This window comes from Lynx canadensis, chromosome D1, assembly GCF_007474595.2.
Source record: "Lynx canadensis isolate LIC74 chromosome D1, mLynCan4.pri.v2, whole genome shotgun sequence".
NCBI lineage: Eukaryota > Metazoa > Chordata > Mammalia > Carnivora > Felidae > Lynx > Lynx canadensis.
Window position 1 is genome coordinate 52,126,621 of NC_044312.2, and position 72,089 is coordinate 52,198,709.

The following is a 72,089-nucleotide window of genomic DNA, read 5'->3' on the forward strand; positions in this document are numbered from 1 at the left end:
GTACAAGCAGTGAGAAAGGCTGCTCCGAACATGGTAAGATCGCTCAAATATTAAAGCTTTTTACGCTCTTTGCTTCTGTTCATTCTTTCTTTTCTTTTGATCTAACAAAACTTCTTAAATTATAAATTAGAGAGTTGAAGGGCTTTTTCCCCCTTTCCAAGATAAGGGAAAAATTTATGACTTTAAAAAACTGTTAGTGGCAGAGTGCAACAGACCACATTAATATTTTCATTCTGCATGTGGCACATGATGCCCTGAGAAAGACGCCACGTTTAGGATGATTTCTTAAGGATTTCTGGGGGTTTTCTAATACAGTGAAGCAAGCCAGTTGTTTTTACCTGGAAGGTGAAATATCTCCAGTCCTCTTTCAATGGCTTTCAGATTATATAATCATCCATTTTACGAAATCCAACTCTGTTTTGCCTCCTCAGATTTTCTAGTAGATCAGCGGGTAAATCATTACTTTTCACCCTTGACACAAATGAGAGGAAATGAATAGTAAGTCAACCAAGGTATAATACAGTGGGCGAGATGGAGATGGAGTTGTTTTCTGAAATATTATTTTCTGGACTACCACTGGCTAGTCATTTTGACAATTTGTCTTATTTGTTTTTAAATTTTCTGATACTTAAGAGTGTAACCTCCTTTAGGATACATTTTTTGGCTGTTTTGCCTCCTCAGTCTAGGTGGCCATCTTCTGAGCTCTCCTTTCCTGATATACACACCAATATCAAAGCATTCATCACATTGAAGTATAAATAAGCATTTGTCTCCACACTAGCCACTGAACTCCCTGAGAGCAGGAAGCCATGCCATTTCCTATCTTTATCTACCATTACAGTGCAAGGCAGAGTAGATACTCAGTACATGGTTTTGGAAATAAACTGAACTTGGCTGTGCTTTAATGGAAATATGATTAATGATGGGGATATTTGTCCAGGACATTTTATCTCGCTGCATGGAAAGAAAAAGTTTAGAGGCAAATTCCAACATACAAATAAAATGACAAACATGAAAATAGACCCAAGTATTTCTTCCCTTCCTTGAGCCAAGAAAGAGTGCCAAAATCTCATAAGAACAAGTTGGCCCAAACTATGCCTATGTTTGGACAAGTCAGAAAAATAGTGAGAATAGGATTTTTTTTCTCACTACACCATTCCTGAAACAGAATTAAAAATAAAGTGTAAATATGGGGAGTTAACAAAGACACTTAACTTCCAGGAAGAAAAAAAATTAACAATAAATAACAACAACAAGCACAGAAACCTTTAGATGATCTTGGCATGATGCTCTCCACATTCTGATTTATCCTGCTATAAGCGATATTGTTGTGCAGTCCACATTCCTGACCAAACAGTTGACGTATGGTGTACTGAAACCCTCAGTCATCAGGACAAGATGTGACATTAACAAGAATGCTTCCCTATATTAGAATAGCACTTCGCAGTTTATAAATATTTCCACATATAACATCTGAATTCTTCCTCATCAAAATTTTATATGGCAGAAAAACCATGTCCTGCTACCTTATGCCCATCTTAGAAATGGCAAGACAAGTCCCAAGTACCTCCCTCATGATCATAAAGCTTTAAATCCAGCTGTGGCGCTCAACAAGAGGGCTGACAGTCAGCCATGCGATGCCATAGCAACAGGCTGGACCCCACCATCTCAGACACTCAGTCCATCACCAAGGATTGATACAGATAACCAAGATTTGTATTTGACTCAGATCAAATATAAATTTAAGACAAACAGCTGAGTTCTTGCAATTCTGCAAATATTTTTTAAGCACCTTCTATGAGGTAGAGTAACATAGTAAATGTGTAAACCATTAAAATAGATATTATTTACTGACTTTTTTATATAGTTGCAAGCTTTAAAATAAAAGAATTTACTGGAACTTCTCATAACACTACACAGAGCCAGCGTTATTATGTCTATTTTCTACAACATGTCCGAAGTGGCACAGCTATAAAATGTTGAAGCTGGAGCTTTACATCAGTTCTGCCTGACTCTAAAGCCCATTTCAGGACATCATCCTGCCTTCCTGAAGATGCAGCAGAGGATGTTTCTCATTAACAAGACTCTTGGAAAGTCTCAGTAGGTCTTTGAGGCAAAATATGCTTGAAATAAAACATTATTTTCAAGTAGTAGTCATTATCAGCTCATAATTGAAAGCAAGCTTGAAGAAATGCTACAAACCAGTGTCTTCTGACACAGAGCTGTCTGCAGACATGTGGTTGTGGTTCCAATTCTCACTTTGTAAACAGTCAGGTTAAGCTGATTTGTTTCTTCCTTGCTTTTGTTTCTTTGAAATTGATGTCAGCTTCATTCGTGATAGGAAATTGGTTGTTCCATGGTATAAAATCACATGTTTGTCTCACCTATCCAACTGAATTTAAAATGGGAAGACTTGCCTTGCGGCAATTGTGTATACAATTTATATAAGTCACATGTATCTGAAGATAGATTAATTTGGTCTAAAGTTATTATGATGCAGGGTTCCTGCATGCCAAGTACAGGATATGATAATGGAAAGAATACAGGGCTTCAGGATCCAGCTGTGCTCTCTTTAAAGCTGAGTGACCTTGAGGAAGTCATTCTTTCACTTGGAACCTTGGTTTGTTTTCATGTCGTTACAAAGATCAGATGAGATCTACAGGACTCTAAACCTGAAGTTGTTTTATTACCATCATCATCTCTGTCATTAACAAAACAGTATTAGGAAAAATATTGTGATAAAAGAGGAACAGTATTTTCACTTAACAATGTTTTTATGGACATTTAGATCAACTTACTCATGGGAAGAAATAGAAACAACGGTCAGCAAAATGGCAAAATCTACAAAAGATTTCTGCAGAATCATAAGTCTCCGCTTCCTCTCTCCTCCTGTTGCTCATTGCCTAAGGAGCGCTTCTTCCTTTCTGCATTCCTTTCCTCTCTAATCTCTTTACCCCAGCAGAAGAGCAAAGGATAAAATGATTAGTCTTTCATGCTCATGGTTGCTTCATAGGGTTATGGTGTGGTGGAACAGGGGATGGTGACAGAGTGAAGCTAGCACTTAACAAGCAGTTAGCAAAGCCTCTTAGGAAACGATTCGGAGATAAAAGGGAAGAAGGTGACACAGATGCACTGTGGTCAAATAACTTGAAGGTCAGGGAATGGCCAACAATGAAAGAAAGATGGTATGACTTCAAGTGTGGCAAGAATCCTCTTTTCACAATTACAAAGAATGGAAGCTTTTCCACCTTCACAATCTTCATTTGAACAAAGAGTATAGCTTTTGTTTTATCTCATAGGGTAGACGTGAGAATTACATGAAATAGTATATCTAAAAATTGGGTTGAAAACTGTACAGTTCTGTACAAATATTATTATTTAATATCCCTATCCCTTTATCCTTATCCTTTCTTTTCCAAATATGGCTCCTTGAAACTCATCATGGTTTGCCTGTCCTGAAGCCTCACTACTTTTCAGGTGTGGTGTGCAGTATTTCACAAGAATTAACTTAATAATCACTTCTTAGCAAACTGTTCTTATAGATCATTAACATGCTGATCTACACTTTTTTGTTAAGTATGATTTTTTTAACTTAACCTAAAAAAATCAGGTGCAGTGATATCAAAATAATTTTTTATCGATGTATTTGACTTTAATTTATGCAGATATATAGTGAAACCTTGGTGTTATATTGAGGTCTATAGAAAAAGTAATCAGCCTTTGGCAATAGACAGCAAGGATATCAGGGATTAGACTTCACATGATAGTGTTTTTACACATATGAAATTATGTTTCTTTGAACCATTCTTTTTCCTTGCTCTCTCTGCCTTTCTCTCTGTGTCTCTGTCTATCACAATGTTTTAGAATTTTATTAATTCACAATTTTAAAAAGAGGCTAGGATCTGGATGCTGATGATAGTGATTGGAGGCTTGTGAGAACCACGGTTAATGACCATTGCTGCAAAGAAGACATTTCTAATATATAATGTGTGCTTTCTAACTCATAAATTCCATTAATTAATGAATAGCTGGAAAGACTTTTTTTCCCCAATCTTGTTAAAGTTTAGACTCTGAAATGTCACAGTAGCTCCTAGACCCCACATTTGCTTGTTCACTGTTAAAAACTATTCCCTTATTGAGGCTGATGGTGAGAGGTCTCATTGTGAAGTCAGAAGTAGATATCATCTGCATTTTGTCAGTGTATATTCGAGTCCATTTAATGGTCAAAGGCAAAGACTGATTTCTTCAGTCTGGGAGCCTTTCTGATTACAGTAAGAAAGCATGTCAGTCGAGTCTACTCACATATCTTTGTTCCACTACCTGAAACCCAGTCACGACCTAGTGACTTTGCCTATCTGAGCTTGTGTCCTTGTCAGTGTCTGAAAACTGGGACCAGAATATTGGTCTGAATAGTATTGTGAGTAATGAATGGAATGGTGTATGTGAACATGACCAGCACCTGGCTGGGGCTCAGGAAATGTTCAAACCAATGAAAATCCACTCAATATTGACATTATTTTCATAGTAAAGAAAAATTCCTTCACCTGTTCAACTCCTACTCATTAGTAGGATGAATTTGGAAATTGAAAGAAGTCACTTGGAAAGCTCAGGATTCTGGCTACCTTAATTTTATTTAATCTGCCTATGAAAGGGTCTTCAATAGCAGAGAAAATGGGAAGACAGCCAGCTCCAAAGGTTAATGTATTATTAAATATTTTCAAAAATATTACCTTTCTTCCATCTACTTCACTCTTCTTTGTCTTTGATACTTAAACGCTAGGAGAAAAGTAGGAAACACAAATATATTCCCTTTCATTATGTTTAAATTCTAAAAATAAAGAGGCTTTTCTCATTAGAATAAACCATTCTCATATAGTAATAAAGGAATTTTGAATGTGAAATAATGAAATGTTAAGATTAGTAAAATAATGATTATAAGCAATGTGATAGGTAATGCTATTGTTCAAATACAAATATATCAGCAGCAATACTATTTATTTTTATATTTGAACACCATGTTACATCTCCAAAATATCTTCCCATGTATTATACCATGCAATGATCATAAGACATAAGAGAAGCAAGTATTATTGTACCCATTTTATTTTTTAAAAATGCTTATTTATTTTTGAGAGAGAGAACACAAGCAGGGGAGAGGCAGAGAGAGAGAGAGAGAGAGAGAGAGAGAGAGAGAGAGAGAGACAGAATCTGAAGCAGACTCTAGGCTCTGAGCTGTCAGCACAGAACCCAGCGTTGGGCTCGAACTCACAAGCTGTGAGATCATGACTTGATCCGAAGTCAGGTGCTCAACCAACTAAGCCACTTAAGTGTCCCAATTGTACCCATTTTATAAATGAGGAAACAAAGGCTCAGAAACACAAAAATTATTAACTGCAGAGGTCAGAGCATGAATTCTACTCAATAAACCTTTTGTTCTTTTGTTAAAAAAAAACACAATCATATAAATACTAATATTTTAAGTCTACTACTCTTTTTTTAAAGTATCTTTTAAAATTTTTTTAATATTTATTTTAGAGAGAGAGAGAAAACATGAGTGGGGAAGGGGCAGAGAGAGAAGGAGCCACAAAATTGCAAGAAGGCTCTAGGCTCTGAGCTGTCAGCCCAGAGCCCAATGTGGAGCTCAAGCTCAATGTGGGGCTCAAACTCACTAACTATGAGATCATTACCTGAGCCAAAGTTGAACACTTAACCAAATGAGCCACCCAGGTACCCCGTTAAGTCTACTACTCTTTTTTATTTCTCATATGAAAGGCAAAATAAACTCAAAACAAGAACTTTTCAAAAGAATATATCATAAAGCGGTTTTATTCAGAAATTATTATAGTCTTTTTTTTTGTATTTTAAAAACAAAAGTGGATGTTATTCATGGTGCTGGTCCTCTACAAACCTGAAATAAAGACATAACAGTTTAGAAAACTAGGTCGACGAAAGCCTGTTCTGTGCTAGCTGCTGCAGACATAGGCTATTTTGTTTAATCTTCATACAGGGTTAATATCTCTTATCTTGACTTGACAGATGGGGAAACATGTACTGAGAGGAAAGTGCCTTGCCCAAGTAGACATGGGGTTAATGGGAGACAAAACTTAAATTAGAAATTTGATTCATATGACTTGAAGAATAGCACCCTTTTCTCTCCAAAGCTTCCTGCCTCCCTAGAGGGAGACAAAGGTGTTTGTCAGGTTGATAGTCCCCCCTGCTGAATCCCTTTCCTTTCTGTGGTGAGGAGGTCCAGAGAATCTCAGGTGCACAGTAGCTTCTGTGATGTTTTTACAGTAAAGAAAACAGGCCTCCCTGTACCCTTTGCTGTATGATGAGACAAACAGCGTATTGTTCCAAGTATATACCAGCCTGAGGATATTATGTGTAATAAGGAAAAGAGAGAGAAACTTGGGTCTAAAAACAAAACAAAACAACAGCAACAACAACAGCAACAGATAGTCTAGGGGCTGAGAGTATCTATACCTACAGATGCATTCAGTGAAAACTGGTTAAGTCTCAGATGACTCGATCCAGTTGTAAATTGTTAAATCTAGGAGTGCTTTTCTAAGGAAAAAGCTATCACTTTTAAGGATCATTGATTCATGAATCCCCAAAGGAAGGGTATTCTCAATTTTACATCCTCCAGAGATCTTTGAGCCACTCTGCAAACCAATACCTGGATGGCATGGACAGAAACTAGATGGAAATTAATGGTAAGCGAGCTGACCACTGGGAACACTGGGTAGCCATTACCTGAGCCACTAAAACTCCAACTAAGAAACCAGAACTCCTCTTCCTTGCACATGAATCACCAAGCCTTTCTTGTATTCTTTGGGATTGCTTTGGAATTAGCTCAACGTTTTATTTTGCCTCTTAAGTGTGGGATAGTGAGTCATAGCTTTGAAGTCAGACACACAAAAATTCAAATCTTTCATTGCCACTTACCAGCCAGAAACCAAAACTGAAACCCACAGTTATGTGGGTCCAGAGTCTTTGCTGTTTCTTTGAATCACATTGTCTTGAACAGTAGACATGTCTCAGCAACTTGTTGTGATATCTGATATACCATCATTGGAAACAATTTATGGTTGAAGGAAAGGGAAACTAGTATTTATTGGATGCCTGTGTGCCCATCTCTCTGCTAGGCACTCTCATGTGTATGTAGGCATTTGTTTTATATTTGTGTCTAATGTATTGTATACACACACATAAACACATACTCATATATATACATGCATACACACACTTATATATAAATATCTTATACAATAGACATAATAACCCTGCAAGTGAGGATCAGATGAATTAAAGTATACAATTGACAAGTTGTTGCTAGACTATGGTTTTAGAGAAGCTCGATTCCAAAGATAAAGTTTGTTCTACCATAATGTGCAGCTTTAGGATCAATATTCCTCTCAATTAAAAGAAAAAAATGGACAAGGTTTTTGTAGTATAGCAATACCTAGAACAATAAATTAATGATGGTCTCCAGTGATGTCTGTTAGCTCTTTGAGGGTAAAGAGAATTCTCTGTTGTATGCTACACTATACTTGATGTGCGGTGAATGCACAAGAAATGTCTAACACTAACAATCACTTAGAATCTATTAGCATCTGGGCTGTGTCAGAACTCTACATGTCTATAATTGATATTTTACAGTTAAAATATCATGAATATTTATTTATTTATTTACTTACTTACTTACTTCCTTCCCCACCTCGGGAAGTTCATAAATTACAAATTAGAATGGTTGACTTCAGTTTTGTGGCTTCTCCTTAATTGCTTTCATTTTCCTCCAGCAATGAGACTTCTCTGTTGATTTTTAGTCAGGATTTTAGCAAAAATATGAGTCAATATTAATAATAATTAGAAATTTTCCACCCCTTTTATAAATCCTATACTCTCTTCCCTCTTGTACTTAGGGTACTCCTACATCCCAGAGCATACATGAAGAAGTAATGCCAAAGGTGTGTAGAAAGGAATTCCTTTGAAATACAGATGGGATAGGGATACACCTGGGGCTAGAGGCCAATCTTTTTGGCATACTGATTGAATCAGTTGGTTCTTGATAATTATACAAGTTACACCTCTTTCTTCTTTCCTTTTCTTTTCTTTTTCTCTTCTCTTCTCTTCTCTTCTCTTCTCTTCTCTTCTCTTCTTTTCTTTTCTTTTCCTTCTTTCTCTCTCTCTCTCTCTCTCCCTTTCTCCCTTCCTTCCCTGACCTTTCCTTTCCTTCCCTTCTTTCTTTGCTAGCTTGCTTTCTTCCTTCCTTTCTTCCTCCCCCTCTCTTTCTCTTTCTTTCCCTCCACTCTTTCTCTCTCTTCCTTCCTGTGTACATATGGAAGGGGAAAGTCTACTGGCAATCTAGAGAAATAAGGTGAAGTTTAGAGACTCAAGGAGAATTAAGCAGTCTGCAAGGTGCAGAAAGTAAAATGGTGGATGCAGAATCTGAGGTAATAGTGTTATGATCAATCTTTCCTTTGTTTTCAGTTCCAGTCATGACGATATTATATGTCTTTTTACTACCACACAGCAGAATCAAATCCCTAGCATATGTATGGCGTATTGTGCAGTTTAATATCTTGGGATATATAGGGATCTCTATATATCCTAGCATAGTTCTGATCATTATCATGTTGTTTAGCATCTCTGCTATATCAGGATATGTTGGGTGAAACACTGGGGGAGAAGAAGGAAAGTTGCAAAGTGGAAGGCATATGATCACCCCAAGGTTATGATAAACAATGTATTTTAGATTAAAACATGCAAATTCAAAATTTTAAAGTCTTTTACTTAAAAGACTAGATATGGGGTGCCTGGGTGGCTCAGTAAATTTAGTGTCTGACTTCAGCTCAGATCATGATTTCAGATCATGGGTTGTAGCCCTGTTTTGGGCTCTGTGCTGCCAGCTCAGAGTCTGGAGCCTGCTTTGGATTCTGTGTCTCCCTCTCTCTCTGCCCTTCTCCCTCTCATATTCTCTCTCTCTCTCTCTCTCTCTCTCTGTCTCTCTCTCTCTCCCTCTCTCTCCCTCTCTCTCTCTCCCTCTCCCTCTCTCTCTCCCTCTCTCCCAAAAATAAATACACATTAAAAAAATTTGAGAAATTATTTAAAAGACCAGATATAGAGTTCAACTAGTTATAGACTCTTTTAAAAAAGAAATTTTGGTGGAATCCAGGGATTCCCTCGTAGAAAATAAAAACTGTTACTCAAATCACATCTATGTAGGATGAGAGAAAGGAAGTGAACAAGAAAAAGCTAAATAGGAGAATGAAGGGGAAAAAGCGGGAGGAAAGAATGAGGTGAATGGGAGGGGCCACTGGGAGGTGCTTTCCACTATGGTTGGAAATTTAAACTAGAAATCCCATTTTGGAAAGGAATGCCAAAGAAGTTAGTTGGTCCAAAGGTGTGTGTCAATCATGAGAAGGAGAAATGTAGGCCTTGCCTCACAAGGCATTAAGTGTGAGAGTTGCACTTCAGATCATCTGTCACTTCTGGGGCCCTTGTCCTTTCTAGCTCACCGCCCTTCAAGGATTTCTCACTCATCTGTCTGTGAGCTTGTCACTGGAAAGCCAATCAATTAGTACCTGTGGAAGAGAGAGGATGGAGGAAGGAAGAATGGAAAAGAGGGAGGGATGGGGGACAGAGCTAAACAGGAGAATCAAGGACCCAATAAGAAGTACATCCATGGAGAATTCATTACATACATTTTCCATTTTTTTTTAATTTTTTTTTCAACGTTTATTTATTTTTGGGGGACACAGAGAGACAGAGCATGAACGGGGGAGGGGCAGAGAGAGAGGGAGACACAGAATCGGAAACAGGCTCCAGGCTCTGAGCCATCAGCCCAGAGCCTGACGCGGGGCTCGAACTCCCGGACCGCGAGATCGTGACCTGGCTGAAGTCGGACGCCCAACCGACTGCGCCACCCAGGCGCCCCTACATTTTCCATTTTATAGACTATGACACAACCATAAAGGTATTGCTGAATATGCATTATGGTTTGGCATGAAGACATGTTCATGATAGAATAAATGGAAAGAAAACAAGTTAAGCGCAGTATTGTAGCATATTTGCTGCTTGTTTAAAATATGTATAGAAAAAGTAGGGAAGTACATTTAACAGAATGTCAGCAATTATTTTTGTCACAGTATTCTTCCCACTTTTTAATATAATATCCTTCATAATTTTATGGTAACATAGTAGTAATAATGATATTGAATCTGAGAGAAAATAGGAGTGTCCTGGATAAGTTCTAGAGAGATGTTGCGATACCTTGGTCACATTTTTTCTAGATACCTCTAGCATCTTTACGTGTGCTGGATGTGTCTGTTCACATCTGGAAAACCTGCAGGGGGATATTCACAGATGTTCTTTCGCCTTTCACCGCCTTTCGCCTTTCACCGTTCTCGGGTGGCATTTGGGTATGGCACATGCTCTCCTATCTCAGTATTTCCAATGCATTTTAACCAAGGTTTCTCAGAAGGGGGAAGGAGAGGAATGTTGGTAAAAAGAATTTGGTCCCCTTATAAAAAAGGGGGCCTAGTCCCTGCTCAATCCAGTCACTTCCTAATACAAACTCCTTGTAAGTACATTTTCCCCTCTGGGATCTGCAATTACTCTTAGGAGTGCTGCTGTTAGCAGTAACCCAATCCCTAGTGTTAGGGAATCACACTGACTATTTCAGGCCACTTAGGGACTATATCAAATGCATATGAAGCACAAATAAGTTTTAATGAATAAGCAAGTGGATAGGTAAGTGAAAGAATGAATGAATGAATGAATGAATGAATTATAATTTGAAACCAGAGGTCTTAAATGCAGTTCACCTACAAACCATATATTTTACCATCTACCATCTTCAAAACTTAGCTTTTTCACAAAATAATTATAGTAATACATGTGACTCTCAGAACTATCAGGAGATTTAAATGCGATAACATGTAAAATGTTCTTTGTGAGCTTTATGCATCAAAACATGCCTCTTACTTATCTGGAACATGGCTCTTTATACTTTTTTGCTGTAATAATTTTCCCATGTGCATCATTTTCCCCCAAAAAGATTTATTTAAACTCCTTAAGCATTTGGTCACAGTCTGGTTGAAAACTGTCTCCTTTTTTTTTTTTTTTTAATCATATTATCTTGCTCCGTAACTGGTTGCCAATAAATATCTCATTTGTTTTATTTATAAAATGTTTATACAGCATCCAACACTATCATAAATATTCTCCAAAAGTAACTCATTTAATCCTCATTGCAACTCTGTGAGGCAGATACTATTATTATCTTCTCATTAGTGATGAAGAATCTAGGGTACAGAGGGGTTAAGTAACTGTCTACCACCACCCAGGTAATGAGTAAAGAAGTCAGAATTTGAACCCAGTCACTCTGACTCCAAAGTATATGAGACAGATTTTAAGTGTTTATAAATCACTAGAATGTTCAGAAAAGGACTTCTTTGTGTGAATAAAATAAATATAATTTATTAAGCCACTTGTTTGTGACAGGCACTATTCTCAGGGATTTATATCCATTATCTGATTTAATCCTTTGAAGAAAATATCAATATCCTCATTACCCTTCCTCTCCCACTTACATAGGGAAATATTTTGTAAATTTTCAGAAAAAAAAGCGTATCTCCATAATAAAGTTTTATTGAAGAACATTTAAAAAATCATAATTAGATTTGGGGTAGTAGCCTTATTTAGTTCAGACTAATTCACTTCATTCCCACTGGGGCAGGTGCCTGTGGAGGGACTCGAGATAGAAGAGGTAAGTTACAACCATATATTTGAAGTGTTAAGACTCACTCGTGCTGCCCTAAATATTTCCCAGAAAAGTTAAAAGCAAAGACAAGTGTATATGGGTCCCATATCTAGAGTAGCAATCTGAGCAGAAAAGAGGACAGACTTGAAAATCAGACTTTCCTGGATTTGAATCTTGGGTTACTCTTCTAACTGTGTGTGTTCATAGGCAAACAACTCAACTACTCTTAATCTGTCTGTAAATGGAGATTAATAACACCTACATATTACAGCTGTTGGATATACAAATGCAGTCATGCACGTTAAAGGGCCAAGGAGAGTGCTAGGGCAGGGGATGAGCTCCTGCAAAAGGAAAGGTAAGAACAGTAGCCTGTAAGAGACTGAAAGACAGTCCAGAGCAGGGCAAGAGTGCGGCAAGTGACAAAGTCAGCAGGGATCCTATTGTGCAGAACCTGGTGGGCCAAGGTAAAGATTCCTATTCAAAGCAGTGGTACACTTTGAAGGGCTTCTAAAGAAAGAAGTGGCATGCTCAAGTGTATTTATTTATTTTTTGAAGTTTACTTATTATTTTGAGAAAGAGTGCACACAGGGGAGGGGCAAAGAGAGAGGGAGAGAGAATCCCATGCAGGCTCTGTGCTAATAGCATGGAGCCCAATGTGGGCTCACAAACCATGAGATCATGACCTGAGCCAAAATCAAGAGTCGGACGCTTAACCGACTGATCCACTCAGGCACCTCCTCAAATGTGTTGATTTTTTTAAATAACTCTTTGGTTCAAAGTATGCATGCAAAAATTATACAGTTTTAATCTTTGTCCATTTTGACTTTTTACCAAGTGTCAAATACTATACCAACTTTTTTTCTCTTACATTACCTAGTTTAATTTTCATATATCCTGAAAAAGAAGAACACTTAACCTAAAATATTTTACACTTTACAAGTGAGGAACCCAAGTGATAGTGAGGAAAACTGGGGTTTAAGTGTAGGCTTACCTGACTCTAAGTGCTCTCGACCCCATCTGTCAAGTAGAGTCGCTGAACACTCATTACCGTTAGAGAAGAGGTGAGTGGTAGTGGTAGGGGGTAGACAGGGAATACCAGGGTCTCTGTTGCTCTGTAGGGTTTCTGACAGATATACCTTATTATAAGCACCCCCCAGTGGGTCACGTCTGCATAATCCCCTCTCCTTGCACACAGCTGGAACCTGGAACTTGCTCCAAGGCAATTTGGCAAAAGTAAGGGGGGTATTCATTCCTATGAGAGCATTATGTTATGTAAGACTCTGCGTTAGCAGACTGGAGCACCAGCTTCTCCTGCTGGCTTTGAGGAAATAAGATGCCATGATGTGAGAAAGCTATGTGGCAAGGAACTGGGGGCAGACTCCAGGAGTTGAGAGTGGATACCTGGCTGACAGCAAGAAAATGGTGGCTCAGTATTACAACCACAAGAAACTGAATTCTGTGAACAGTTACCTTTGAGGACCTCAGAAGAGGACTCAGATATTTGTGCCTGGACTCCTGACCTCATCAGGATTCAGTGGCTGTAAACTCTTACAGATTCTGGTGTATCAAAGTGAAGAAACAAATTTTGGCCACTAGAAGAGTAATATCTAATTCAAGGATGTCCAATACGTGGAAAGAGAGAAGAAAAGAAGAGATTTTCCAGAGAGGAGTCACACTTCAAGCCACCGATAGGGTACAGATTAGAGTGTAAGAGGAGACAAGATGGGTCACCTGTAAGTTGACTCAAGAAGCTATAATTCTTTTTTATAAAATAATTTTATAAAGGTATAAGGCTTTATAAAATTCTTTTCTGTTTTTTTTTTTTTTCCCTTTCCCAGACATTCTGTGCTTACCTTTAAGAGTAATTTTGGATTCGGGGCATCTGGGTGGCTCAGTTGGTTGAGCATTCGACTTCCGCTCAGGTCATGATCTCACAGTTTGTGAGTTCAAGCCCTGCATCGGGCTCTGTGCTGACAGCTCAGAGCCTGGAGCCTGCTTCGGATTCTGTGTCTTGCTCTCTCTCTGCCCCTAACCCACTCACATTCTGTCTCTGTCTCTCTCAAAAATAAATAAAAACATTAAAAAAAATTTTTTTTAAAATTTTGGATTTTACCTTACATATTACAGGAAGATAGAATTCCAGATATTTATTTTTTGTCCCATCTGACTTTTCTTTAGCTGCGTTCAACTGTTTATTTTGTATCTGCTGAATAGTCAGCCTGAGAACATATGGAATAGACGTATGTTCTATATAGCATGTTCACAAATAAAACAGAAATCTTGAGCCATTAGCTAAACATCTTCATCCATATGTAGGGTGGCTCTGGTTTTTTTTTCTCTTTTTCTTGAAAAATGATATAACAGGGGTACCTGGGTGACTCAGCTGGTTAAGGGTCTGACTTCAGCTCAGGTCATGATCTTGCAGTTTGTGGGTTTGAGCCTCACGTAAGGCTCTTTGCTGACAGCTTGGAGCCTGGAGCCTGCTTCATATTCTGTCTCTCCCTCTCTATATGCCCCTTGCCTGCTCATGCTGTGACTCTCTCTCAAAAATAAATATTAAAAAAATGATATAACAATATAATAATAATTTTAACAATTTGATGAACTATACTATTTTCTATATATGTATTTTTTTCTAATCATTATTCATATGTATTTGTGTGTTAGAAAGTAATAGTCTTGGGGTGCCTGAGTGGCTCAGTTGGTTGAGTGTCCAACTTCGGCTCAGGTCATGAACTCATGGATTGTGGGTTCCCGTGAGCTCTGTGATGACAGTTCAGAGCCTGGAGCCCTGGTTCAGATTCTGTGCCTCCTTCTCTCTCTGTTTCTCTCTCTCTCTCTCTCTCTCTCTCTCTCTCTCTCTCTCAAAAATAGATAAAGATTTTTTAAAAATTAAAAAAAAAGAAAGTTATAGTCTTAATGAGAATGCTTTCAGCTAAAAGAAACAGCAGCCCCAATTAAAACTGACTTGTATTATAGGGCCTGTGATCTCAAATATCAGGAAGTCCAGAGGCAGAGTGGGCTTATTTAATGTCAGTTTATTCAAGGTAAAAAGCCAGTAGAGGTATAAAGGTACTTTTGCCAAAACGATTTTTTTTAAAGTGGTTATAAAGGTCAAGGTTTCAGGTTTTTTCCATCTCTACAAACTACCATAGTCAATGTTGGTTTCATTCTTTGGTTGAAAGATGCCTGCAGTGTTTGCAGGTGTCACATACAGATAGGATGGTGAGATGAGGAAGCAGAGACAGCCCACATCATCTTGTAACTTTCTTAAGAGCAAGGCTATTTTTTCATAAAAGCCTCCATCAGATTTCCATTATAGCTCTTTGGCTAGATGTTATACACCTTTTCCTAACCAGTGCTGGCAAGGAGAATGGGATACCCTTAAAGCAAGCAAATCGATCTGTAAGTTGGCTGCCTACAAGGTGAGGCAGGATGATAGGGGAACAAACCCAGATAAGGCACCAAAGTAGAAACGGATTCCGGGTGGTGTCCATTACAACCTGCATTGCATTTTTTTTAAAGAAGCTACTTTCCTACATTATCTTAGAAAAAATACTCTCCTGTTGAAATACCACAATTTACTAACCTTTTGCCCTAATTCTTGGTTTAATTTCAATAGGTTTATAAAACAAAATGTGACATTCTGGCATTTTCTAACCTCCTCTGGCATTCTATGACAGTGATTTCTAGGGAAGTAGGGTGGGTGAGATTTTTTCTATGAAGCTAGTTTTGGAAAGAAAAAGTTTTAGTTTTAGAAGAAAAAGTTGTATATGATTTGAATGTTAAGTGAATAATACAATTATTTTTAAAAAATCATCTTGGTATTTTAGTTAGCCCTCAAACAACAGAGAAAAAAATCATTTATCTGGGATTAAGCACAGACATTACATGCAAGATCCATGATAGGTTAATTTATTTGCAATTAAACACTGGTAGCATTTAGGTCACTTATGTTATCTCAGGCTCCCAAACTTCTAAGTAAATTTCACTTGGAAAAATCCCAGAATTTTTTCAGCATTTTAATATCAACAACAACAGCATTATCTCCTCCATTTACGGGGTGCCTATTATTTGCCATTATTATCTTTTCTCATCATAATTAACCCTAAGAAATCAATAGTATCTCCAAAGATTACCTTTATGTGGATTACAAAAGAACACTTTCTAGAAAGTGGTGAAAATGGATATCTCATCTACATTTTGTAACTCAAACATCCATAGCATTCTGCTGAGCTAAATTGCCCAGAATAGTAGCTACTCAATAAATAGTTGTTGAATCAGTGGATGAACAAATTTTAAGCTCAAATGAGTGTTTTTGCTCCCCAAGGATCATTAAAACGCCATTTAAAATCACACCATATATTCTATACCAATTAAGTTACATTTAGCAGAATATACTCTGTTAGTTTAAATTGATTTCACTTGATTTGATTTGGTTTGTTGTAATAGGCAAAAGTATGGTCCTCCCTAGAGCTTTAAATAATGTTCCTAGTTCCCCCCAAATACCCTACCTAAAGTGTATCTAATTAAGTAGGAAAAAAAGGGAAAAGAACCTTCTCCACAGGAAAGTCATTTTGTCTTCTTGGCCATTTTAAATGGAGTTTATAAGCAGAATGGAACCAGTAATGAAAGGATGGCTAACGTGGATGATCTTTCTCATTAGTCACAAAGATCAGAAGGCATAGAATTGTTGAGAAATCTTTCCATCCTTCCAACTTTGCTATGAAGACTTGGGGGTTAAGTCCACAACCGTGGGAAGTTGCCATCTTGAAGCAGAACACTCCCTTTGGAAGCAGGCGAGCAGCAAATGAGCCAGCTTCTGTTTCACAGGCTCACTGACACAAGTCCTGTCAGAATTTGGAGTGTGGTATGAGTCTGTGTGCATTTGTGCAGATCTGTGCGCATGAGCACGTGCATGTGATGCAGCCTCTGTTAGCCTCTCACATACTCATGGTTTTATGATAATCATCCAGGACGTTCTTTTCACCTGTTGCTGCCCAAAATCATATACTCATCAGAAGACTGCTGTCAGCAGATTCTAGACACACAGTGCAGTTGTTGCTAGAGATGATCAAATGATAGATCCTTCATAATCTTGGTCACTTTCTGTCTTAAGTCGCCAGGTGTTTGCCACTGTGTCACTGATTGAGGCCTCCATTTGAATGGTTAGGGATGAAAAAGGGAATAAGAAACGTAGGGGGGATTATACTGGTTGACCTTCTTGCACATGCTGGGTATAAGGCACTTTGTGTATCACCTTCTTAGTCCTCCCGGTGATTCTTTAGTTAGGTATTATTCCTATTTCACAGATGGAAGATGAGGGCCCTAGAAGTCAAATAGCATACCTGGGGTCATAACGCCAGTAAAGCTGCAATTTCTAGGTGAGTGGGGAAAATTCTAGAGATTTTTGTAAAATGAAAACATAATTAATGGGCTATTAATATAACCATTCATCAAATTAATATAGTTTCTTCCTGTTGTAATAGGTGTACAGCATCCAGATGACACTTTGTTATGTATTAGGATCTTGTCGTGAGCATGTATCAGAAATAGGGCATTTAACTCAAGCAGCCATATTTATGAAACGTTTAAAGACTCCTGAGTGTACACAGATATTCAAGGAAGAGAGAGTTCAGAAATTATATGACAAGAGAATTTGTTTTTTTAATTACAATCATAAAATACTTTAATTCTCTCATTGGAGAAGTTGAGGCTAAATAGAGCAGAAGAGTTAATTCCCTTGCCAAAGATCACTGACCTTTCCCCTGCATCAAGTGTTGCTAACAAAACAATCTCAGGAAAAAATCCTCACAAGGAGTTTCATCTCGGGCTGATTTTAAGTCAAAGGCCTTGCCTGCAGGGTTCAAGTAATATCTTCGTCTGGGTTACAGTAGGTTTCCCAAGAAGACAACCATGTTCTATTCAGTCGTAAGGACCTAGGAGAAGGTTCTTCAGGGAAGTCAAGTATAGATTCATATTTGGTGCAATTTTATAAAAACTCTAAACATCTGACAATAAAAAGGAAAAGAGAAAACTAATGTTGTCCTTCTCAAAACAAATTGTCCAGTCACAACAGTGTTGTGGAGTAGAATCATGTCTTAAACTATCTCAAAAGGGGAAACGAATGCCCTGTGACATTAGTTCCATTTTAGGTTACACTTAATAATTGTCAGAGATGAACATTCGAGTCTGTTTGGCTCCACGCTTGTGTTCTTGATTTCCAACCATTGGTTCCCAGAGACATTTAAATGGAAATTATTCAGTTGCCTGTCAGGGGTGTGTTGAAAGGAACCTCACATTGGGAAGCAGGCTGGTCTTCATAACCTCTTAGATCTTTTCATTTTCCCAGCTTCTTTGATGTTATGATGCAGCTGGGTGACATACTTATAATACTCAGGTAAGGCTAATGATGAAAATTGGTGCTTAAAATAGAGCTTTGGAGGCTTTCACTTACCTTGATCTTCTCTGTATAACTCTGTGGATGATTGGCATTTGGCTCCATTAAAGGTTTATACACCATGGGCAAAATGTTAGAAATTGCTCCCTCCAACCTTATTATAACAGGGTTCTTGGCAGCTATGCCACATGCCAACTCCAGAGTGGTTTACTTGGTGTGAAGATAATTACTCTAGGGTTAATTACAGAATTCTTCCAGCTTTATTACACAGGTTCCTCAGAGACACAGTCTATTTTTTACAAGCAGTGGATAAAACTGACTACATATAAATGTGCAGCATCATTTGCAGGCATGAATCCATATAATTGAATAAACTTCCAGGAGGCCGAATGGTGAAATTTACTGGTCCTTCTATTCCTACCTCCATCCCTTTCTTTAATACTGTGGACAGTGATGTGTTGGGTATTTTCTGGATTTACCATGGGCTGATTGGCCAAATGATTTAGAGATCAGTTTGTATCTATATCTCGAGATTTTTTTAAACTGTAAAATCCTCTCTCTGCAACATCTAATAATATTGAGCATTCTCATTTTAAATCTTTTTTATCCATTGTCTCCAATGACTTATCAATTAGATTTTTTGTTTGCTTCCATTAACAGAAAAAGCGACTTCAGTAATGAGGCCATCGTTTGCTATATAACTCTCAAATTATAAGAAGTATAGAGGGAGGAATACAATCTGTGGCAACTACATTGGTTGTCTGACTCTGCCTCCCTGACTCTCTTTGTTTTGTTGTCAGTGTCTTCTTTGTCTTCGGGATGGCTCATCATGGCGACGGGATGGCTACCAACTGCAACTGGGGCAACATGTTTCTTGGTCTACATCCACTGGGAGAAAAAGAGGGACATTACCAATGCTTGCAATATGAGTGCTTCTTTTAGGGGGCCATCCTAGGTTGTTAGACCAATAAGAGTGTATAGAGAAACGCCTTTGCCAATCTGGAAAAATTTGGAATGATTGGAATTTATTTCTGAAACTGGGATGTTAGTTCACAAACTGGATCTTACATGGAGGGCAAGGAGAGACCGAAGAAAGAGGTGGACCACTCCAGATTTGTAGATATCAGCTTTTAATAAGCAAGGAAACTTGCTTATAAGGTCTTTCTTGGGCATCCATGGGACAAGGGGATGTCTGCAGTCACTCACCACAAGTTTTAAAGTTTATATAGAGTCCTTAACTGGATTTAGCCACATATACCATCCAGATGGGCTCAACAACACCTTGCTCTCTAAGAGGCTGTGTTTTGGGGACATCTTCCACTGTGAGAATGGTAGGCAGAACATAAGTTCCAAAGACAGGAGAGGGGGTAGGGAATCTCTGGTTGCTTGGGTTCAGCTGGCAGATCAACCAGCAGTCATGTTCTTTTCATAGTCTCTTGCAACATGGGGATGGATTCTCTTTCCTCTTCATCATGTGAAAGGGCAGAGTGGATACCTGAACATCACTGATATCCTGTTTGGGAAGTAAGATGGTACGATAGGTACTGCATCAGCAACCAATGGTTTCCTTTATGCAAGGCAAGATGCAATTTTAGTATCTCCTCACTCTCCATAGCATCTTCTCCTTGCACAGACACTTCAGTGGTGGTGTTCTCAGGGTCCTGTTCTTGAAATTCTGTTCCTACTCTAGAGATGATTTGTGCGTTAAGTATACACATTGTATAACAGATATTTAAGGTGTATAGTGAGTGCAGGAACAGACTCTGGAACCAGGCAACCTAAATTTGAATCCCAGTTTGGTTACTCGGTGCCAGATTCATCTTAAGCAATTTCTTAAGTTCTATGTGTCTCATTTTCTTAAAATAGAAAATTAGGACGAGAACAGCAGTTATCTCATAAGGCAAAAGGTTTTATAAGGATTAAATAACAAAATATGTAAAGCTTACGACAATATCTGGCCTCATTTTAAAAAGCTTCCTTATGGTGCTTCAACCTCAAAAACTGTTGGTATGAGCACAGGAAGGAGAAAGAGAAAAGACAAGGCATTGTGCTATTAACCCATTACTTTATTTCAGGTTCAAAACAACAGTGATAACTGCCTTAGTGAACAACTTGGCGTTTCTTTATGCTTACTCTTTCCAAAGAGAAAATCAACATTTATTGTGGTCTTAGCATAGGAGAAGCACTTCTGGGGGGTACTTTAAATTCACCTTCTTTTGTAGTTTCCCTCAAACCACATGAAGCAACGTTACTCTTATTCTTTTACAAAGAAAGATCCCAGGCTTAGAGAACATGAGTATATTATCCAAGGACATTGAATGGTGAAATCAGGATTTGAAATCTGGTGAATCTAACTTTACTTGCTTACTTTTATTTATTCCTTACAATTTGGTTTACTCATTTCCTTCTTTAAAGCCATTTTTGACCACTCAGACTGGGTTCAAATAAGTGGAAGGGTTTCCAGAAGACCCAGTGCTGCAGTGGTATTGTTGATCACATCACATTATCATTACCTGATGTTGTCACGTCTTGTATGTTTTCCCCTCATAGACTTTTACCTCCTGTTATGTTTGCAGCAGACCACAGCAATCTCAGTAAATGTATATTGAATGAACAAATAAATTAATAGGCAGAAATGAGTGAGAGCCTTTAACCCCCATGGTGTTCTTTCTTCTGTGACACTTAGATCTTCAGTCTTCCCTTCATAGAATTGTGCCAAGTTGGGGGCGAGGGAGATGTATGTGTGTGTGTGTGTATGTGATGTGTGCATATATATGAAAGCCAAGTGATTTGACAAAGATCTGATTTATTTATAGATATTAGAGAGAGATTCTATAGAGATATATATTCTATAAATATAGATGATATTGGTACAGATATATCTTTTCTGTAGATAGATCTGTGTATTCTGGAGGTTTTCTGATAAGCTAGAACCTTAAAGGACCTTAGCAGCTTACTTTTTCCTACCCATGGGTGGGATTTTGTAGACCGGCCAATTGAGGGGCAGAAAGAAGTGCCTGATAAAGTTCCCTTGATTAATCCCTGGAGGAGATGAGCCCTGCGTGAATTCTTATGACTCCTGCACTCACTCAAACTAAGATCTCCTTTTTAAACATTTCTGCAGGGATGACACATCTCATTATACCACTTTGTCAGATCATTTGGCTTTCCTTTGTGAAGCAGAAGAAAATCTTGAGGAGACTTCAAATTATAATAAAAGAACAGAATGTATATGTATGTGTGTGTTAAAATGGAATACGAATCTCGCAGTTTCTTGTCCCCCCTTTAGCTTTTGTTTTGTTTTGTTTTGTTTTTTAGTTGTTTTCCTTTCTTTATTACTATTCCTACACATTCACTTTTGAAGGGCATGCATATTATGCAGAGTGAGAAGATCAATTTAACATAGGGCCAAAGATTCAGATACTTTATGGGACTGGAGAGATGGGTTCCAAGAGAAGGCTTGTGATTGTTTTTCAAATTAATGTACAATATATAGAAACACTGAAGGAAAACAATTTTGATTTTCACAGTAAGTAAACACAGACTTTCTTACTTTAAATAGCTCTACAGCTTTCTTTGGAAGGTGGGAAAGGAACACTTCATAAAAATAAAAGTTTATGGATGCAATTTATTTCTTACATGTTCGATTATTCATATATCCATTACAGCAACTCAGTTAACTAGTTGGCCATATTTACATAGCAAATATTTACTAAGTGTCTTGTAAGCATTAAGTGCTGTGCGGGGTAGAATGCTGGATGAGTCTTAGTTACTATTATCAAGGAAGTTTTTATCCAGCAGCACCATGCTTATGGATTACACACTACAGTTTATGAAGGTAGCTGATATTGTCACTTTCATTTGCATTAACACGTGCTGATAGTTATAGCAGTCTTACAGCAAGGCCGTTGAGAATGGTTATTTTCTTTTCATTTTACAAATGAGAAAATGGAGGTTTAAGGCTGTCAAGTGACTTGGCCCAACTGACAATAGTTAAATGATGCCAAGATTTGAACTCAAAACACTCAACGCAATGCCCAGTGGACTTAGCACCACAGCATGCCTCAGATATTGGTAATGAGGGAATTTGCATCACTTCATTTCTTCTTGTATGAAGCTGGAACTTCAACATATTTTATTAGTATTAGCAGTCTAAAACAACAACAACAATGTGAAAGTCTGTCACTGGATTGTTAATTTTGATTATAAAGCACATTGTTTATCATAGGATTGAAACTCTGGGTCGCCTGGGTGGCGCAGTCGGTTAAGCGTCCGACTTCAGCCAGGTCACGATCTCGAGGTCCGTGAGTTCGAGCCCCGCGTCGGGCTCTGGGCTGATGGCTCAGAGCCTGGAGCCTGTTTCCGATTCTGTGTCTCCCTCTCTCTCTGCCCCTCCCCCGTTCATGCTCTGTCTCTCTCTGTCCCAAAAATAAATAAACGTTGAAAAAAAAAAAAACTCATTTTGCACCCATCAGTTACTACACTGGGTTGCATGTCCATCTTTTGCTTTATTGGCATTTTTTTTGCCCAGCAAAAAAAACAAAACAAACAACACCACCAACAACAACAAACAAAACCAACTCCTAATATTTTTACATATGGTGCTTACTCAGTAACGTGTTAAGTTTAATTATATGCCTCTAAGAGGCATATGCATTGCAGTGGTTAGAAAAACAAGGTCTGGCATCAGACTCTCTGTATTTAAATCCAGCCTCCACCACTGCTACGGTTTGTGACCTCTGGCAAGTTTCTTAGTCTGTCTGTGATTTTGTCTCCTCATCAAAAGTGAGAATGAACATAATTGTGTCATAGTGATACAGTCCTGATTAAATGTGAAGATGTTCTTAGCACACTGACACCTTAGCTTCGAGTAGAACTGAATGTTTTTACTTCCTCCTGTGTCTTTCTCATTTTACTAAGGATCTCCAACTTGATTTTACAGAAAAATCTCCTGGCAACCTGGGTAAAATGTAGATTGCCAGCCCCCACCTCCCAGGTAACTGTACCCTGCAAGTTTGATGTGGGTGCAAACAATTTGCATTTCTCATAAGCATTCCTGGGTGACTTAGCTGTAGGTGGCCCACCATCCACATTTTGAGAAACTCAGCCTTAGGGCATTTGCATATGTATTTTCTTGTGCATTCTGCACACCATTCCCACTCCCTTGTCCCCATGTCCTGGTTAAGAGCCGACGTGTGTTTTCATCATTCCCTGAATTGCTACCCATAGGATGTCAAGGACATTCCAATTATCTGGCCATATTCACATTTCAACCCTTCCCTGCACCTTTACTTAATCCCTAAGTCTCTAAAAGCTAGAGGCAACCCAGCTTTTTCCACTAAACCACAAGTCTCTCTAATTTCCTGGAAGATGTCTTGAAATGTCAAAGGGAACCTCAAAAGGAACATTCTCAGCATAATTATTAGTGGGAAGACACACATGCCATTTCCTGGGAGCTAAATGCTGATGACAATTCTTTCTTTAGAAGGAAAAAAAAAGTAGCAAAGGAAGAAGTAAAAAGTTCCTATTAAAACTAGGCACATGGGAAGTTAAGGCACGGCATTCATATGCCGGAAATATTTCCTGGGAAGCTCATACATAAATGGCAGTTTGGGCTTCAGGTAAGGAAGTAGGAAAAAAAAGTGAGCTAAGCCAGCTACTTGACTGGAAGGATGTAAATAATGAAAATTGCTGCTGCTTATCTAGTGCTAAGCGTCAGACACTATGGCAACTGTCTTCTGCCCATTTTACATGGTCAAGATATTTAAATTAAAAAAATAGAAAAAATTGGGTGCCTGGGTGGCTTAGTCGATAAAGTGTCTGACTCTTGATTTCAAGGTGGAGCTCAATCTCATGAACTGTGAGAACTAACAGTTCATGAGATTAAGCCCCATGTGGGGCTTCATTCTCACAGCCCAGAACCTGCTTGGTATTCTCTCTCTGTCTGTCTCTCTCTCTGTCCCTCTCTCTCCATCCCTCTCCCTCCTCTCAAAATAAATGCATTAAAAAAATGGTCAAAATCTTCTATAGAGTTTTAGGCAGAGGTAGAAATAGAGGTATCTCCACCTCTCTTCCTCTCCAGCTTCATAAAAAGAACCACCAGTTGTCTCCTTGGCTTTTTTGCCCCAATGTTTCTGGCCAGATTATCTCTGCCAGAAAGGTCCCTGGACCTTAATAGTGATGACTCAAAGAATAAGTCAGCCTGGCTGAAGAAGAGGGAAAGTAATTAGTTAAGAGGATAAACTGACCTACATAATAACACGCCCCTCACTAACGTGGAAAGAAGAATCTTTGAAAAAGAAGGAAAACAAAGCTACTGTCTGGTGAGTAGAGAGGTTTTACTTTGTTTCTTTTGGTGGCAAGACCACTGTTAGGTACAATTCATGCTGTCACATCATAAGAGGTGATATGATACTCTAACCTACTGGCTAAGAGCACAGACTCAGGGCCAGAGTCCCTAGGTTTACATTTCATCTGCTTCACTTATACTGTCACCTTGAAACTCCGCATGCCTCTGTGTTGTCTCCTACATCACTTTCTCTATAAATGGTGATGGTGGTGGCGTCACTATCTCTTTGGGCTGACAGCAAGAATAAATTATTTTAGTGTATGTAGAGTACTCAGAATAAAGCCTGGCACACAGTGACCACAGTTGAAATATTTGCTGTCCTATTCATGCCTGTATTCTTTAGACTGTGAGCTCTGCACCAGTGGGGGCCACAGCTAATTGTTCCCTGTGGCGTCAGTTTCTAGCACAGGGCCTGCTTATAAGTTGAATTAGCTACTCAGATGAGTAAGGCTCTGTATTTTGTACTTTTTCCCAGACCCTTTCCACTAAAAACCCTACGGGAATAGCTCCTGAGTGGTTCTAGGGCCAGGCCAGAGAAGCCAGGGTTTTCTGCACTTCTTTCAGGGATTAGAGAGGTAGTTGTTTTTGTTTCCTTTTGTTTTGTTTTGTTTTGTTTCAGTTTGACCACATCCAGAACCTAAACCAAGTTCAAAGGCAACTGACAGTAAAAAAGGCTACTGCAAGTAGATGGTAAAAGGTAAAACAGGAAAGCATGACAAGATAGACAAAATTTATGAAAAGTCACTGTTGTGAGGGTGCCTGAGTTGGTCTGTTAAGTGTCCGACTTTGGCTCAGGTCATTATCTCGTCGTTCTCTATGAGTTGGAACACCACATTGGGTTCTCTGCTGTCAACTTGGAGCCCTCTTCGGATCCTCTTCCTCTCTCTGCCCTCCTGAGCGTGCCGTCTCTCAAAAATAAACATTAAAAAAAATTTTTTTTAAGTCCCTATTGTCTGTCCTGCTGCAGACATTATCTCCTGAAATATATGGATTTTCTTTTTTTTTTTTTTGATCTCTCTAAAAATATTTGCTTCATTCGAATTACATTTGTTTATTTTGAGCAGTGAATACATTCATGAGCATGAGTGCAAGGAAACCCATGCGCACTTGCCTACACATGCACACAACTTGAGAAAAGAGGAGCAACCTTCATTTTAACATTTCCACATGTAAATAGAGGTGTTCCATAATAGTAGGTACCTTAATAGCTACCTGCTGAGTATTTCTGTTCTAGCAAAAAATAGAATAAATGTGCTTACTATGAAGGTCTTGCAACTCACATTCTGTTGCTGGGAAGGAAGCCCCTTCAACTCTCTGAAGTCTCTTTTTCCTCTTTACAGTATGGGGACTAAACATCTGTTTGTTTGCTTCTTATTAAGAATGAATGGATGAATGAATGAGTGAATTTTTCTTATTCAAGAAATCTACTCAACTCAAATTGCTAGAGCACATTGTCCAGTGTATTAATGGACTCTCTTTTCTGGAGTTAGAGAAGAAGGAAGTTTGTTTCATTTTACCACAACCAGGAGTTAAAGCAGATGATCTGCTTAAGAAAGCAGTTAAATCTCACCATAAGCCTATGTCATGGCCCTCAATTGGTCACTTTATGAAGAAAATTCTCTAACCATCTTTTCCTGGTGAAAATTTGCTAGGAAAAATCTATAATGAGGTCTGATTATTGGAAGCTTAAAGTTTCATTTAAAAATAATGAAGGCTCTAAGCCACCTTGACAATAGATCTGATTTGACCCGACTGATTAAAAGGGTCAATGGGAGTTCATTTTTTTTCTCCCTTAGGAAAAAAAAATAAGAAAAATAGGCTGTCTACATCTATATTAGAATATCTGCGTGATTAGAAGAGTCACAACTCATGAACAGCTGAGCAAAGGAATTCCTTAGTGAAAGAACCTATACTACCAAACTATAAAGCTTAATGACAGTTTCCTCTTGACATTAAATTGGACCTTTCCAGGGCACAATGTGGTTGAAGGTCCTCCTGCCATGTTTTTAACTAATATATAGTCATAAAATATAATCATATGACGTGCTGCATTTTTTAATAGAAAGAGAAATGTAACCAATAAACTACACATAAGCATCTGAAAATTGCCATTCTTGAATTGTGTTTTCAGTAATAAATGCATTTGTGTGTGTGTGTGTGTGTGTGTGTGTGCATGTGAGAGAGAGAGAGAGAGAGAGAGAGAGAGAGAGAGAGAGAGGAGATCCATGTGTGTTTGTGTATACACACACACACAGCTTGAGAGAAAAGGAGTAATCTTTATTTCAGTATTTTTAGTTTTCAGTGGAAGTTGATAACTATCATATTCTAGAGTAAGATAACCTTACTGGCGACCTGCTAAGTATTTCTAGCCATCTGAAATCAGGTGGAAAGCCTTTTCTACTGTGTTTATTTTATTTGCCTAAGTTATCTTTATGGAAGGAGGATATGAATGCTTATATCAATAGTAGTTGAAAAAGTTTTCTATCGCTGAGCATTTTGATGAAGATTAGCTTCAGATAAAACACACACACAAACACACACACACAAAACCGGCAACCTTGGTTAGGTTTTACACAAGGGGTTTGAAGCCAGAGAGCATTGCGATGGACAATAATTCAGCCACATCTTTAAAAAAAAATTTATGTTTATTTATTTCTGAGACAGAGAAAGAGAGTGCATGAGTGGGGGAGGGGTAGAGAGAGGGGGAGATACAGAATCAGAAGCAGGTTCCAGGCTCTGAGCTGTCAGCACAGAGCCCAACACGGGGCTCAAACTCACAAACTATGAGATCATGACCTGAGCTGAAGTCAGTCGCTCAACTGGCTGAGCCACCCAGGCACCCCTATAATTCAGCCACATCTTGGCTGAACTCTATGATTGCTTAAGGCCTTAGTTTTCTCATCTGTAAAGTTAATGCTATTACATAGCTCAGACCCTAAATATATGGAAGGTAGTTGTTGTCATTATTGTTGTTGTTTTTTGATTATATTTACACTTGCCTGGCCTATTATCTATTTTTAATCCCATCTACTCTATCAAATATTCTATGAGCAAATAGATCCCACTATATAAATATGCTGTTTTTTGAAGCTCACTTCACTGAACACTGAGATGATTTTCTCCCCTGTGTTTATAATAGCCAGCTCATTTCAAACACCTCTTCTTTGCCAGACCTTGTGCAAATACCTTACATGCATTATGCCATTAATATCTACAAAAGTTCCACGGAAATTTTTAAAAGAGATAAGACTCAGCAAGGGTATTTTCCAAGGTCACAAAAGGTAGTTTATGGCAGCACCAAACCCAACACAGATTTTCCCAAGTCAAAATCCCTGTCCTTTTTTATTGTACCATTTCACCTTTCAATAGTAAGAAAAGTAATGATCAGGAAAAGGATGGCTCAGACATGGGGCTAACTTGTAAAAGCCCACCACACTCAGAATGTCGCTAACATTTAGAAGATTGTCTCTTTGTGTGTGGTGTTTGTGTGTGTGCCTGTGTGTGTTTTGATCTCTTAGGAAGTCTTCTGTTATAAGTAACAGAAAAACCTGACTCAAACAAAGTTACAGATGGGGAAATTAATCACCTCATCTACTCCAAAACCAGGGGTAGGAGGAGCGCTGATCTTAATCCAGTTTATAAGTGCAGTAACAGTTTCAAGGGTCCAAAGTTCTTTCCACTTCTTTGTGTCCATTTACTGTGACTTTCATGTTTGTTATACTCAAATGATTTCCGCATGTCTAGGTGTCACATTGTCACATGTGGATATCTTTTCCAGTGTCTCTTTTTTTTAGGATTGATGATTCTTTTTCCAGAAACCGTAGCATAGTTTTGTTTTTGTTGTTGTTGTTGTTTTGTTTGTTTGTTTCTTTTTTTAATATCTCATACTAGGATCAGGGTATATGATCCTGATATACAATCAGTGGCAAAGAGATTGGGATTACTATGACAGGTTTAGTCAAACTTTTGGAGTGGAACAGGTGCTAGGAAGACAACCAATAAACCTCCCAAATGTGTGTGTATGCGCATGTCTAGATACATGGAGGGATTTTATAATATTTGTGTGCACAGTGGATAATACCTACCTCTCTAAAGATAGAGTAGCTTCCTATTCCTCATTGTGGTATCCATTCCAACCTGGAAACTGAGGATATATGACTGGCTTTTATGGAATTGAGAATGTTTCTTCCAGCCACATGTATTTTAGAGAAGTCAGGTGTCTATAAAGCGAGAAATGTCTTGACTGTAGTCCAGTTTTTTTAGTACTTGCCATTTTCTAATTGAGCAGGGGTGGCAATTGGATAAATTAGATAAACCCATTCAGGCAAATCATTTGAATAGGAGACTACAGCCGTAATGCCAATCTTACTCATAAGAGAGTCATTCAACAGTGCATTTTAAGAACTGTAATTGAGTTGATTTTATATGTATAAAAGTTTCAGTGAGCTCATATTTGTCTTAGTAAATACCTTCATTTCTTTAGAATAAATACATAGGATTGATACTGTGAGGGTATAAGGCTAGGTATATTTTCCAAATTGATATAACTTTTACACTTTGACCAGCAAACCAGAAAAATGTTCCATGAACATTTGATGTTGATTTATTAAAAAAAAAAAACAAAACATTTCTAACAGAGGTATAGTGGTATCTCACTTTATTTTTAATTCAGTTTTCCTAAAGGGTTAATGATATCTTGTACTTTTTCATGTGTTTGCCATTTCTACGTCTTATTTATGTGTATAAATATTTTCCCCATTTTTAATTGGGTTGTCTTTATTTATAATTTAATTATAGGAGTTCTTTTATATGTTGTAGATACAAATCCTTCATAAAATATGTTCTGTGAATATCTTCCCAGTCTATGAATTATCTATTGATTTGCTTTACAGAGCCTTATGTTGAGCAGAAGTTTTAATTTTGAAAAAGTCTAATATTTAAATGTATCATTTTGATGGTTAGTGCTCTTTATGTTTTATTATCAATAAACTTTACATATGCCTAGAATGCAGAGATATTCTCCTATCTATTTTTCTAGAATTTTAGCTTTTATGTTTATATATATGATAAGTCTCAAAATATTTTTTGCATATGCTTTGGGGTAAATGTCAAGGTTATTCCCCTCTACTTTCTATGGAAGTATAGTTGTTTGAACATTAGTATCATGTTGAAAAGATTTCCCTTACTTCATTGATCTGCTTCGGTGACTTTGTAAGAAATGAATCACCTGTAAGAGTTGGTTGGTTTCTTTACATAGTTCTACTAATTGATTATTTATCACTTTCTGCCCATACTTCATGATTATTATAAGTTGTTCTTTATTCCTGTAAGTTTGGAAATTAGTATTATTAGTTCTCCAACTTTTTTTTAATTTAAAAAATATTTTGTTATTCTAGGTTTTTTGCATACACCTTTTAGAGTCCATTATTGATTTCTACTAGAGTGCCTGCTGGGATTTTTATTGATACTACATAGATGAATAGAAACACAGATATAGGGGTGCCTGGGTGGCGCAGTCGGTTAAGCGTCCGACTTCAGCCAGGTCACGATCTCGTGGTCCGGGAGTTCGAGCCCCGCGTCAGGCTCTGGGCTGATGGCTCAGAGCCTGGAGCCTGTTTTCGATTCTGTGTCTCCCTCTCTCTCTGCCCCTCCCCCGTTCATGCTCTGTCTCTCTCTGTCCGAAAAATAAATAAACGTTGAAAAAAATTTAAAAAAAAAAAGAAACACAGATATAAATACAGATGAAACTAGAAATAATCAGTATCATCATAATAATACAGTCTTTGTAATATAATCCATAGACATGATAGACTAATGATATATCTGGGTCTTTTAAAATGTACCTAAATAGAACTTTATAGTTGCAGATGTAAAATTTTCACATCTTTTGGTATATTGATTTCTAAATAGTTTTTGTTCAACAAAGTAAATGATAATTATTTGCAGTTTTGCTCTCCATTTGCTTATAGATATGCAGTTGGTTTTTGTTAATTAAACTAGTCTCCTATTGTTAAATGTACATATTACTTCTGGTAAGGCTATTTTTGGTAGATGTCTTCCCAACTTCTATTTATATACTCATATCATCTGTGAATATTTAAACTTTTTTCTCGCCTTTATTTTTCTTACCTTTTGTACTGGCTTAAAACATCAGTATGATTTTAAATAGAAATGGTAATAAAAAATCTTGATGGGAAACGATTTGTACTGTTACCATTACATATAATGTTAATGGTAGGATTATTATATATGCCCATTATCAGGTTGAGGAAATTTCTTTCTAACTCTAGTTTGCCAAGAATTTTTATAATGAATAGATGTTGAACTTTTTCAATTCTTTTTCTGTTCACCCCTTCTCTTCCCATTTCTTCTGGGACTCCATTTTATCTAAATTTAGTCACTTAATGCTATTCCACAGCTCACTGATCCTCTGTTAACTTTATTTCAGTGATTTTTTCCTCCTTTTTTATGATTCAGTGAAGAAAATTTCTATTGAAATCTCTTTCTTTTTTTTTATTTTTTAATATTAGATTGGCAGTTAATTGTATCCAATGAATATTTCATTTGAGGTTTGGATTTTTTATTCCTAGAAATTTTATTTCAATTATTTTTAGTATCTTCCCTTTCACTCGCCATCATGCTCTAGTTTTTCTCAACATTGTTGAACCTATATATGTTTAAAATAGCTGACTTAAAACCCTTATCTACTAAGGGTATTGTTCTTTGGTTTTTGTATATATATTTTTCAGATATTGATACCAGGCCTTATATTGATACTGGCCTTATAAGTTCAGTTGGCAAGTTGTTCCTCTCTTTTGAGGAATATTTAAGTAAGTTTAGTGACAATTTTCCCCCCTTAAATGCATGATAAAATTCACCATTAAAGCTACTGATCTGGTAGTTTTCTTTCTGGAAAATAATTCAATTATAAATTCATTTAAAAAAAATTTAATTTGAGCTCATGCTACTTTGGTTTTCTGTTACTTCCAGTGCTAGTTTTGGCAATTTGTATCTTTCAAGAAAACTTCATTTCTTCTAAGATTTTTTTTAAATTATTGGTATAAATTTGATTAATATTACCTTAATATCCCTACAAATTCAGTGGTGATATCTCTCTTTTATTACTGATATTGGTAATTTGTGGGGGTTTTTTCTATTTTATTGACTACTTTGCTTTTCTTCTTAATTTACAGATATTTTCCAAAAACAGCCTTTGATGTTCTTGTTTTTCTATTGTGTTTGCATTTATTGAGTTCTGGATTTTCTTAGTTATTTTTACTTCTTTGTAAGTATTTTGGGTTTAATTTACTCCATTCTACATTTTTTCAATAGAAGCTTATTTCTTTAAGAGCTTTCTTTTTAGTAAATGCAGTTTTTTTAAAAAAAACAACTTGTTTTAGCTGGGTTTCATTCATAATGGTAAGTTAGATTTTTATTTTTACTTCATTCAAAATATTTTCTACTTTACCTTCTGATTTCTTTTTCATGTTTCATGAAGTATTTAGAAGTATGTTGCACTATTTCCAAATAGATGTGGATATTCAAACTGTTTTTTGGTCTTGATTCTTTTTTAAAAAAAAATTTTAATGTGTGTTTATTTTTGAGAGAGAGGCAGACAGAATGCGAGTGGGGGAGGAGCAGAGAGGGAGACACAGAATCTAAAGCAGGCTCTAGGCCCCAAGCTGTCTGCACAGAGCCCGATGTAGAGCTTGAACTCATGAACCACAAGATCATGACCTGAGCCTAAGTCAGATGCTTAACTGACTGAGTCACCCTCAGTCACTTCTTGGTCCTGATTCTTAATGTCATTTTGTTCTGACCAAAGAACATACTCTATGTCATTTCAATATCCTTTAAAACTTACTTAAACTTGTTTGTATAGCAAAAGACCTTTCTTAGTTAAGAATTCATGTTCTCTTGGAAAAAAAGCACATATTTGCTGCTATTGAGTACAATGTTCTATCATGTAAATTAGGAAAGTTTTGGTCATAGTGTTCAAATTTTCTCTATACTTACTGAATTTGGGGTGGGGGAGTGGGTACTAATTATATCAATTACTAAAAGAGAATTTTTCAATCCCCAAGTATAATTATGTGTGTTTATGTATTTGTTTTTCATTCAGATTTGTCTTGTCCTCAATTATGAATTTTGAAGTTCCATTTTTAGGTGTATAAAAATTTTTTAAAAATTAGTGTTTATTTATTTTCGAGGGAGAGAGAACATGAGCTGAGTTGGGGTAGGGCAGCCGGAAAGGGACAGAGAGAGAAGGAGACAAAGAATCTGGAGCAAGCTCCAGGCTCCATGCTATCAGCACAGAGCCCAATGCGGGGCTCAAATTCATGAACTGTGAGATCATGACCTGAGCTGAAGTCAGACGCTTAGCCGACTAAGCCACCCAGGCACCCCATAGGTACATAAAAATGTTTACATTAGATTTTTTTGGTATGAGATTTTTTTTTCTTCTTCTTGATGTAATCCTATATTCCTGTAGACTTTCCTCTTAGAACAGCTTTTACTGCATCCCAAAGATTTTGGACTACTGTCTTTTCATTTTCATTTATCTGCATGTATTTTATTTAATGTTTATTTATTTAATTTGAGGGAGAGAGAGAGAGCGTGCAAGCACAAGTAGGGGAGGGATGGGGGGGGGGGAGAGGGAAAGAGAGAATTCCAAGCAGGCTCCATGCTGTTAGTGCAGAGTCTGATGTGACGCTTGAACTCACTGTGAGACCATGACCTGAGCTGAATCAAGAGTCCAGATGCTTAACTGACTAAGCCATCCAGGTGTCCCTATATGTATTTCTGATTTACTCTTTGATTTCTTGGTTGACTCATTCATTGTTTAGTAGCATGGTATTTAACCTCCATGTACTTTTGTTCTTTCCAGAATTTTTTCTTGTGGTGGACTTCTAGTTTCATGGTATTGTCAGAAAAGATGTACGAAATGACTTAAATATTTTGAATTTTTTGAGACTTGTTTTATGGCTTAATATGTTATCTATTCTGGAGAACATTCTATATGCACTTGAAAAGAATGTGTATTCTGATGTTTTAGGATGGAATGTTCTGCATATATCTGTTAAATCCATCTGGTCCAATGTGTCATTGAAAGTCACTGTTTGCTTGCTGATTTTCTCTTTGGATGATCTGTCCATTGATGTAAATGAGGTGTTAAAGTCCCCTAATATTACTGCTTTGCTAGATATTACTTTATTTATGTTTGTTATTAACTGCTTTAAGTATATGGGTACTTCCATATTGGGGGCATAAATATTTACAGTTGCTATATCTTCTTGTTGGAATACCCCCGTAAGGATTATGTAGTGTTCTTTTTTTGTCTTTTCTTTTTTAAACTTTTTTTTTTTTTTAAAACAGTCTTTGTTTTAAGGTCTGTTTTGTCCAATATAGGAATTGTTACCCTGGCTTTCTTTTAACATCCATTTGTATGATAAATGCTTCTCCATTCCTTCACTTTCAATCTGCTTGTGTTGTTAGGTCTGAAATGAGTCTCTTGTAGGCAGCATATTAATGTGTCTTGTTTTTTTTTCAATCCATTCTGTTACCCTCTGTTTTGATGGGAGCATGTAGTTTATGTTTTGATGGGAGCAAAGTAATTATTGATATTGCCATTTTGTTAGTTGTTTTATGGTTGTTTTTGTAGTTTTCCTCTGTTCCTTTTTTCTCTTGCTCTTTTGTGCCATGATTAGTTGGCTTTATTTAGTGATATACTTTGGTTCCTTTTTCTTTGTTTTTTTGTGTATCTAATCCCATTCATTTTGTATATAGCATCCTCTGCATATGGCAGCCTATATTAAATTGATGGTCATTTAAATTTGAACCCACTCTTTACTTCTATCCTTCCCATGTTTTAGTTATATGGTATCGTACTTTGCATCCTTGTATTTTGTGAGTCCCTTCACTGTTTTTACAGATAGACTTGTTTTTACTGCTTTCATGCTTCCTACTTTCCTTATTATTGCTTATTGTCTTTCCTTTCCGCTCAAAGAGTCCCCTTTAACATTTCTTAAAGAACTGGTTTAGAGATCTTGAACTCCTTTAATTTTTGTTTCTCTGGGAAACTCTTTATCTCTCTTTTTATTCTGAATGACAGCCTTGCTGAATAGAGTATTATTGACTGCAGATTTTTCTTTTTCCTTTCTGCACTTTGAATATATCATGCCATTCCCTTCTGGTGTACAAAGTTTCTGCTGAAAAATTCCCTGATAACCTTATGGGATTTCTTGCGTATGTAACTGCTTCCTTCCCTTTGAGGCCTTTGAAATTCTTTACCAATATTTTCTGCTTTCTTAATTATTATGTGTCTGGTTGTGGACCTACTTGGGTTGATTTTGTTGGAGGATCTCTATGCCTCCTGAAACTAAATTTATTTTTCTTTGTCCAGATACAGGAATTTTCAGCTATTATTTCTTCAAACGAATTTCCTGCCCCCTTTTCTTTTTTTTTCTCCTTCTGGGATCCCTATGATGCAGATATTGTGTTTGATATTTCTGGTGACTTCCTTAAGGGTATTATCATTTTTGCATAATTCTTTTTTTCTGTCACCTGCTCAAGTTGATTATTTTCCATTCTCTGTCCTCCAGGTCATTAATTCATTTTTCTGCTTCTTGTAACCTGCTATTTATTCCATATAGTATATTTTCTTTTTTTTAATGTTTATTTACTTATTTTGAGATAGAATGAGAGCAGCGGAAGTGCAGAGAGAGAGAGAGAGAGAGAGAGAGAGAGAGAATTCTAAGTAGATTCCTCACTGTCAGCTCAAAGCCCAATATGGGGCTCAGTTTCACAAACCATGAGATCATGATCTGAGCCGAAATCAAGAGTCAGACCCTTAACTGACTGAGCCACCCAGGCACCCCTCCATCTAGTGTATTTTCAATTTCATTTATTGTGCTTCTCATCTCTGACTGGTTCTTTTTCATGTTTTCTATCTTATGCCCTCCACTCTTTTCTCAAATCCAGTGAGTATCTTTATGATGATTACTTTAAATTCGCTATCAGGCATATTATTTATATTTGTTTTGTTTAGGTCTCTTGCTGTAATTTTGTTCCGTTTTATCATTTGGGGCATTTTCCTTTGTTTTCTGAGTTTCTCTGTGTGTGTTTCTGTTTGTTAGGGAAAAAAAGCTACTTGGAAGTAATGATCTTATGAAGGAAAAGTCCTATACTGCCCTGCCATGTAGTGTCCCCATCAGCAGAACTTGGTGCTTCAGAAGTGTCTCCTATGTGGGATGCATGCATCCTGCTATTGTGACTGAACTGCTTTTTCTCTTCAGTCCAGTTGTCTGTAATGGTTCTCTTTGCCTGTTGTGGGCAGTGTTTGGTCCCTGTGGTATTAATTGGCCAGGCTGGGGGATGGCTTGGGCTTGAGTTGAGTAAGACCAAGCATTTGCCAGAGGTGAAGTAGCACCAAACTGCAGGGCAGTTTCCCTGTGTTTTCTCCTGAGAAAATTATTGGTGAGCAAGGCCTGCAATCAGGCCAGCTATCTGCCTCCAACCCACTGCCGGGGCCTCCATCCAACTGGTGTATGTGGTTTTTTCCTCTCTGTGGGCAGGGGTAACTGTGGAATGTTGCTGGCCACTGTAGAGGCTGCTTGTACTCTGCTAGGCCTGCATCACCACCATGGGCTTTAGCCAAGAGCTTATTGGAGAGGGCAGACCCATGAAAGCACAGCACAGGGGGCAGTAGGTGAGGTGGCAGTGCCCCACCAGTACTCTGCAGAAGGGACCCTACAGTGTTAGGACTGAAGCAGGCTGTCCAGGGGAGTGGATTGGTAGAGGCACATTACAGGGGGCAGGGCAGCAGTTCAAGCAAGTTGGGTAGTGAGTCCAACAAGTGGCTCTGTGTTTGTGCTGGGGCATGGCAATGGGGGGGGTGGAGGAGGGAAATGGTACCCAAGAGTTCCCTTGTTTCTAGAGGAGTTTCTCAGAGATGTCTGTCTCAATAACCCTCCCATATGCCCCAGGTGCCTTTCAGCCTGCTGCTTCTATGCTGTATTTCCAAGGACTGTTTTTTGGGCTGTATCTTTGAGCGTGGGAACTCAATTTCCTCTGGCCTGCCTTCTCTCCCAGAGCTGAGTCTCTATTTTCATTTGTTAAAGAGAGAAAGAGGGTGCAAGTGAGCAAGGAGGGAGAGAGAGAGAGACAGAGACAGAGACAGAGAGACAGAGAGAGAGAGAGAGAGAGAGAGAGAGAGAGGAAGAGGGAGAGAGAAAGAGAGAGAAGCGGAGCTTACCCAAAACAGGGCTCATGTTCATGTGAAGCAGGACTCAAGCTCACCCCAAGTAGCACTCATGCTCACCTGAAGCAGGGCTCAAGCTCATCCAGTATGGGACTCAAACTCATGAACTGTGAGATCATGACCTGAGCAAAAATCAGATGCTTAAGGACTGAGCCATCCAGGTACCCCTGGGCCACCAATTGTTTAAAATTCCATATTTTAAGTCCCATTCATTGTAAGAACTCCTGAAATTCAGCACCTGTGGTTTTCAAAGCCATATGTTACAGGGATTCATCTTCCCCTTATGGGATTCCTGGTATGGGGTCCTTTTTTCTTCTCTTTCTGTGTCACGGTGTTCCTCCCTCCCCATTGACACTTCCTCAAGTCCATTTAACTCCTAATCATATCTCCACCCGTCCCATCCTCTTCAGTGTGGCCTCTTTTCTACATTTAGTTGTAGACTTAATTCTGCTGCTCTTCAGGTGGTTTTCTGGGTTATTTACATTGAGGCAAGTTCTGCCTAGGTGTATCTGTGGAACAAGATGAGCCTAGAGCCCTCTTTTCCACCATCTTCCCCAGAAGAGCTGTTTTCATTATTTCTTTAACCATCTTTCTGCCTCTCCCTTTCTTATGGTACTCCCATCATAAATCTGGATGTTAGGTATTTTCAAACAGATGGCTGAGGATGTTACCACCCACCCACCCCCCAGTCTTTTTACTGCCTATAATTTTTCTATTGCCATGTATTCAAGCTTATTTCTATTTTTTTTGAAGCATCCAATCTAATGTTAAACCCATACTGAAGATTTTTCATTTCAGGTAATTTGTTTCCACTTTATAATTTTATTTGTCTCTTTTTTAATAGTTTCCATTTCTCTACTTAATATTTTCTATTCATTGCTTTAAAGTCTTTTTCTGCTAATTTTAAGATCTCTGGATATATTTATATTTAGTCTTTTAAAAAGTACATATATATTTGTATATATGTGTATATATACATACATGTATGTGTATATATATGTACATGTATATATAAATAGTCCTGCTTTTTCATATGTCTAATAATTTGTTATTGTATCTGGTCATTGTGTATATTATATTGATGAGATTTTAAATGTTGTTTTCTTTTGGAAACTGTCCAATTTTGTTCTAACAGGTAATTTACTGGAAACTCAGCTTGATTTTTCAAAATCTGTTTTTAAACTTTGTGAAGATGGCTCTAATGTGGTTCTTACTATAACAATAGAGTAGCTCTATTTTTAAAATACCTTTTTTTGTTTGTTTGTTTTTCCTTTGAGGAGGCCTGAATTCAATACCCGGGTTATTCAGCAAGGTTACCTCTCCTGACTACTCAGAGTGTTTGTCCTCTCAGTATTGTACAATCTTAGGGATTTCCACTTAGCTAACAGCTTCCTGGTAGCTGTTCTGTTCTTGGCCTTGAAAAATCTGGCTATACACGTGTGTAGCTTGGTATTTAGCCAAAGATATAAATAAACTCCTATCCTTATTTTCAGAACTACTTCATGTCTCCCTGTTCTGGTACTCTGTCTTACAAATTTGTGTTGCCTCAGAAGCCCCAGATTCCAGTTGTTACTTCCTACCTTAGCAAGAACTCCTTCCCCTGCTTGGGCTCCACCTTGGATGCATCTCTAGGCAGAATGTCCGGGTGATCAAATGTCTTGTCTTAGGTATTTTCTTCCTCTGAGTGCACAAAATCCTGAGTCATCTACAGTCCAAATACTGACAAGAGTCTTCTTGATAGTATATCAGTGTTGTAGTTCTATGGTGAGGGAACAAGTCCCCTATCAATTGCAATTTCATGACTAGAAACAGAAATTACTCAAGGAGTTTTGAAAAACACTGTTGCAGTCCCAGCTCATTTCTACTAATTGTAATGTCTTGGAGTTTTTGAAAGTCCACTGTTCTTTTTTAAAAAAAAATTCAAGTTACTTAACATACAATGTAGTATTGGTTTCAGGAGTAGTGCCCAGTGATTCATCACTTACGTGTGGCACCCAGTGCTCATCCCAACAAGTGCCCTCCTTAATGCCCGTCAACCATTTAGCCCATCCCCCCACCCACCTCCCCTCTAGCAACCCTCAGTTCTCTGTTTTCAAGAGTCTCTTATGGTTTGTGTCCCTCTCTGTTTTTATCTATTTTTCCTTCCCTTCCCCTATGTTCATCTTCTGTGTTTCTTAAATTCCACATATAAATGAAACCATATGATATTTGTCTTTCTCTGACTGACTTATTTTGCTTAGCTTAACACACTCTGGTTCCATCCACATTGTTGCAAATTGCAGGATTTCATTCTTTTTGATTTCCACATAGTATTCCAGTGTGTGTGTGTGTGTGTGTGTGTGTGTGTGTGTGTGTACGTGTCTGTGTGTGTGTGTGTGTGTGTGTATCACATCTTCTTTATCCATTCATCAGCCAATGGACATCTGGGCTCTTTCCATCCTTTAGCTATTGTTGATAGTGCTACTATAAACATTGGAGTGCATGTGCTCCTTTGAATCAACATTTTTGTATCCTTTGGATAAGTACCTAGTAGTGCGATTGCTGGATTGTAGAGTAATTCTATTTTTAACATTTTGAGGAACCTCCATATTGTTTTCTACAGAGGCTGCACCAGTTTGCATTCCCACCAGCAGTGCAAAAGAGTTCCTCTTTCTCCGCATCCTCGGAAACATCTGTTGCTGCCTGAATTGTTAATTTGAGCCATTCTGATAGGTGTGAGGTGGTATCTCATTGTGGATTTTATTTTTATTTCTCTGATGATGAGTCATGCTGAGCATCTTTTTGTGTGTCTGTTAGCCATCTGGATATCTTCTTTGGAAAAGTGTCTATTCATGTCTTCTGTCCATTTCTTCCCTGGATTATTTGCTTTTTTGGGGTGTTGAGTTTGATAAGTTCTTTATAGATTTTGGCTACTAACCCTTTATACGACATATCATTTGCAAATAAAAGTTGCCTTTTAGTTTTGTTGATTGTTTTCTTCACTATGCACAAGCTTTTTATCTTGATGAAATTGCAATATTTTTTGCTTTTGTTTCACTTGCCTCTGGAGACATGTTTAGTAAGAAGATGCTGCGGCTGAGGTCAAAGAGGTTACTGTCTGTTTTCTCCTGTAAGATTTTGATGGTTTCCTGTCCCACATTTAGGGTTTTCATCCATTTTGAATTTGTCTTTGTGTATGGTATAAGAAACTGGTCCATGTTCATTGTTCTGCATATCACTGTCCAGTTTTTCCAGCACCATTTGCTGAAGAGACTGTCTTTTTTCCATTGGAGACTCTTTCCTGCTTTGTCAAAGATTAGTTGGCCATACATTTGTGGGTCCATTTCTGGGTTCTCTATTCTTTTCCATTGATCTATATGTCTCTTTTTGTGCCAGTACCATACCGGCTGATGATTATAGCTTCATAATACAGCTTGAAGTCCAGAATTGTAATGCCTCCAGCTTTGGTTTTCTTTTTCAACATCACTTTGTCTATCCAGGGTCTTTTGTGTTTCCATACAAATTTTAGGATTGTTTTCTCTAGCTCTGTGAAGAATGCTGGTGTTATTTTAATAGGGATTGCATTGAATGTATAGATTGCTTTGGGTAGTATAGACATTTTAACAATATTTGTTCTCCCGATCCATTAGTATGGAATGTTTTTCCATTTCTTTGTGTCTTCTTCAATTTCTTTCATAGGCTTTCTATAGTTTTCAGCATACATATCTTTTACCTCTTTGGTTAGGTTTATTCCTAGGTATCTTATGGTCTTTGGGCAATTGTAAATGGGATCAGTTCCTTGATTTCTCTTTCTGCTGCTTCATTATTGGTGTATAGAAACACAAATGATTTCTGTATATCGATTTTATATCCTGCACCTTTGCTGATTTCACATATTATTTCTAGAATTTTTTTTGTTGGAGTCTTTTGGGTTTTCTCTATAAAGTATTATGTCGTCTGCAGAGAATTAAAGTTTGACTTTTTCTTTACCAATTTGGATGCCTTTCATTTCTTTTTGTTGTCTGATTGTTGAGGCTAGGACTTCCGGTACTATGTTGAACAACAGAACATGACAGGTAAGTCCACTGGTCTTATTTTATTAGATTAGTTGTGAAAAAAAAATGAGCAGAATTACTACAAAATTCCCTTTCTAATTTTAGAAAGATTAGGGGAGATTTTGTGAGTGAAGGTGGAAAGACCAACCAGTTCCTATTCAGTTACAATAGTTCATGTGATAAACAATGAGAAAGTGAACTACAGCAGTAGAAATGAGAACAGAATACATGAACAGATATCAGGGATACCAAGTTATCATATTTGTTTACAGATTAGAAATGAAGGGAAGAGAGGGAAAAACATCTAATACAACCGTTAGTTTTCTAGCTCCAGCACATTGTTGATAATCATGCCTCTAAAGAAAGCAAGCATATACATGGGATGATGACTTCATTTAAACTTGTATTTCATTTTGCAATGTACTGATAAAATATGATGAGGATGTAAATTAAGACAATAAAAATGGAGATTAGAAAAAGATAATAAACGTAAGACACATTTATCAAATGCCATTAACAATATTGTGTCCTATTAGATATAGGTAGGAGAGAGACTCAGAAGGTTCTAGTTTGGATAGTAAACCAGTTAACTAAAATTGAAAACACTGTTGAATGTGGCACTTTTGAGGTGGGAGAAGTGGGGAGATCAGGGCAGGTAATGAATTCTAAATTGCACATAGTGATTTTGAGGACACACAGGTGAAAAAGTCTATTTAGTGGCCAAATACATAGGCCTCATGGTGAGGAGAGGAGTATAGTTTAGAGGAGAGATTGGAAACAAGCTGAAGTAGATGAGCTATTCCCAAAGAGACAGTCAAGTGAGGAGATAGAAAAGGAAGACCCAGAGAGAGTAAGAGGCAAAAACAAGAGTATTAGTGAATACAGGCTATTTTATTTATTTTTTAATTTTTGAAAAATATTTATTTTTGAGAGATGGAGAGACAAAGCGTGAGCAGGGAATGGGCAGAGAGAGGGAGACACAGAATCTGAAGCAGGCTCCCGGCTCTGAGCTGTGAACACAGAACCCGACGCTGGGCTCGAGCTCACAAAATCACAAACCGTGAGATCATGGCCTGAACTGAAGTTGGATGCTTAACCAACTGAGCCACCCACATGCCCTAAATATAGGCTGTTTAAATGTTCTTAGACATGTCTTTTATTGAGACACAAAAACATTATTCCCAGAATCATTTATTAAATTACCTAGAATAGAGTTGCTAAGATTCTACATGAAGAATATCTTTGAAAACATCTGTTTTTACATTTGCACTAGGATTTTCCTTCTATGTTCATCACAAAATCAAATGCTATAGGTTTTCCTATAATATTACTGGTGAATATGGCAAGACTATAATCTCCCTTAAATATTCTCTAAATTTCAAAATATGGAGTATGCATTAATGTTTATTTTATTGACCTTTTTTTGGTGCTTGTCCAACTCAGCAGATACTTTGCACATTATGAAAATGCAAAGCAAAGCAAAGAGTTAGTCATAAGTCTAAATGATGAACATATTGCAATACAAGAGAAAAAAAGAAAAAAAAGATGTGTTTGAGAAAAATCTAAACAGTATGTGTATTGTGTGTGATTAGCTTTTTTTCTGGTGTTGTTATTCCGTGTCATTGCAATCGATGTAATTGCATCTTGTGCATACTTTACAACATGTGTTTTGCCCAGATGAAGAGTAATCACAACAAGTAATTTGAACTTGTCATTTGGTAGCATTACTATAAATGGCAGGAGAATATTTTGTTAAATCTTTATGACTTGGATATGCATTTTTGTAACCATTCCAGAAAGTTACTAGAGGTGGCAGATGCCTGACAGAAATCTTCCTGTTAGACTGTTTTTGTGGTGAAGAATCCATGATGAACATATTTCCCTCCCACTCTCCTGTGGACTTTTACTCTAAATGCAGAATCACAGGGAAGCACATCACCTACTTTCCTGCACACACACATGCATAGACATGTATACACCTATAGGTAAATAAGAATCTGAGTGTGTAATCATCTCTGTACGATGTTGGTATTTGGAAACAAAATCAAGTCACCAGGTCTCTTCTACAATGTGCTTACAGTTTTTCAAACACTATGTTATCATGCCTCTCTGTCTTTGGTTCACACTCCTTCCTGATTGGAATGCCCTTTACCCACTTTTCCTCCCTTGTCCCCGGCTCGTTGTCTCAGCTATTGTTCGAGATTTTCTTCTAGTATACTTGCCGTGGAGTGATATGGGTGCGCCTCACGTGTGCTTCTTATTTGATAACTGTAGGATCCTATATGTACAGCCATTTGAGCTCTTATGAGATTCTGTTATGTCAGTTACCTGGGCAGTCTGATACATGACCATGATCTTCCTGAGATCAGATACATTGTGTTATTCATCTTTGTATGTGCCTAGAATATGACAGGCCTTCAGCCCGACCACCACCCTTCACCCCTAATCCTGGCCAAATTTCTTTTTTTATTTATCAACAAAATCAGAACTCTCTCTGTGTAAAAGTAGGCAGGAAATAAGTACGTGCTGAACTCTATCCTAAACCTATAGAAATTTATAGATCCTGTAATCAATTCTTTGTAACTAACACAGAATAAAAGAAACATTCAATCCATGTATAAAAAGAAGCAACTAATAAAACAAAACAAAACAAAAGACAAAATAGAGTGGTAAATTCTTTATGGGAAAAGTATCATTGTGTCTCTGCTCTAAAAATACATAAATTTTGAGGGACAGAGAAGGGAGTATGTTAAAGATTGAGCAAAGGCAGAAAGACATGGGAACACAGGTGCAGCTCTACGGGTTGGGGCAAGAGGGTTCTTTGGGGGCAAATGCTCTAATAGAGAAGGAAGAAAGACCAAGATGCTGATGTGAATGGGTGAAATTAAATAGTCAACGCAGTAAGCCCCCAACATGAACATCTGTATCAGAAAGAATTATTAAAATTGCTATACGTATGTATGCACCATTATGAAACACATAAATTTAGTGCATGTGTTTATAAATTTTCATTTATTGTGCATATTTTAAGCCCAGCTTATCAGATTCAGGATAAAAAAAAACGTAGGCAAATCACTGTGGTGATTTGAAAACCAGCCATAACAAGCAGTTGCTTTTTTGTTAAAAACAAAATATGTGGGGAAAGGGCACTATAAGAAACCTTAAATAAATATACATCCATCACTGATATGTGAATCACAAATATATTAAAATTAAAATTTCAGTATGTTGGCATTGATAAATTGAATATTTATCTACTATTCTTTTCCTTTTTATCCACCTTCCCTAACGTTCTATTTCTATCATTGTAATCTTTGGCTACATGTCTATTATGAATAATGTCAGGTTTAGCCAGTAAATGTCTCTATGAGAAACTAGAAAACAAGCATCTATTGCCCATGGCTATTAATCGACAGCAATTAGGACATACTAGTATTCTTTTACCTAGTAGACATATTATAGGGATATACTCATTGCTTGGAAACTTGATCTTGTCAAATGAATCCATAATAATGGAAGTATTAATTTATATGAAGGGACATATTTCAACACCTTTAAATAGTACCTACCATCATAAAAAAGGTAGATTCAAATCCTAATCCTTAGTACCTCTGAACATGATTTTATTTGAATATTGTTTTTTGAAGATATTACTAAGTTAAGATGAAGCCATACTGCATTAGAATGAGTCCTAATCCCCATAACTGGTGTGCTTATCAGAAAGCCATGTAAAGGCATGACTCATGGAAAGGGTTTTCTGACAACAGGCATAGATTGGAAGAACAAGACAAAGAATGCCAAGAGTTTCTGGCAAACATTAGAAATGAGGAAGAGGCAATGAAATATACTTCCCAGAGCCTTCAGAGGAAGCACAGCCTTGCCACAATCTTCATTTTGGACTTCTAGCTTCCAGAAACCTGAAAGAATAAATTTCTGTTTTTTAAGCCACCTGGTTTATGCTAATTTGTTGTAGCAGCCCAAGAAACTGAAACTGTGTGTTAATACAGCGCTCTTCATGCTCACTAGATAAGGGATTATAGTAAGAAGTGACATCCATGAACAGCTCTAGATAGTGCATCTATATCGGTTTCTTTTAAGAGGAAGAAACTAAAGAATTGGCATAGCAGTCCAGTCAGGAGTAAGGACTTTCATTATCAAAGAGATAAAGATTGCAAATTCCAGCTCTAATTGGTTGTGTGACACTGAGCACACAATAAATGTTTTATTTACTTCTCTCACCTCCATTTCCCCATCCATATAATGGCACTAGTAGGCCCTTTTCTATGGCCTAGAGAGATCAAGTACTTCAAGATAACACAACTAGTAGAGTATAGAATCAAGAGATGAGTCTCGTCTTTATGGTTTAAAGGCTTCTGGTTTATTCCACAAGGAAATATATACACAATATAAAAAAGATTTGTGAAAATTCAGCCATTCTGACAGGGGAAATCAGTGAAACTTTCTCAAAAGGAGTGAACATAGAGTGGCTACACTCAGCCCAAGGAAAAGGTTGATAGGTGAAAATGTCAGGGGCCAGACAGACAGGTCAGGGACTCTGGAAGCCTGTCAGACTGGGACTCAAATCCACCAAGATGCTGAATTCCCAAAGTGGGTGACTTGTTTTAGATGAACAGCAAATAGACCCTTGGGATTAAGTAAATGTAGTAGAAAATGAGGCCAAAGAAGTAAGTCAGGCCAATTCTGCAGGGCCTAATTACTTGCTGAGCTCTGGAATACATTCTTGTTAGCAAGGCAGCATTGAAGGTTTTTAAGCAAGAGAGTGGCAAAATGTATGAGTTCTATAAACATCATTCAATAATTTAGATTTAGTCAATTAAAAGTATAAACAGTTTGCAAAAAAAAAGTATAAACAGTTTGCAATAGTCCCAGTAATATATATGCAGTAACATAACATGTATAATGCATATATATATATATATATATATATATATATATATATTACAGGTGTTGCATGCATATTGATATTTATATTTATCTTTATCTGAAAAGGTATGTACCACAAATAGAGCAGTAATTATCTCTGGTAATAGATATTTGGGCCATGTTTACTTTTACCTTTTTACTTTTCTCTTTGAATGTTTCCCAACTTTTCAGTAACGAACTGCTTTTTGTGTCAGTATCATGGTGAAAATCAAGCTAGGGACAAAGAGGCCAGAAGGAAGAACCTAGCAGTAATCCAGGACAGAAAAGAGAAGATCCTGTGCCCTGAGCACAAGGCAAGCATGAGATACATTCCCAGGTAGAACTGACAGGATGTGGCAATGACTTGCTGGGGAAAGATGTTGGAAAAGTGGAGCTGAAGATGATACAAAGATTTGTACCCAAGACAACAGGAAGGGTGGGGGTTCCATTAACTGAGAGAGAGTTCCCAAGAGAAACAGGTTTGAGCAGAGGGTCAAGAGGGGTACAGATAATGAGCTTAGTTTTAGACATGTAGAATTTGAGGTGACAGCTAGACTGCCATGATTTTGAGAAGAAGCCGCAAGGGCTGTCCCAGAGGGCCAAAGTGTTGAGATAGAAAGAGACAAAAGACATGGGAAGATATTTCCAGAGGAGCTTTAAAAAGCCAAATGATGATGAGTATAATTGTCTGCCTGGTAATAAAATATCAGAAGCCTTCTGATGTAGGTAGATTCACACGAATTGTTTTACTAAGAGATATAAAGTGATGCATTCTTAGAAGATAGATATAATTCACAAATTATAGTTAATGTGCTGTGGAATTATTAGGCGTTCAAATATAACTAAAAATGCAGTAAACTCAACCACCTCATAATAAGGAGCTGACAAGCGACGCAGAAAGTCTGCTTGAAAAAATACATCCCTGCTGCTTGTCACAGTGTCGTCCCAGATTAGGTACATAAATAAACATGTCACTCACAGTGTTTTCACTTCCTCCCACAAGACTGTCAGCAAAGTGGGGTAAGAGAACAAAATCACAGGCCTGACTAACAGAATCAAACAAATAATAGTAACAAAAAATAAAGAACCCTCTTGGCTCGATGCTATGCCGCCTGTAGGTTGTAGAGGAAGAGCCGACGTGTGTCCGGGAGAATGTAGTAAAGACTGCCCATCCTAGTGCAATCACCTTCAGAGTCTAGTGATCACATTGTTCATTTTGGAAGCATTTTGAACACCATATTAAAAAAAAAAACCCGCATATTGCCATATTGACATGTCAGTAACAGAGACTGTTTGGCATTGTTACTCTATTGTGTGACCTTCTCTGCCAGATGAGTGAGCAAAAACTGTCAGGCAGATGAATGAGAGTTTGATCCGTAAGATTTTGCTCAAATGGATCATGTATTTAAGCCTCAGCTTCATCAGCTTAATTGGGATTATAATAACAATCTACAATGCATTGGGAGAAATGACTGGGGGGAGGTATTCAAAGAGTTTAGGATATCCTAGTTAAAGGTGGGGTATTGGGGGAAAATTCATTTTTTCTCCCTTCTAAAAGCCACCTGAAAAAATAGTAAAAGGTGTGAAAACTACGAAGTAGCATGAATCTACCAGAATAAAGAGAACAGGAAAATAGCAAGAAAAAAATAAAAGCTGGAAAACAGGATGAATAAAAATTGATTTAGCGGGCATGAGAAAGCTGAATCCTAAACCATTAGTGGGACAACTGGAAAGCAGCCTTGTTTGTGCCAGAGATCTTAAGTCACTCAAGATTTGGCAGCAAGAGGGACCTCTGAAAGTGGGAATAGGGATCGGGGGGAGGATAAGATTGGTTTAAAGCCTCTTTAAGGAGGAGCTAAATCCTCAAAATCCATCCTCTAGACCTCATGACTGTGCAGCAAACACAGTTCCTTTCTTTTCCTTCCCATCAAAAGAGAAGATTAGATGACTTCTTTAGACCAAGTAAAACAAAGGGTGTCTCTGCTTGGTGATGTTGATGCTGCACTGAAAATAAGAAAGTAAGTAAAACTTTGCGTAACAAAATAGAGTTGAAATCCAGCTCTGCTCCCCTACTTGATTATCTTAATCCAGAAAGCCAGCTTAGACTTCAATGCTCGATCTTGGATTTTTTTTTTTATCTCCTCAGGTGAAATGTATTAGATCAAGAAAGCCATCTAAAGATACTGATGTTAATTCACTAAACACACACACATTCTTATGGGAAACAGACCAAAACAAACAGAAGTAAGTAAATTGGAGGAACAGAGACTATAAACGAAAATGAAAAGTTCAAAAGAATCTATCATTAGTATTTCTTATGGATATAAAACACAATATAGGCTGTCCTGTCTAACATGTAGTTTTAGCTGCAAATGGCTATTTAAATTCAAAAGAAGTAAAATTAAATAAAATTAGACATCTTGTTGCTAGTGGATACTGTATTTAGTAGCACATAATGTAGAACATTTACATCATACCAAAAAGTTATGGAAAGTGCTAAACAAGAGTAACAATTAGTAATAAAAAAAAAGGACCTTCAGAAATTAAAACCAGAAGAAACTCATTGGAAGAGGTGGAAGATATAGATAAGGAAGTTTCAAATAGAAAGGAGGATGGGGAAGATCACATTCATCTAGGAAGTCCAAAACCAAATTAAAATGATGTCCAGAAATATAACCAGAAAGAGAGGAAATAACTTAAAAGAGACTTCCCTAGTATTGAAGGTCAAAAAAGTCCCTGTTCATGGACAGCATAATGGATGAATCTGACCTATGTCAAAGTATACTACTATAATATTTCAGATCACTGGGAAGGAGAAAATCCCCAAATATTCCAGACAAGGGTGGAAAAACACATGACATATGGAAGTTCAGAAATCCAAATATTTTTGCACAGACTTTATGAATTGCAACACTGGAGCTAGGGGAGGAAAATTATTACTAATTTAGAATTTTACATACAGCCAACCATATCAACTTTGTGGGTAAAATAAGGATATTTTATATGGATACATGCTAGGACCCAAATATTTTAGCTCCTGGAAGAGATGTTCTATCAGAACAACAAGTAACCCAAGAAAGAGAAGAAATGGGATTCTGGAATTGCATAATCCAATTCAAGCCAAGGAAGGAGGATGGGAAAGGGAGGAGGAAAGGGAAAGAAAAAGAGAGAAGAAAGCAGGGGGTTAATAGCCTGAAAGTGAGAGATTCCCAAATGACAACTGTCCATTAAAGATAGCAACGAGTGTGTTAAGAAAGTGCAAAATGGGGCGCCTGGGTGGCGCAGTCGGTTAAGCGTCCGACTTCAGCCAGGTCACGATCTTGCGGTCCGTGAGTTCGAGCCCCGCGTCAGGCTCTGGGCTGATGGCTCGGAGCCTGGAGCCTGTTTCCGATTCTGTGTCTCCCTCTCTCTCTGCCCCTCCCCCGTTCATGCTCTGTCTCTCTCTGTCCCAAAAATAAATAAACGTTGAAAAAAAAAATTTAAAAGAAAGTGCAAAATGCCTTGAAGACATGTCCTCAAGACATTAGCCTGGGTGGTTCAGTTGGTTGAGTGTCCAACTTCGGCTCAGGTCATGATCTCACAGTTTGTGGATTTGAGCCCTGCGTCAGGCTCTGTACTGACAGCTCAGAGCCTGGAGCCTCTTTCGAATTGAGTGTCTCCCTCTCTCTCTGCTCCTCCCCTGCTCACAGTCTGTCTCAAAAATGAATAAATATTAAAAACAAAATTTAAATATGTAATAGAAAACTAAGTAAATAGAAAGACACAGATTTTATTAACTTTCAGAAAAACATAGAGTTTGATAAGAAAGAATGAGTAATTATAGTGTATTACATGACTAGTCAGTGAATTGATTTCATATACCCAGATGAATGTAAAAATACTGAATACTGAACTAATAATACTTAAGGTAAAATTATGTTGAATGGATGGGACAATGAGAATTCTGTGTGTTATTTTAAGTGTGCCAACTGTATCCATATTCTATTGACAGATTCTAAAAATCAATAAATAACAATAACATAACTTCGAGGTAAGGAGGTAAGATTAAAGTATGTTTGTCTCTGTGGAACATTAAATGTGAGGAAGGGAATTCAGAATATTGCTGTTTGTCATAATAACTCTTGTAGAACAAGTTGACTTTTAGCTATGTGCATCTATTACTTTGATGAACATTTTAAGTATTAATATATTAATAAAAGAGTTTAGTGTGTTGTATGGCATATATCAGCTCTCAATAAATGGCAGCTGAATCTGAATCAGGAATATAATCAACTTTGTGTTTACTATGACCAAAGCTTTCTCCTTTCAGGCCACTCTCAAATACAAGCAGTTAGAAGTATTTATGTAAGTTTATTATGTTGAGGTAATTTATCCTATAGGCCTAGAATTACACAGCAGTTTATCCAGAGCCTACAGATCTGTAGATATGTTTTCTCTTTTCTTTTTTCTATTCTCTCTCTTTTCCCCCCAACATCCCCTCTTTCTCATCTGTTTTCAGTACTTGAAATCAAGATTTTTTTTTTCTAGTGTCTCTTGGAAGTTAGAATATATGGCATAACTGGCCCACGTTCCCACATGGCAACAATGAGCTGAAGTTGACTAGTGGCTTCCCCTTTTAAATGAGGCACATGCTCTCCAGGTTGCCATAGACTTACAGCTCCCTTTTCCCTCTTCCTGAACCTGACTTTATGAAAGTGCGTTATTTATCTGACATTGACATGGGGGTAAAAGAGTCTGCATTTTCAACTCTCACTTAAAAAATGAGGAGCCATTTTTACCCTGATGATTTTGCTATTGGTTAAGTTTCATATGCTTATTTGCATTTTCTTATAAATGTCAACTTGACAGGTGTATATGAGTGGAATTTGCAGAAGGGACTGTGGCTGGAGATAGAATGTGAGAGCCATCATCATATAGTGATGTACTTGGCACCTGGACCCTTGACCAGATTTCCTAGGAGCCAGATGTCTACATATAGGGACCATTGGCAGGGGAGTAAGAATGTGTGGGTGTGGTCTTTCAGCACAGCAATGTGGTTCTTCTCTTCATTCCTGTCAGAGATACTGGAGAGTGGCAGAGATAACAAGAACAGAAGGATCTCTATGAATACTCCATAATCCCTTCATCCTTACAAAGGCATGCTCAGGTCAAGGAGGTCTTTAGTATCAGAGGCTTTGAGCTTGGCTTTATAGATGACCTACTAGGTGGTACTTCATAATCTATGTGGGTGACATGTTAATAAACAATTAGAACATAGTAGAAATGTCATTTTAAAAATGCTAAGAGAACATAGAACATAGTACAGGACTGTGACTTGGTAAGAGTAAAAGAAAGCTTCAAGAAGTGACACCTGAAGAGTATTTTGATGAATGAGAGATCAGTAGGTGAATTAAGGAGAGAATTCACATTGGAAATACATTTCAAGAGCTTTAATTTACTCATTGGTTGGTTTAACCATTTATTCAGCCACTCGGTTCATTGTACGCTTACAGAGGGCGTACAGAGCTAAAATACAATAGGCCTTGCTCTCAGAAAGCTTATAGTCTAGTGTAAAAGGTAGACACATACAATTATTACAATAAAAGCTAATAAATGACAGAATAGCAGTAATTTAAAAAGTAACAAGAATGCTCAGTCTCTGGGGAAGTTATCAGCTCTAGAATGATTGTTGAACTCCAAAGACACCATGATTTCTCTGAGAAAGCATGATGCTATAATTGACTTTTAAGACTATTTACAATGAAGAGATAAAGAAGAGAAATCCAGTGAGCTAAAAATTCAGTGGTGTAAGGAATAGAAGGAAGAAAATACATCCAAGAATAGTGATAACTAATGAATCAAGTAAGAAATTGGTTCTTTATTATAAGCTTTTAAATATATATATTTAAATATGATATATAACATACATATAAATAATTATTTACCAGTGTTGATAATAAAGAAAAGATTAAGTGGACTTTGTTTTGTGACTTTCATAAGCTCTAGACTGATTGAAAGGAAACAAACAAAAGACAATGATGTAGATCAGTACTTCCTAGAATATATGTTACAGAACTTTGATTCCTTGAAATGCATTTCAAATGTAAAAGTTCCCCTCTTTGATAAAGCCAGGATTTGTTTGCCGTATTTACCACTATTTTGTGGCTGATTGGGCATAATATACTCTCTGTAATGTCTACTGTCTCTATTATGTTAAACACCCTAGGTTCTCAAAAGAGGCAAAGCTGCAATTAAAGAAATAAATAAAATAAATATGGGGAGATATTATAATACTCGATTTTATGATTATATGAAAAAGACCTATTAAATCCGCTCAGAGCCATTTTAAGGATAAGGAAAATTCTGTGCAGTAAAAATATGAAATGTCTTTTTAGTTATGACTTTCAGTGTTGAAGCAACAAATCATTACATTTTTATTTTGTTTAAAAACTTGGTATCTTTGCCTCAGTATTATGATATAAAAGTCTCATGGTTCAGAGTTACACATGGGCAACATGAGATGTGGAAAGAGATTTAGAGGAAGGTGGAACTGAATTCAAATTCTGACATTGTCATTTAATGGGTGAAACATAAGTCAAGTAACTTCCTTCTTACTTTATTTTCCTCATTTGTTAATTTTTCTTAACGTTTATTTACTTTTGAGACAGAGACAGAACATGAATGGGGGAGGGCCAGAGAGAGAGGGAGACACAGAATCTGAAACAGGCTCCAGGCTCTGAGCTGTCAGCACAGAGCCCGACGCGGGGCTCGAACTCACGGACCCTAAGATCATGACCTGAGCCGAAGTCAGATGCTTAACCGACTGAGCCACCTAGGTGCCCCTTTATTTTCCTCATTTGTAAAAGAAGAGTGTTTCTGCCTCACTTCCAAGTCTTTCAGCAGCCCGTGCTTACCTAGAAGTTATCTGTTCTAATTTGATATCCCAATGCTTAACTAATAGTTTCTAGGGACCAAGGACTATATCTTTTTTTTTTTTTCTCTTCTTTCCATATATTCAGTATCTACCAAACACTGTATATTCAGTATCTGTGTTCCTGGTGCATAGAAGGCATGCTACTGGTGTTGGTAGCCCCTTAATAAAAAAAATCCACACAACTGAGTGACAGTAGTAATAATTCTCTGCATTGCTGATGGTGTTTTCTGTCCCATCTTGTGCATATATACACACATACCTATACACACACACCATAGGCACAGCTTGATGCTTCTTCATTAAAAAAAATAAGCCCAGTCAACACAGAGATACAACGATGCCATGTGCTAGTGAATGCAGTCTGAATCAAAACCATAGCTCTCTTATTAGCTGCTTCAGAACAGGCCCCCTCATGAGCATTCAATTTAGATTTAAAAGAGCAAGGAGGAAAGTTATTGCATGCTAATTATCTTTAACTTCTACCTTTACATGGATGATTAGAGATGACAGGATAACTGCCAACCGGGCAGAGCTGCTTCCATGAGAGGAGGGGGGGTACATGCTTCAGTATCCCTCCCTCCCACCTTTCTGGTCCAACAGGCTCCATCAGTTTCACTTATCCCATACTTTCAACAATGTCATGGGGTCAAAACAGCCTCAGTGTAAACAAGACAGTCTCACTGTGTCAGTCATGAAGCTGAAATTCTAGATGTGGCAGATGAGTTCTACCTTAGTATGATAGTAAGTTTCCTGACTCTGGACTTGCCCTCCTTCTAGTTTCTCTATGTGTTCCGATAATGCCCTGTGCCTCCCTTATCAAAACGTATTTTATGTGTGTTTCTTTCACACAGACTAGGTATTTTGGGGGAAGTGACTAAGATTTTGGATTTCTTTTTTCTCAGAACTAACACATATCAGGTACTCAATACATGTTTATTAGTTGGACAAATGATATAATCAAACCTGAGAGGGACAACCATGTGGCAGCGAGCATACAGAAAAAAGTAAAGTATCTGGTGTGAGTTATATGGGTTCTCAGTCCTGTGCTTGATTTGTACAAGTGTCAGTCATTGGGCTCTAGAAATGCAAAGCAAAGGGCTTCTTCCTGCCAAATTCGTGTCATCCTTGATTAATTCTTTCTGCTGATGTGAACTGAAAGAAACCAAAGGAAACCCACTTTCCTTTTTTCCCCCTTAAAGCCTTGAGTCATCTAGAGTCATCATATGATTTAGGCTTCTTTTCCTTGTCTTGTGTTGAAGAAACTTCTAGACAGAAGGCATGTCTAGTTGTCAAGTGAAGTTCCCAAGCCTTGCTACTCAGGATACTATAAGAAAGTGGAAGAGAGAGAGGAAAAAAAATGGTTTTTATACATTCTTTTACCTCTGCAACAACAAATGCCATATAAGTAGACTAGAAGTGGGCCAAGAGGTGGGTTACAGTAACATATAGACCTAGGATCCATAATTGTTATGACACCAGGCAGAGCCTCCAAAGGGCAGACTGGAGAGAACAGAGAAAAGGTGGGGTTGATCACACATTGTAAGAACTACATGAGACACATAATCTTGTTTAACCCTTTGAACAATTTATGACATAGGTATGACCATTATTATACTTTTTATAGATAAGGAAACAGAAGTTGAGATACCTTCTATAATTTGTTCAAGGGCACACAGCTAGTGAATAGTGAAACCAAACCTCAAACCCATCTATGGTTGGCTTATTCCAACGTGCATGTTATTAACTATTATACCATATTGCCCCAGGCAGATGTAGATGATCTAAGAAAAATGTACTAAGGTACTACATAAATGCAATGCTATTCTATCTTTATTCTGGCTAAGTTAGTGCTAGATTTGTTTTTAAAAGAACTGTAAACTTCAGTCTCCAAGCCTAATATCTGCCAGAGCTTTATTTTTTTTTTGCCTTTTCCTTTATTATTGTTATTTTAATTTAAGAAAATTTCCAGTATCCCATCTATATCTTTCTATAACATATGTAGGTTCAGGGCGGGCAGAGTTGTGAAGGCTGATTAGATATCAAAGTACCAGCTGTGGGTCTCACTTCTGTTATTCCCTTCCTTGGCAGTCAGACAAACACATGAAAAAAAGGAAAAAAAAAAAGAAACAAAGGAGGAGAGACTGCAGTATTTTAGTTGTGCTCTCCAGAGAAACAGACAGACTTTACATATTCCCCATTATGAATTTATCCCACTGTGTTGCCCTGGGACAGTGAAAGAACAGAGCAGCAGGTGTGTGCACTACTGAAGATGATCAAAGTAAGGGAGATACTGTGCATGGCTCTTCCTCCTGGATGGAGAATTTATGAAGATGGCTTTGTGTCTGATAAAGAACAAAGGACAACCAAAGAAGCTCTGGACTAAGTCTGCAATGTATCTGACATGATGAGCTCTAGAAATGTTGCGTGATGACAGCAGTGAGGACTGTAGCTTGAAGTAACATATGCAAATACATGGCCAATGACACAGATCTATGAAAAAGGAAAACAACCCCCCCCCCCCATTAGTTTTCCTTGGTAACCTAACAGGTGTTTGTTTGTTGTTTTCATGGTTTTCCTAGTGACAAATTATATTATGAATGGTATGTACTGTAACTAGTCCCCTGGTACCCAAACGCTGAAACATAATTTTCGTACTAAGGTGACTAAACACACCATTATCTGTTCCCAAATAGCTTTTTTTCTTGCCGCTCCTCATGCTTCTCATGAACTCTGTATTCCCTATGCTCTCTGATCATCTCAACCTTCCCTGCAGTGACTGATCTTGTACCTTTACACATTCTGTTTCCTCTAATCAAATTGCTTTTTCCCCTTCCTTTTCTCCCTGATCTGCCAAAATTCCTGAATGGTATCATTTTTTTAATACCTAAATATATGTTGCCTCTTCTCTGAAGTCTTTCTCAACTACCTCTCTAAGACATTTTCTCCTCTGGAGTCCCACTGCACTGTGATGGCATGTGACACATAGCCTACCAGAACGGAAATAAGTTTTATTGACATACCATACATGTTTTCAATATATATTGATCACCATCAGGATGAATAAAACAGGAAAAAAAATCTGTCTTCATGCTGTTAGAATTATAATGGAGAAGATAGACAATAGACAAGCAATTAAGCATATAGTAAATGCTGGGTCTTTATACATTATAGAAAGAAAAAATAGAGAAGTGGAGAGTAACAGGGGAAGGTCATTGAGAGGGGCCTTTCAGAAGGTGGCTTGAGCTGGGAACTGGAGTGAGGGAGCCAGCCACATGGATATTTGGAAGTGCAACGTTCCTGAAGCAGGGGTACTTGGAAATATCTGAGGAACAGTAAGAAGGATGTTGTGCCTAGGGAGAAGTGCAGAAATGAGGTCAGAAAACAAGTCATGGGTATGATAAGCATTGCCCTATAGGCCATGGCAAGGACTTTGAGTTCTAAATGTGAGTACAAACCATGACAAGGATGAAAGCAGGAGGCTAATATCAAGTGGTTGACTTGTTTGCTGTGAAGAAGGGATCATAGGGATGAGGAGAGGAGCAGGGGGTCAAGGTAGAAGGGTTCTGCAGTGCTCTAGAGAGAAGAGAGGGAAGCCAGTTTGAACTATACACTTTAATCCAACTGTTCTCTTGAGCCAGCGTTCTCTCTGGGTTTCAGATGCACTCAGCCCTTCCTACTCCAACCTTTGCCTTTGGTGTCCCACATCAGGAATAGTCCCCTAGCTGGTCATCTAATGCCCATCTTCCAGATCTTATTTCACTTGGCATCTCCTCAGAGAAGCCATCCCTGATTATTCTATCTGAATTCAGCCACCTCAGAAAGCTTCTACCCAACCCACCAGTGTGTTTTCTTCACAATACTCATAACTATGCAGATATCTCTTGTTTATTGATTTGTAAATCCATTCATTCATTCTGTTTCTCTTCCACTTGAATGAAGGAGCATGAAGACAGGGGTCTTGTCTCTTTTGTTCAATGGTATATATCCCCACTGCTTAACAGCCATGCCTGGTACATCAGAGGTATACTACTAAGAATTTGTTGATGAATAAATGATAAATGAAACAGTGACTAAATGAACTAGCAGAGTGGAGTAGGCAGTTTGGTGCCCATAGGAGGCATACTTGGCCCAATCTTGAAAAATTAGGGAAGGGTACTTAAAAGAGATAGTCATAGATTGCAAATTCTATATGAAGAAGAGTAGCTTTCTTTATTTTTTTTTAAATTTTCCTCACTTGAGGACTTGATGAAAGCATTTCCTCCAGATATAATGTAAAGAGCATCCCCCATTCAGACTTCTATTCACTCCTTGATTCACAGGAAGGCCCAAGAGTCTCTCATCCTCTCTTTGTGTATCATATTTGTTCTTGCCTCACACCATGTCAGGTTGGATTCTCATACTGAACCCTTATTGCTGTTTACACAAAATATTTGCTTATGCATTGGTCAGACGTCTTACAAGTGCCAAGCTCTTTGTTTATGCTCTTTGTTTATGCTCACTAGGTCATACTCATTGGGTGCCATCTATACTTAATATCCTGGAAATGGCTGTGGTTGGCTGCATCTATGCATAGTTTTACATTGTGATATAAGTAATTACTTTCCCCCAAATCTCTGTGTCCAGAGTCATATGACTGGAAAGGAGTGGATCCACCTAACACCAAAACAGATTTTTTTTCATTATATTATACTACACACTGACATTCTATATCTCAGCACTAATCCTTTATTATTATTTTTTGAGAAAAGGCAATATGTTAAATTATTGAATAAAGCTCTTATTATGGCCAGGATGTATTTTAAGCATTTAATAATTCATTGTCACATAATCCTTTATCCCAACCGCAATCCTGAGTTAAGTATCACTAAGACACTTTGTGACTGCGAAAAATGTGGAGGAAATCTACATCTAACCAAAGTTCTCACAGCTACTAAGTCAGTGAAGGTGAGTTTCAAGCCTGTTTGTCTAAGACCAACAAAGCACACCTTATGTTCTAATCACTGCATTATCATCACTAATCCCAATGAAAAGCTAAATATTTAAAAATATCCTGCCCAAAGTTCCAGTGCCTCTACTTGCCTTTAGATATTTTAATAAACTGTTTTCTTTTTATTTTTTTTCAACATCTCTATTGCTTGATCCTCAGAAAATTATGAAGAATGTATGATTTCTCCCTAAATGTGCTTATAATGTAATTAACTCCACTTCATTTGATAAACACTTATTGAGAATTGATTATATACCAAGAAAATCATCAAGTAGTGGAATATTAGATGAATGAGACATGGTTCTTCCTCTGGAAAAGTTTATATCCTACTGGGAGAAACAGTCATTAAAGCAATTAATTGCAATGATCCATGCAGGAGTTGAAATAAAGACATGTCAGTGTAGAAAAACAGAAAAATTACTTCTCCTAAGAGGATTTGAAAAAACCTTATGGAGTAGGTGATATTTGAATGTCCAGAGGGATAAGTCAATGTTCACCAAGGCGTCTTGTATACCAAGCAGTTTTACGGCAGCAAGATGTAGGTGTATGATGTATTAGCAGTGTTTAGGGGCTATCCCTCACCCTGTAGTGACCAAATTGCACGTGTGGGAGGAAATTGAGGGGATATAGTGAAGGGGATGATGACAAAGATAGTTCCAGGAAACAGCCTGCACTGGCATACTAAAAAGTTTAGGATTCACAAAGCCACAATCAGATATTACCTTACACGTGTTAGGATAGTTATTATCAAAAAGACAAGAGATAACAAATGTTGGTGAGGCCATGGAGAAAAGGGAACCCTAGTAAACTATTGGTGGAAGTATAAATTGTTACATATAGCAATTTTGGAAAGTAGTATAGAGGTTCCTTTAAAGATTAAAAACGGAACTAGTATATGATCCAGCAATCCCATTTCTGGAAATATACCCTGAGGAAATGAAATCACTGTCTTAAATATTTGAATTCTTATATTCATTGCAGCATTGTTGACAATAGCCAAGATATGGAAACAATCTAAATGTCCATAAATGGATGAATGGATAAAGTAAATGTGGTATATATGAATGCGATGGAATATTAGCTTTAAAAAAAGGAAGAAACCATGCCATTTGCAACAACACAGATGAACCTGGAGGGCATTATGTTAAGTGAAATAACTCACCAAAGAAAAAAAATATGTATCACTTATCACTTAAGCGTAGAATCTTTTTTTTCTTTAAGTTTTTTAAATATAATTTAATATATTTTTTAATGTAATTTATTTTTGAGAGACAGAGCAAGAGCAGGGGAGGGTCAGAGAGACAGAGGGAGACACAGAATCCGAAGCAGGCTCCAGGCTCTGCGCTGTCAGCATAGAACCTGACGCAGGGCTTGAACTCATGAACCATGAGATCATGACCTGAAACGATGTTGAACACTCAACCAACTGAGTCACCCAGGCACCCCTTAAATGTAGAATCTTAAAAAGAGCAAAAACAGAAACTTGTAGAAATAGAGACTAGAATGGTGATAGTCAGGAGCTGGAGGGTAGAGGAAATGGGTAGATGTTGGTCAAAAAATAAAAACTTTCAGTTAAAGGATAATAAATTCTGAGGATCTAATGTATAGTATGGTGATTATAGTTAATATTATGTTGTATACTTTAAGAGATACTATGCTAAGAGAATAGATTTTAAGCATTCCCTCATGTACACACAAAAAGGTAACTTGAGGTGATTAATGTGCTAATGAATTGGATCATGGTAAATATTTCACAATGTATATGTACATCAGTCACACAGTACACTTTCAATACATATAATTTTATTTGTCAGTTATATCTCAGTAATCTGGAAAAAAAATAACTTCAGTCTTCATCTGGAAGGCAATAGGGCACACTTAGAGGTTTATAGAGTAAAGGGACCCTGTGAAAAAGATAAACATAGAATGGAAGATGGAAGAGAAGTTCCTATTCCTGTATATTTACTAGGAATGCAAATCATATGCTAGAGACAGCTAGAGAATTCTTCTCCTACTCACCTCACACACCAACAATGCTGATGTTTCCCTCTCTGTCCCTACTGTGGATGTTCCATGTTAGATCTGTACTACATGGGAAGTGTCAAAACGTTATTCACCAGAGCAGGAAAGTCTTCCAGCATCCAGCATCCTTAAAACTATGGATCTTCTTGTCTCTTTTCTGTTTGCTCCAATCTAGACCATTGTATTCACTAAGGGATAAGCAAAAAGATAGGGAACTATAGATTTCAAGAACATGGGTTCTGGAGCTTAGCTGCATAGATTCATATCCTGGCTATGTTTATTAGCTGTATGAGCTTGGAAATGTGACTCATTTTCCTCATCTGTAAAATGGAGATCATATTATTCTTATCTACCTGTGGTGGTGGTGAAAGAATTAAAGGACTTAATACATGTAAAGTACTCTACATAGTTAGTGCCTGGCATAAAGTGCTCAGTGAGTATTTTATTGTTATTCTAGTATCCAAAATTGGTTATAGATTACAAGATGTCTGGCCATTGTAATCTCTACTGGGAAGGTCAATGTAAACAGAATTGGCTTCCATACTGATGCTATTGCCTAAGGTGCTTCCCCAAGAAAGGAAAGCCAGTAGCCCCTGCTGAGTATTTACCATATACTGGGTACATTAACATGAATTATGTCACTTAACCTCACATCTACAGAGTGTTTGATACATAATGTATTCATTTATATGCTGTATTATCTTTCTTTTATTAAAAAGGAAAAGGAAGCATAACAAGGTTAAGTCACTTGCACAAGGTCACAGAGTTAAGAAGTGTTAAGACAAGGATTCTCAACAGGTTAGTCTGACTGTAAATTCATTGTCTGTTGATTTCATTACACTTCCCTACATTCAAGTTACAGAGGTCAAAGTAGTTTAATATTTTTATCTTCTGTGGTTAAAAAGAGTAGATGGCACCAAAACAAACAAAAAAAACCCTTGTTTGTATCACTTCTATAATTGTACTCCTTATGTTTGTATACAGAGTGTTTCTTCTAAATTCTTTCACATTTCCTGTCCCATTTGCTTCTGATAGCAGCATATGTATTATTATTGCCTGTTTTATACATGCTAGCACTAAGGAACCAATGTCATAGCCCCTTTCTTTTCCCTGAGTTGCTTCTGAATCGAATCTTCTGGGTATGTGTTAGGGTCTTTCAAAGTCTTTTTGATGATGGGCCAGGCTTCATCATTATTTTGGACTCTCTGCTTCCTTGGTATTTTATGGCAACCATCCACATGTATACATTGTTATTTGTCAGGGGCTTGAAACTCAAAAGGAAATTCTGAGTATCAGGATAAACCTGAGTAGTATAAGTAAATGTAATATAAAAGTGATTGAAAAATTTTCTGAATCAAACTCATTAAGAGCCAACTTGATAGTCAGTAGTCATAAGACTCCCATTTTCAGAGGTTAATGTGTGGTATAGGCTTGATATGAGACCCAGCACATTTAATGGGCTAATAGTAGGGATAGTCTAGTTTCACCTTATATGTAATTATAACACCCATCAACCCTATAGGGTCAGAGTCTACATGTTTAAATTGAGGCGGAGAGGTGTACATTTAACATTATCTAACTCTCAATACTATTATATCTACTAGTCAATATCATATAACTCAATTTTCTAGAGCACTATACAATTCACCTTTTTGACAATGCATTACAAAGAAAAAAAAAGAAATCATTTGGGAATATTGAAGGAAACATTGATTAGATTAAAAACCACACAGTAAATGTCTAACTCTCATTCATCTTCCATATCAGTCACCCCTGTATTGTGTGGATAAATCAGTGTAACATCCAGTTGTTGAATATGTGCATAGTTCTTGTGTGTCTACCAAATTGGATGTCTTTAGTCATAAATATGAGTTAAACTTTTCATATTTAACCAAGATATTGCCGTCTAATAATTAATGTATGTGTTGTTACATGGTAGCATAGTGAGAGATATATGCTGGCTTTCCTTTACTCAAAATGCAAGCCAAAGTGACTTCAATGAAAATTATTTTTAATACTTAATTTTTTAATGAAACTCTCATAAAGTTTCATTTAAAAAGGCAAATTTTAGTTATATTTTTGGAACAGTGTTCCAGGCAGAGAGAACAGGCATCACAAAAGGCTCCAAGTGGGATCCATGCTCCATGTGTCCTAGTAAGCAAAGAGATATCAGTGAATTAAGGAGAGTATAATAAACAGGAAATACAATGGATAGATGGGGGCAATTGTAAAGAAATGTGTAGGCCAAGTTAAGGAAACAGGGAGCTACTGGACAGTTGTGGCAGGATCTAACTTGTGTTTTAAAAGGATAATTCTGGCTGTAAATTTCATAGGCTTCAAAGGAAGCAACAGTAGAAGCAAAGAGACTGTTAAAATAGTAAGACATGAAATGAGAGTGAATCAAGTGGGAGTGAAAAGAGTGATCAGATATGGATATATTTTGGGGATAAAGACTACAGCATTTCATGATGGATTGAAGCAGGGTGTGATTGAAATAGAGGAACAAGGGTAATTTTTTGACCTGAGCGACTCCCCACTCAAGAGCCAGTTTGGGGCATGTTAGTTTTGACATGGCTCTTATATCAGTGCAGGTGTTGAGCGGGTGATTGGATATATGAGTTTGGAGTTCAGGAGTAGGTTATAGGCTAAAACAGTAAGTTGGGGAGTCAGTACCGTATGGATGAAGTTTAAAACCATGGGCCTAGAGAAGATCACCAAGGGAGTGAGAGCAACTAGCAAAGAAAGAAGACCAAGGAGTAAACCCAGAAGTACTCCCATCTTATGAAGTCAGAAAGAAGTGGATTATCTAGTAATGGAGACTGAGAAGGAGCAGGCATAAGGTAGGAGGAAAAACAAGAATGCATTGTTTTATTATGGATGAGAGAGTGACCAACAGTTTCAACTGTTGCTAATAGTTCATGGCAGGTACAAAGATTGAGAAGTGACCATTAATTTGACAACAAGTATGCCACAGATGGTCTTCATGTAAGCAGTTTTGGTGGCATGGTAAAGATAGAAGCTCATCTGGTCTAGTGTAAAGTGGAGGAAAAGTGCCAGAAATAAGCACAGATAATTCTTACAAGGGTTTTAAATGTAAAAGAGCTAAGTACTAGAGTGATAGCTGTAAGGTGAAGATGGGTTACAAAAGTTTTTTGTTTCATTATTAAAGAAATGCAGGCAAGAAGTTATGCCAATGAGAGTATCTTAGTATAAAGAGAAAAAAAATGATGATATAGAAGGGAGAAGAATTGTTGGGATACTGGGAATGGATTAGGGATGTGTAAACATGTCTGGCAATCACAAGAGCTAAACTGAAGTCCATAATCACAATTTAAAGGGAGACCAATCAAGGGTGCCTGGGTGGCTTAGTGGGTTAAGCGTCCAACTTTGGCTCAGGTCATGATCTCACACTGCATGAGTTTGAGCCCTATGTCAGGCTCTGTGCTGACAGCTCAGAGCCTGGGGCTGCTTCGGATTCTGTGTCTACTTCTCTCTCTGCTCCACCCCCATTTGCACTCTGTCTCTCAAAAATGAATAAACGTTAAAGAAAAAAAAGGGAGACCAATCAATCTGGATTTTTTTGTTTGTTTATGTTTGGTTTGGTTTTTCTAGACACAGTAAACTGCCAGCTATAGGCATAGAGTAAGTCCAGAGTTGGATTTAACAAGAGTTTTGCCAAATGAATTTTGCAAACAATAAGAGGGGTCAGAAAGCTAAGCTTTTATGCAAAGAAGAGATTAACATGTTGGTCATAGAATTTAAACTGTGTAAAGAAGGAATATAAGACTTCAAATGAGCAAGGGACAGAGATTAAGTGGTTAGATAAAGGGATGGGTGGCCCTGGTGCAGTGAAAGGATTATTGATTGGTATCAGGAGTACAGGAGAAAGTAAACTGGAGAGTTAGGAAATGGTGCCAGCGAATGGAATGCATTACTTTGAAATTGGAAGGGTATTGCAGTTACGGTAAATAAGATTTATGGAAATCTAGGTGGAAAGTGGTGGACATAAAACAGAGGACAATATCTTTAGAGGAGAAAGTTAAGGTTTTAGAGCTTAGAGGAGATTCCTTAGAAATATTATTTATCTGTATATACATTAAAATATCCAAATGCTAAGGTAGAGTAATATTGGAGAAAATGGAAATGAACCAGGAATGAAGGGTGATGGAATCCAATGCTGAAGGTTTTCAGGGAGAATGGCAGTGATGAATAAAGTAGAAGAACAAAATAGAAGAATCCTGATTTTTAGTGTATGTCATTTTCTGTGATGTAGATTGTATCATCGTGCCTGCAAGCTACTGAGAGAATATTACCAACCACAGATTTGGGAAGAGATGTGTATAATCAACTATCACAAGTAGATTCCAGCCAGCTCCAACATACCACTGTAAGAGTGTGGTGTGAGAATCATCTGGAAATGGTGATGGGGAGCAGGAAGACATTGGCTCTAGATCTCAGTTTGGTGCTACTAGGCCCATGTGAGAGTGAAAAGATCCCCACTTGGGAAGGCTGGATGGGAAGTTGAGGTCTTTGGGTGGTGAGGGGAAGCCAGTTTTCTGTAAGAGCAAAAAGTTGAAGAAAACATTCAGAGAAGAGTTTGAGGATATAGGAGATTTTGCCAATCACAGAGCCTGAAGTCCAGAGGGTTCAGTGGAGGGATTTTCAAGGTAAGAAAATGAAAGGAGCAAGAGATTCTGCTTTATGGAGGTAAGAGCATAGGAGATGAGAGGCAACCTATGCATCTAGGACTTTCTGCATTGGAGGGGAAAAAACAGCAATAGAAGACATCTGGAGAAGGGTTCTGTTACACTCAGATCTACAGTGGTGGTGAGTCTGTGAGTGTCAGTGCACCTAGAGGGTGTGTGAGATGGTTATACTCACTCCCAGGGGGTAGAGACCCTTTTGACTCCCTTTCATGGAACTAGAATATCAGAAGAGGTTGAAGTTACTGAGACTGTGTGGGCACTCTTCTGTCCCTTCACCTGCCTCATTACCCAGGGACTATTTCTTAACTCATTAGGTTGGATTTCTTCTCTGCCCTCCATGCTCTGCTACCCCCGCACATCTCCAGCATTGCTCTCAAATTACCCCATTATACATTTTTAAATTTACCTTGTTGTTGTTCCAACATGATGGAAGTCCTTGACGGCAAAGATCCCTTTAGTCATCTCTGCTCCCATAGGTCTATGTCAATGCCTAACACAAGCCTAGAACATGGTGGCCTTCAGAGAATGTTAAGGTGAATCATTGCCATAATAAGATTGATCGCTTGTTGAGATTTTATTAGGTGCTGAACTATATACTAAGGACTTCACAAAGATCATCATGTGATTTTCACAACAGGTCTATTTTATCCCCCATTTTATAGAGGGGAAAAACTGCAGCTCAGTGGATTAAGTGACTTGCTAAAAGTCAGAAACTTAATAAATACCAGAATCAATGTCCTTTGGATTTGAGATTATGCATTTAACTTTTGTATTAGCTCTATTTTGAAGGAAGCTAACTGTGTCCATTTGTAAATAAAAAAGAAGAGCTTTAGCACTTCTCAGATTCACAATGAATGTAATAGTTCTGACCATAGTCTGAGATTCTCAAGCAGGATCAGATTTAGTATTTATAATCCTAAAGGCACCTGAACTGACAGGTTTAGATGAAACCAGGAGCAGTCAGACTGATAGGGTCTGCCAGCTGGTTGCCACACATCTGGTGAGGAAGTAATCTGATAAATCAACCTAAAGATAAGCCAGGTGTTAGCCTAAATCAGGGAGAGTGACAGACACTTAGCAGTCAGAAAGAATAAGATGTCAGTATCCACATGCTAATGACTGGTGCAAAGTGTTCCTTGTAGATTTCTTTTAAGTCCAGATGGAAAATCAAATTCAGTTTAACAAATATAAATGAGTACATACTATGTATTGTACCAAATGGAAGAAAGAAAAAAATATATATTTTAAAAGCTGCAGTCTCTGTCCTTGTGAAGGTCAGAGTTTAGAAGAGAAGAACATGAAATAACTGTATTATGATGTATGAACTATTTTAGTTGATGGGGACACCAGTGTGGACACTGATGACATGCATAAGTAGCAAGTAATGTTGCTGAAGGAGGATCAGCAAAAGAAAACAAGGTTTTATCCAAGCCTTGAAAGAAGAATAAGGGTTTACAAGTAGAAAGGACAGGAAGAACCTTCCTGGTAAAATGAAGAGCATGAGCAAAGGCACCTAGCATAAGGGCATGGTATCTAGGAAGTGGTACATCTCTTGTTGCACCTAGAAGATGGGCTGTGAGAATGGGGAATAAATACACCTACGCAAGTTTCCTATGCCTTACATGCTATGCCAAGAGTTTGGATTTCACAATCAATTTAAGTCTTAAACTCTGCCAACTATGTACTTATGTAATTCCTAAGAGAGGTATGAATTACTTGGATATGGGGGAGAATTCAACCAGGTAGGATATGACACATTTCTACCTACAACAAGCCTAGGTACAGCTTAGAGAGGAAAACATAATGCATGTAAAATACCTAAAGAATAAATCGATTTCTACAAAATACGTATATTTTCAGGAGAAGGACAGATGATTGTGGCTTGGAGTCATCAGGGAAGGTTTCAAGAAGAGCAGGGTTTGTGAGCCAGCCCCCAAAAGACGAATAGAATTAGAAGAACTGTATTCGTGACTGATGTTTGCAAAATATTTTTTGTGACCTTTGAATTTCCCATTTCTCTTCTTTGTCCCTAAAATTTTGTGATCGACATAAAATAAAGATCAATAATAAAATTTCACATGTGCAGAAGCTTACACAGTTAAGGTGCAGGAAGCATGGGATCTCAGTGCAGATATGCCTAACTCCATAGCCAGGCACCAGAATCTTGTCAACTGGCAAACCATCAGAACAAATGATTGGAGCAGAGTCAGGAAAATGCCTTTTTCCCTAGCAGAAGAGTCCAAGCTTATATGGATGGGTTGTTATGTGGATGGGCATGAACATACCTCCTTCATTAAGAGAAGCCGTTCATGAAGAGAACTCAGTGTGATTCAGAGTATGCCTGCAGGCATGGCTGTGCACCAACCATCTGTTGTGAGAAAATAATGCTACGGGATATGGAATCAGTTTTATCTACCCTCTCAGTACCCTCTTGCACCCATAAAATCCAAACCCAATATTAGATTTTGCCAAGACTGCAGGAAGCAGCGGACACCATTTTTGAAAGTCTCACACTATAGTCTTAAAAGCTTTGGAAATTTCCTAACCCTGGTGACATGATTTTTGTCATGATCAAGATTGGCTTGACCCTAACTTCTCACACCCTGCATTCCTAATTAGCTGACTTCTTCTGGGCTACATTCTAAGAATCATTTTCTAATGGAAATGGGAGAGGAAGCATGCACTAGGCACCAAGTACTTTAGTAGTTACCACACATATGACCTCTACAATAGTCCTGAAAATTATATGTATTTACATCTTTAGCCTACTTCATGGCTTTTCTTGATTTTTAACTATCTTTGGAAATAGAAAATAGGGAACTGTACATGTAGGAAGGGCTAATATATTTTAACAACCCATGAAAATCCACGACCTTTACAGGCATTATCCAATTTAATTCTCAGAATAACCCTAAGAGGTAGGTGCTTTTATTACCACCATTTGCACAGATGAAAAAAATCCAAATCTAGACTTTAAATAATCTCCCTAGGGTCGTATGGCCAGTGAGTGGTGGAACTCAGCTGGAATCCAGATGGCCTAACTCCATTAGATCACAGCATCATCCTGTCTCATAAAAAAAGGAAAGGTAGGGGCGCCTGGGTGGCGCAGTCGGTTAAGCGTCCGACTTCAGCCAGGTCACGATCTCGCGGTCCGTGGGTTCGAGCCCCGCGTCAGGCTCTGGGCTGATGGCTCGGAGCCTGGAGCCTGTTTCCGATTCTGTGTCTCCCTCTCTCTCTGCCCCTCCCCCGTTCATGCTCTGTCTCTCTCTGTCCCAAAAATAAATAAACGTTGAAAAAAAAAATTAAAAAAAAAAAAAAAAAAGGAAAGGTAAATGCCATTGGACCAAAAAAAACAAGAAACATGAACCTAGTCCACCATCTTTTGGTAACTGATGCTACAAAGGGGAATTCACTTCCTTGCCGTAAAGAAGACCATATACTTTTATGTCTGATGTACAGAAGTAGCCATTTAGTCTCTTCACTATACTTAATGTTCATCTTCTCTGCAATATGCTAAATTTAGCTACTAGGGTAGGATACACTATCTTTTGAAAAAAAATAGAAAGTGTATACATACACCCCTGTATATATGTATGTACACATTCATATCATATATACATATTTTTTTGATCCGAAATCATGCTGCCAATATTCCGCTTGAATGACAGAGGGAGGGTACAGAGGGAACATTTTTGCAGCTTCTTGGGGTTTCTCATCCTTGTGAAACTTGTGGAGAATTAGAGAATAATAAAATAATGCATGAAACAGAATTGTAATCCAATCCACTTGTAGTTATTCGTTAGCCTCATAATTCAGGGCCTCTTGTTTGTAAAATTAGAACATCCACCTCTTAGGGTTGTCATGAGGATTAAATGAGATACTAGTAAGATATCTAGCCCATTTTATTTTACTCATTTATTTAAATGTATCATGATGTTTATTTTTAATTTGAACTTATGATTTTTTTTTTAAAATTCCAAAATGGTACATGGGTACACACACAAATATTTTTGAGTGCTTTCCATATATCAGAAATTTTGCAGAGTGCTAGGTAGTCACCATACTGAGGACAGACAAGGGGCCTCGTATCCATAGTGTTCATTCTCTGGTAGAAAAGGAAAATATGAACACATAAATTAATTCTAAATTGTAAAAAACCTCATCTACTCAGGAATAGGGTAGAATCATCTAAGTCTTCTCTGAAGAAAAGTTAAATTGGAAAGAGAAAATGAGTCTCCCAGAATTCAGGACCTTCAAGGCAATGCTAAAACTTGCATGTATGTGCTTCATCAATAGATGTGTGTTCCTGATCCTCAATCCAGCATAAGTGAATTTAAGCTAAATGTGTATTCCTTATCCCTGGCTGCACCTACATCCACAATTCTCTTCTTTCTTTGTCATATGGATAGATTTAGCTGTAACAAAATCTCAAATTTACTTAAATTTAGTAGACTTTTATTTTGTGTCCTCTCTCATTCACATAGGTGTCTAGAGGTAGGTTGTCCACAATGACAAGGACCTGAACACCATCCATTAGGTCTTCGATAATTTATGGTCTTTTATCCCAAGATGCTTCATTATGCGACACAGTCTATAGCTCCAGCCATCACTTCTAACTAGTAAGGAGAAAAAATGGGCATCAAAGGGTATTTCACCCTCTTTCAAAGGAATTTTTGAGAAATAATACATCTATGTACAAAGGAGAATGATAAATGCAGTGTATATTCTAAGCATCCCCATTCTTTTAGATGGGAAACCTGATAGAAAGAAATTAAATAATGTGACCAAAGTCACAATAAATGGCATGGTTCACATTTACAACTAAGCAATCTAGCTTCAAATACCACTTTTTTTTTAAGCACTTTTCCGCCCACTTGTCCTCCAGATTTTTTGAGGTAGTTACCACTTTGTTACATTTTGAAAGATGAATAAGAAGCTGATCAGTTGAAGAAAATGGAGAAAAGAACATTTCTGGGAGGGAGAGACAGCCCGTGCAAAAGAAAGGACTCAGTGTGCTCATCTATACACGGGCAAATGCATCTGTTTCCTCACTGAACTGTTCTAAAAAAAATCAGTAAGATCAGGAGGGTGGGAACACATGTCCCAGTGCCTGGCACTTTGAGAGAACTTGATGAAATTGGGTTTAGACCAAAAACCAAAAGCATGTCTGCAAAAGATTATATAAGAGCCTTGTGGGACATACTAACCTTCTGTTAGGGGACAGCATAATCAAGGTTTTATTAATGATATAACTGTCAATTTTACCAAAATATTTGATGCGGTCTCTTGAAAAAATTTAATTGCACACTCAATTCCAGTTGCCTTCCACATGGATTGCAAGGTGGCCAGAAGAGAGGACTATAGGAAAACTCATACCAGCAATACGTTAATTGTAGAAAGGTGTCTAAATGGAGGGTGGCAGTGATTTTTAATTGTGTTCATTATCATTAGAAGTTATCTGTGTGGATGACTCAGTACAAACTTTTGATCACTCAAAATCACTAAGCCTATATTAAGGATACTAACAGAAAGACTTAACTTTTTACCACCTCTAACATTAACCAACCTAAGAAAATACTTACCTTAGGGTTTATACCCTCCCCCATTCCTGCCCTGTAGCTATGCAAGCCATACATTTGAGCAGTATATCCTATAAGTTGAATCTGTCTTAGAAACAGATCAATGTGCTCAGCTCAGTTATTTTCCAGATGGCCGTATATAAGTTACAGAAGTATGCAACTTCTCAGACATCACATGGGATCATTTAGGTTGTGACTATAGTTAGTCTTTGGATCTTTGAATTATAGGTGACTCAAGTGAATCAGGACCAGAAGTAAAGATATTTGTACTGTGGTCCAGGACTCCTTCAGTGTTTCAAAATTAAAGGGCCCAAAGAGCCTCAAACACATGAAACCATGAACACTAAGCACAAAATAATCTTATAGATTGTATATTTAAATTGCCTTTTCCTGTATCTCTGTAACATTTTAAATATTCTCTTACTTTCGCCTATATCCCAAAGCATTATGTTTTTTTTTTCTTATTTCTGTTGGTGACACTTTTCTTCATTTGCCCTTCTATATCCATTCTTTCTATCTGTCTTTCTCCATTGTTTTTTGGTTCCTAAGAGACTGACCAGTATATTCTCCCTTGTAGTTTAACTTCAGTTTGGGTTCAGCCAATGGAACATTCCATGAGGAGGTGAAAGGCAGGTGGAAAGTGAGCTCAAATCACCATGGTTACCAGCATCCCTCTACTGAAGGCCACATGTCAGGGGAACCACCTCCTCCAGGGTCCAGTTATGTTTCTTCCACTTGTGTATTCATAAGTAGTAAAGCCCTGTCAGGGTTATCAGCTTTGGCACACTGTACTGTTCCTGGTTGGTTTTCTTAAAGTCAGTAAATGGTCTTTCTGTGAACTCTTCTTAAATTACACATGAGGGCACCATGTTCTTCCTGCCAGGATCCTGGCTGACCCAGTTGATAACCTGATTTACCATCTTGAAAGAATGTGATGTACCTTTCTAAGTAAGGGATAATTTAAAAATAATTAAAAATATTTAATTTTATTTCTTTACACTATTAATTTAGAACGAGTACAATCTCTTTTGATGTATTTATTTACAACTCCTGGTACATGTTGGTATCCCAAAACTATTTCCTGAATTAAAATTTGTATATTCAATTAAATTAATCCACACTTTGTCCAAATCACTTGGGCCTGAAACTACATCTGGGAATGTTTCCTTACATGAGTTCATATAATCTTCAAAACACTCCCGAGATTGATATTGTACTTTCTGTTTTATGAAAGTGGGGCGTTGTGCGGAGGGTAAGTGACTCATGTAAATTTGCAGAACAAAGAACAATGCCACCATCATTCCACTTAGCAAATATACAACCCCTGGAATGAGGCAGAGAGTTGTCAGCACTGTGAAACTGTATCAGCAATATTGGAAACAGTGCTTATTCTTTTCTTTGTAGTGAGATCTCTAAGGGGAATAGGTGGAACAAAACTGGTTATATTAATATGCTTATACAAACTTGAGAGGGAAGATCTTCAATTAAACATTTTAAATTATATATATATATGAAATTAAATTATATATATATGAAGTTAAATTATATCTATATATATCTGAATTAATCTTATCTATCTATCTATGTATTTATATTATTCTCTTCTTACAATTACTATCTATATATCTCTTATCTCTCTATATATTCTATATATTGTAAAGCTAAGTTTTGTGTCTGGGAAGAATAGGGAAGAGCACTTGATGGTTTAGAAAGAGCCCCAGATTTGAGCTCAGGACACTTGATAGATGGATATATTTGGGAAATTCATGTAACAGTTTTTGGTTCACAGTGTCCCACCTCTACTTGAAACATCTATGTGGACTTCTAAACTGTTAACTCAAGGACAAGGTCTATCTTTCATTCATTTTAGTATTTGGGTACTTAGTTCTCTATACAGGGCATGAAATAAATACCATAGATTTGGATATAGATATTGGATATTTACATTTATATATTAATGTGTTTATTTATGTGTATATGGTCTGTCACTCAACATTTTGCTGGAACTTTCCCTTTTTAAGTGGAGACTAGGATAAAAGTTTTGCTACAATAGAAAGATAAACAGCGACATGATTAATAATTTGAAGTTGTATGTATGTGGTTTAGTTACTTGGGTCATTTCAGGGTAGGGTATTAGGAAATAGGAAAAATAG